This window comes from Denticeps clupeoides, chromosome 9 (assembly GCF_900700375.1).
Source record: "Denticeps clupeoides chromosome 9, fDenClu1.1, whole genome shotgun sequence".
NCBI lineage: Eukaryota > Metazoa > Chordata > Actinopteri > Clupeiformes > Denticipitidae > Denticeps > Denticeps clupeoides.
Genome location: NC_041715.1, coordinates 2,264,363 through 2,333,320, shown reverse-complemented (window position 1 = coordinate 2,333,320; position 68,958 = coordinate 2,264,363). Strand labels below are relative to the sequence as shown.

The following is a 68,958-nucleotide window of genomic DNA, read 5'->3' as shown; positions in this document are numbered from 1 at the left end:
TAGATGCTCTTAGCCGGAGCGAGTCTCATTCAGTAATTACACGGACAGAGCCCTGGAGGGACACGGGCTTAACCACGCCATGGCAGTAACGGGTTCAAAGGCTGCTGCCACTTAAAAGGGAGAAAGCAGCAAAAAAAAAAACCCTTCAGATGTGCCGTGCGCTGCAGCCCACTGATACGGCATTCAATAAAAGCCGAGCGAATGGCCCAAGTTCGTCCGTCTTCACGCTCGGCCTTTTCAGGCCACCCACTGTCCAAGGACACCGCTGGTGCGTTCCCTCTTCACGCCAATTCATGGCCTCGAATCTTCGCAGGTCCTTCTCGCTGCTCGGACTTCAGGTGCCTCCGCTGCACGCGCGTAGAAAATCGTTTCGCGTTCTTTTGATACAACAGCAGGTCTGAGGAGTGAACGTGATCAGTCTGTTGTTGGCCAGAATGTGCACTGCAGCTCCTTTTTCATGCCGATTTGCATCCCGTCGTGTCATCACTTTCGTTACGTTTACGCTAAATTAAAACATCTGTCTGCTTGCCTTTTTTTTTTGTTTTTTTTGCTGAAGAGATTAAAAAGTTAGCTAAATATGTAAGCGTTGTGAGAGTAAGTACATCTGGCGTAAAAATCTGGCCAAACCAGAACGGTTGATCCCTAAGCCAGCCAAAGGAAGAAGAAGAAGAAGAAAAAGCATGCTAACTAGCTAGCAGTGGCCTGCTCATCAAGAGTCCTAGAACCTACAACATTCGCAAGATTCGGCCTCTTCTCACTTCTCTCCACTGGCTCCCGGTAGCTGCTCGCATTGAGTTCAAATCCTTGATGCTGCCTACAGGGCTGTAAATGGAAGTGCACCCTCCTATATCAATGCAATACTACCTAGCTACACTCCTGCATGCCCTCACAGATCCACACACGAAACGAGACTAAAAATTCCCTCTTCACGGGGTCTCCGATCCCAATCGACTCTGTTCACCTTCGTTGTCCCTGGCTGGTGGAACAACTTGTCCTGCTCCATTCAACTAGCATTTACATTTACATTTACAGCATTTATCAGACGCCCTTATCCAGAGCGACTTACAATCAGTAGTTACAGGGACAGTCTCCCTGGAGCAACTTAGGGTTAAGTGTCTTGCTCAGGGACACAATGGTAGTAAGCGGGATTCGAACCCGGGTTCATAGGCGAGTGTGTTACCCACTAGGCTACTACCACCCTACTACCAACTAGCCAAGACTACCACCACCTTTAAGAAGCAGCTGAAAACCCACTTGTTCAAAAAGTATTTCACACGAGTCCAACACTTACACACACACTAACAAAAAAAAACTATCGTGTAGCACTTAACAATTCCCCAGCATGTTCTTTTTCTGACAAGTTGGGCCTTATCAGGGCTCTTAGATTTGTAACTCACAATGTATAGAAATCGAACGAGAATTGCTGGGGTTTTCCTCTCGTAAGTCGCTTTGGATAAAAGCGTCTGCCAAGTAAAGTAAAGTAAAGTAAAGCCTAGAAGGCTGCTCATCTGCATGGAATAAACGTGTGGAGCTGGTCTGTGTTGGAAACTCTGCTGCCGATGTCCTTGATGAGAACCCGTGCATGTAGATACGAAGCCTTCGCCCTGATGACCCACCTCATCGCACTCACCTCATTCATTATTGTGATCATCAAAAAATTATTGTGGAAATCAGTGTCTTTTTAATCGCCCTCATCAAGCCATCGGTAACGACTCCATCCCCCCCGCCCTTCCATTTCCCTCCACGCCGAAAATGGCTCTCACCTTCCAACAACCTCTGTAGCTTCATCTGCAGCGTGAAGCAAGCCACAGCGAGCCAAAACAACCCCCCCCCCCCCACACACGGCCTTTTGTATGAGGGCATTTGGTAGGTGGAAGGAGGACAGGTAGACATTGTTCAGTTTGAATGCATTCATGTCCTGGCGCAGCGGTGAGGCTAGGACAACAGCAGGAGTTTTGTCAACAGTAACCGGAGCCCTTATCTTCCCCCCGAGGTGCAATGTGGGACCATATGGCAGAGGAGGTGGTCACCAGCGTGATACTGGCTGTGTGTGTGTGTGTGTGTGTGTTTGTGCTGTGGTCCCCTCCCTTTGGCCAACTGATCTGACACATTAAATGTTTCATTTTTCCGGCCAGAAACTGGTGGACAACCGTTCTGCTTCCTGTTACTTTTCAATGGTTTGGTAGAACATGACAAATCTGCACAATTCTGGACAAAAGTAAGTGACTTCATGAACTCACACACGCACATGCACACACACTGCACAAAATTATATATAAAAATGTATAATATTTTTATTTTTCCCGTCTAGCATTTAACAATTTCCAAGCATGTTCTTTTTCTGACAAGTTAGGCCTTATCAGGGCTCTTATAAAATCTATAGAAACCGAATGAGAATTGCTGGTGTCGTCCTTGGGATAAAAGCGTCTGCCAAGTAAAGTAAAGTAAAGTAAAGTAAAGTAAAGTAAAGTAAACAGCACAACAAACGTGATGATTCAGTGTCCTGAAGGACGGGGATCCGTCTTCTTATGCCATTTATTGGTTGAGGTCAATTAGATCTGACTCTTGGGGAGTTGACTCTTGTGGGTGGTGGTCCCAAAAATATTATTTGCAGATTGTGACATCATCCCCAAACCTGCACTTATTCCAGCCTCCTTCAATCATGTTCCTTAACTTTTACATTTACCCTCATATAACTGACCTTAAGGGCCATGTTTTCCTGGATGTCACATTCATTTGCTCACCAACCAGAAGGCTTGGATGAGAGCTCTGATATTCACCAGGACCTAAAGTGCTGACAACCTACATGCTGATTGGTTAAAGTGCTGAAGTGAAGTGAAAGTGAAAGTGATTGTCATTGTGAAATACTAAAGCGCCTGATAACCTGCATGTCGGTGCTGGTACTGGGTGTGGTCACAATGACTAGGAATTAAAGTGCTTATAAACTGCTTGTTGGTGTTGGTTGTGGCCGTGGTTATGTTTGCTAAGAATTAAAGTCCCTATAACTGGATGTTGGTGTTGGTAGGGGGCGTGGTCACGTTGACTAGGAATTAAAGCGCCTGATAACCTGCATGTCAGTGTTGGTAGGGGGCGTGGTCACGTTCACTAGGAATTAAAGCGCCTGATAACCTGCATGTTGGTGTTAGTAGTGGGCGTGGTCACGTTCACAAGGAATTAAAGAGCCTGATACCCTGCATGTTGGTGTTGGTAGGGGGCGTGGTCACGTTGACTAGGAATTAAAGCTCCTGATAACCTGCATGTTGGTGTAGGTAGTGGGCGTGGTCACGTTCACTAGGAATTAAAGCGCCTGATAACCTGCATGTTGGTAGTGGGCGTGGTCACGTTCACTAGGAATTAAAGCGCCTGATAACCTGCATGTTGGTGTTGGTAGTGGGCGTGGTCACGTTCACTAGGAATTAAAGCGCCTGATAACCTGCATGTTGGTGTTGGTAGGGGGCGTGGTCACGTTGACTAGGAATTAAAGCTCCTGATAACCTGCATGTTGGTGTTGGTAGTGGGCGTGGTCACGTTGACTGGAATTAAAGCGCCTGATAACCTGCATGTTGGTGTTGGTAGTGGGCGTGGTCACGTTCACTAGGAATTAAAGCGCCTGATAACCTGCATGTTGGTGTTGGTAGGGGGCGTGGTCACGTTGACTAGGAATTAAAGCTCCTGATAACCTGCATGTTGGTGTAGGTAGTGGGCGTGGTCACGTTCACTAGGAATTAAAGCGCCTGATAACCTGCATGTTGGTGTCGGTAGTGGGCGTGGTCACGTTCACTAGGAATTAAAGCGCCTGATAACCTGCATGTTGGTGTTGGTAGTGGGCGTGGTCACGTTCACTATAATTAAAGCGCCTGATAACCTGCATGACGGTGTTGGTAGTGGGCGTGGTCACGTTCACTAGGAATTAAAGGGCTGATAACCTGCATGTTGGTGTTATTTTTCATTGCCCCTTAGACTTCATATTTGACTTGAAAAAAAACCCAGAAATGTAGAGATTCAAATATGCGAGAAACGGCTCCTGTATTAAGTTCCTGTGGCTCCTTGAAGGTTCCCGCTGGCCCTCTGCAACCCAGTCAATCTTTATCTTTGCACCATTTAATCAAGACACCTTCCAGGAAACCCCATTTCCATTTTCACTTTAACACGGCTGACAAATTTGTAGATAGAGAGGTCTGGAGGATTTTATTGCTTTTGCCATAAAACAAGCGTTGGGGTTTAGAAGACCGCCACACGGTCTGGCAACATGGGTAATTCCACCTTTAAATCCCTTTTTTAAAAAAACTCTGCTTAATTGCTTATTGACGGCAGTAATCTCTCAATTATTACCTTGTGGAGGGACCGATTAAACAACCGGTAAGGGCCGTGGCAGACGAGCTAAACCGCGTGAAATACAAGCAGCGAGCTCATTTTAAAAGGCAACGCATGCATGGAGTTCGGCCGGGACGCTTGAAAAGCCACCTCTTAAAGACCTGTTAAAAAATGCATGTCCAGGATCCGCAGACCCGCTCCATCTTCTTGGCCTCGGGTCCATTTCCAAGCCTTGCAATGCTGGTAACAGGCTGCTGATGGAGACAGTTTCCCATACAGGGATTTAGCATGAAACGAACCAGAGGGTCACCACAGCCACCACCACCGTAACAACTACAGCTTTAGGGATCTTCCAATGGACCAGTAGCATCATAATGGACACGTATTGTACACCATGACGCTGGACTACATTTTGGACTTTGGACTTGTCCACCTCTACAACTGTAGGACTTTTTCTCTTATTGGACACATCATCACCAGCCCTGCACTGACACCATTTGCAGGCTCACTCTACCCTGGAAGGGCGTCCCTCTCTCTATCACTCCTTCCCAACGTCTCTTCCTTTCTTTTTTCTTCTTTCGTTTTTTTTCTGTGGAGTTTTTCCGTGTGTGCAGAAGGGTCAAATGTGTGTGTGTGTGTGTGTGTGTGTGTGTGTGTGGGGGGGGGGGGGGGGTCAACTGTTGGGCCTGTCAAAGCCCATTGAGACATACTGTATGTGATTATGGGCTTTATAAGAAATAAATGTTGTTGTTGCTGACTACTTGGCGACAACAAATTGTCAGATGAACCCCAATTTCCAATTTTGGGGCGGGCTTTTGCACTTAAGCACCGCCAGGATCCCACACTAATTAACAGGTCATGTATGATGCTGTAGACCCCATCCAGATGCTCTGGTTTGCTGTATGGTTTGGCCAAGATGCTGCATGTCTAAGCAGGAAAATCTAAACGCCGACAATTGCACACCCCTCCCAGGAGGCCTTGCTGCGGTGGGGCTGGTGACGTTATTCTAGTCACCTCAAACATGCCCCTGGGACTTTTATTTTCTTTCTTTTCATGAGAAAATGGAACGAACAAGCAAGAAATGAATGGTGTTAAAGCTGATCTGGTTTCCTCCGGTGCCGCTCGGGTGACCGATCAGCGATGTCCATCCAAGGCAGGGATGCTGCTGGCATCCTCTGCGGACACCAGGGACACTGTGGGGCACACAGGCCTGTGACCCCAATGCGTTCTTTTAGCACAAACCGCACTGATAGACGTGTACAATAATACTCCTCGCGTGATCAGTGACGCCGCTGTTGTCCTTGGTGTCCTTTTTAACCGCCAGATTGTGAAGGACACAACCAGCAGCACCGTTCCAGCACCTCAACCTCGGCCCGTCGATATTTAACGAGGGAGCTGCCACCGTCACCCCGCCACCTCGGAAATTCTGATGACACCTGCAGCCGGACAGAGCAAGCGGTGATGAAGCACTTTTCACCGCATCTTATAGGGTTGGGGACCTGCAGCGGGCCATGCCAAGTCCTCCGCCCTGCACGGGCCGCGCAAGCTGCAGGCAAGCACAGATTCGCTACTGCAGCTTATTCCATCTACGCGTGCGTGTGTGTGTGTGTGTGTGTGATAGATGGGTTATAGTCAGGTAATTCACTACTTCAAACGTACAAAGTTTGAAAGCTGAGTTACACACATACACACATACCGACCTGTCAAGGTGTGTGTGTAGGGGTGGTAGTAGCCTAGTGGGTAACACACTCGCATATGAACCAGAAGACCCAGGTTCAAACCCCACTTACTACCATTGTGTCCCTGAGCAAGGCACCCTGAGTGTCTCCAGGGGGGGACTGTCCCTGTAACTACTGATTGTAAGTCGCTCTGGATAAGGGCGTCTGGTAAATGCTGTAAATGTAAATGTAAGGTGCCACTGAGGACCGTCCCCACACACTGCTCCCTGGGCGCCTGTCATGGCCCACTGCTAACTAAGGTCATTTCACAGTGTCACCGTGTGCTGTGACAAAATGTTTCACAATAACAGTCACTTTCGCTTCACACAAACACACACACACACACTTTACTTTACTGGGTAGACACTTTTATCCAAAGCCAGGAGAACACACACGCAATTCTCATTCGGGTTCCATAGATTGTGAGTTACAAAACTAAGAGCCCTGATAAGGAATAACTTGTCAAGAATAGAATATGCGAGGGAATTGTTAATTTTTTTGTGTGTGTTAGTGTTAGACACATTATGTGAGCTATTTCCTAATCATTTCATGAATGCAGGCACACACATGGTGCCGACATCTTTGCGAGGACCTCGTGACGCACACAGCTCCAGACCCCGCCAGATGCAGCGGTAAGTACCTGCATTGAGCTGAACCCCAGAAGTTGCCTGGTCTCTTATTAGCTCCGATTATACCCACAGCAGACCCCCCCCCGTCCCCCCAAATTAAATTGCAGCGTCCACAGCGCACTTCATTAGCATGTTTACACAGCGTCCAGACAACGGGAAGTGGAGCGGGTTCACTCAGCCAGTCACATCTGAATGTCAATGAGTCCATTATGGGCTCTGATGTTCAACAACGGAGGTACGAGGGGGGTGTTCAGCCTGCCAAACTGTAAACAGCAAAAACAACAACAATAAAACGTCTTCTTATTGGTTCAAAACTTTGGTTTCAAGACTCATCTGTTCTAACTGTCCATGCTCTTTTCGTAATTCCATCTAGTTCAAACTGAAATTGCTTTGGACAAAATCTTCAAAAGGAACATAATGTAAGTTAATGCATTAAAAAGAGCTGAACCCGAAGTTGCAGGTCTTTGGAAGTATGAGCATGATTACTTGGACTACAGGTGCTCAGCTGAGCACTGAAGAAAGTTCATATTATTAAAGTGCCCCAAACAACTCATTAGTTTTGGGTTCTAATGGAGACATCAGAGAGAGAAACCCCCTGTAATGAACTTGTGGTAAATTCAGGCAGATGGATGCTGATCAGGCCAGACATAAAAAAGCAAGCAAAATTCCTGGAAAATGACATTTAATCAATGAAGAGGGATACAGAGACCTGGAGGAGTGGACAATTAAAACCCCAAAGGGCGGTTGGATAACTCATACCAATGATGGCTGCACAAATCAACTCAACTCAAACCAAATTATTACAACTAATGCCAACTCATTTCAACTCATATCTCATCAAACCAACTCATTCCATCTCAAACCAATGCATTCTAACTCATTGCAATCATACCAATTAAAACCATCTCATTCCACCTCAAACCAACTCATTTCAACTCATTCCACCTCAAACCAACGCATACCAACTCATTCCAACTCAAACCAAAGCATTCTATGCCAATCATACAAAGCCAACTCATGCCAACTCATTTCAACTCATTCCATCGCAAAACCAACTCAAAACAAATCATTTGCCCTCAAACCAACTCATACCAACACAAACCAACTCATTCTAACTCCAATAAGCCAAGAAATGAGACAAGTTCTACTATAAACAGACAGGCTCCTTAATAAAAAGAGCTGAAAGGAAGCAGTAATAAATTCAGGGTGTGTGTTGGTCAAAAGGGGAACAGGGACAGGACAGGAGCAGACGGAGTTAATGGGTTTTAAACGGAGACATCTGCTGTTTGTTGACTGGCTTAATCACACACACACACACACACACACACACACACGCTCTCCTCACTGAGCAAACTAATACAAAAAGCTCTAATGTAAAACCAGCCGCCACCAGAATGTTCCTTCTCCATCTTCCATCTCCAGCATTGTTCTCTCTCCTCTCTCAGAGCAGCAGAGTCCAGCAGTTACACAACTCCAACACTGACAGACACACACACACACACACACACACACACACTTCATAATTAATAGAACTGGCAGAACCGCATGAACCTTGTTTACCTGAGACAATGTCAGTGTAAATTATCCAGAATACACACGTATCCAGAATTATTATGGTATTGTGTTTGTGTGTGTGCGCGTGTGTTTGTGTGTGATGTGTGTGCGCACATCTGCAACACCCCCCACACATCTAAAACAGAAAGTTTTCCGAAAAACGATCATGATCCTTTGAACAAACTGCATAAGCAGAAATGTACGGGTCTGTGGGAAGGAGAAGTACAAAAAAACGGATTTCCCAGTCATGCGGAAAATGTGTTTTCAACGAGGCAGCGGAGACAGAAATGTTCAAATGAACAGGTTCAGCCTTCAACAGAACCTTTCGTTACTTCATTCAACACACTAGACCGGCCACGCCTCTTTTCGGTACCATGGAGTTGACGTGAACGTAATTTGCGTGACATGGTGGGAGGAGCGGAATGGGGGTGCTGGGGAACCTCCAGAACAACAAGGTCACTGTAAGTCAGGGTCCATGAATCTGCTCCCCCCCCCCTCCACCCGGAGGTCAGGTATTTATTGAAAATGTTCAATCCCGGATCCCATTTCCTCTGAACATCAATTGCACTTTAATTTTAAGATTCACTGGGCTTCCACAATGGCTCTCTTACTTCACTCTGATGACAGGCGTCCTCTGAAGGTCACAATCTGAAACAAAAGCCCTTCCTGTCAGGCATTAATTTAGCAGGGAATGAGCGAGCGAGGGAGAGAGAGAGAGAGAGACAAATGGAAAGATAGAATGATTGAGGGAGGGGGATATTGTGAGCCGGAAACGAGGAAGATGGAGATGGGGAGAGATGAAAAGGACAGGAGATCCAGAGAGAAAACGTCTCAGAGCTGCCGGTCCTTCAGAAACCCATCCGGTCTCGGCTCAGACAAGCTCAAAAGTGAAAATGACACAGTGGAGATAAGATTGACACAATTGCTAAGAAACTGGATAGAAACACCGCAGACTGCCGAGCTGTTGATCATTTACATTTACAGCATTTACCAGACGCCCTTATCCAGAGCGACTTACAATCAGTGGTTACAGGGACAGTCCCCCCTGGAGACACTCAGGGTTAAGTGTCCTGCTCAGGGACACGATGGTAGTAAGTGGGGTTTGAACCTGGTCTTCTAGTTCATAGGCGAGTGTGTTTCCCACTAGTCTACTACCACCCAGTCTCCCCCTGGAGACACTCAGGGTTAAGTGTCCTGCTCAGGGACACGATGGTAGTAAGTGGGGTTTGAACCTGGTCTTCTAGTTCATAGGCGAGTGTGTTTCCCACTAGGCTACAACCATCCTCAGCAGCCCATTCATCATCGTGGTACCTAATGTCCAACCTGAAATCTCCACTGAAGGACAGGTGGACTATATTCTACACACAGACACAAGTGTATCTAAAAAATACTACTAAATGGCTCCAAAAGGGCAATTTTCCTGATTTTCCATCAATGACAACACGTGATGCCAAACGGACAGATCATGCACGTTAAAAACAGATGGCGCAAGTTGGGTGCCTCGATGGGCTCAGTTATGGCTTCAAGGTCGGGTCCTACCCATAAACCCCTGCAGCGTGACCGACCCACCATCATTCACTTTCCATCGCCACGTTCTACAACGGCCTCATGGATGCTGGCACGATGCGTGACACTCATGAGCGAGGCGGTATCTGCGCGGGGCCCATGAAAGCGACGAGATGGGGGGAACAACGCTGAGAACCAGGAAAAAAGGGACGATGGCGGGGTAGTAAACCTCGGCAACGAGTGACGGCACTGAAGAAACGGTTTCGAAGCATAAATAAGTCATTCGTGCAATCGAGTTCGGTCGCCGGACCTCTTCGGATTTAAGACCTCTGCTGGAAAGCTGGAACGCCGTCCCATTGGGAGCCCGTTCCCTGAGAAGAGGAGGTGGTGGGCTGGTTCGTGCCTACGGGCGAGCCAGATAGTAACTATCGATTCGTTAACGGTGCTCATTATTAATTTATAAAAACGAGCTCCCCTGAAATGCAGCAGAACGTTGCACAGCAGTTTTTCAGAAACGTTCGTGCACCTCTGTCCTGCGTAAATGTACGGCACGTTACGTACGTTCAGCGTACCTAGACGATCCAATGATTTTTTTTTTCTTCTCATTAGCCTCATAAAAACGTCAGGTCGTGCATCCGTTCATTTTTCCCTACGATGTCGTTCTTACAATTTCATACCAACGGCGCTGGAACTCACTGTGACAGCGCACTGGTGACGTTAAATCAGCCCCGCCCCTGTCACGCCCCTTGTCTCCAGAGGGAGGGAGGGAGGCTGCTCTTTAATAATGAACTAGGCTGAAGAAGGACTTTAATTAATTTGATTTAAGCCTGTGGTTCTGAGAGGGGGGTGTTTTCACCACCACCGACTACCTGCAGGACTTGTTTTTGTACGTGTTTGTGGAGGACAGCCATGCCCTCTGGCCACTGTGTGTGTGTGTGTGTGTGTGTTTTATGTGGACACACCTGTGGACATGGACACGAAACTCAAGGGTGGAGAATCAGAGATATATAAAAAAAAAAACACTTGAGTCCTGAAGATCCTCGTTACGGGAAGATTCCAGTTCTCGTACCCAGAGTCCACCTCCAGATCTGACAAAATGGCGGAAGTCCTTTCTACAGAACCGATAACAGAGTGACGGCGTCTATGATGGTTTCATCATGTTTCTGGGCCACGTTGTGAGGACGTCGTGGAAGTTCTCCTCAGTAGCTGGACTGGCGTTACCGGACCACGCGACTCCACCAGTTTCCATCTACAATTCATCTCGCTCCTTACTTTCATCATCTGGGGAGCAAATGGAGCCACCACTCCTTCAAATGTCAGGCCTGTCACACCCTGGTTACCTGCAGACATGGCTCCTCAGGCTTCCTCCCGCTTCTCCTTGGCCTCATTATTAACTACACGTATACTACTACTTTTAGCTTTTCAAGACCCGCCTTCAGGAGCCAGTCAGTGTGTGAGACATGATGTGTGAGACATGATGTTCAACGTCAACTTGGTTGACGTTGAAAGGGGTGGCCGTGAACCTTCGCAGCACTTCTAATAAAGTTGGGTGTCGTTGGGTGTTGGAACTTTTTCAGAGCAGTTCGGTCTGGATCATCAGCGAGGCAGGAAAACCAGTCAATTACCCACAATTCCCCGATTGTTACTTAACAAGTGAGTGTAAACGTGCAGGAAATGTTTGTTTCGATCGGGGTTGGTCCAGTGGATCAGAGTGACTCAGGGAACCAGGTCCCGGTTCGGGATTGGGAGGGATTATTTGGGAAGGAGGTCAGTTTATTTTTTTTATTTTTTAAAGAGACGCCACCTTCTTTAAAACAATGTGTTACGTCCTGGTATTTTGGGTGTGTTTCTGTTGTGTGTTTTGTGGTGTTTTGTACCTGCTGTGGGACAGACAGAATAAAAGGAGCCTCAGGAGGAGCCTTGTGTGCCGCGACACACAAACAGGCAGCAGACATGAACTAATAACCTGAACAGACGACGCTGGGAGAACTATTTTTAAAAGCGCCTCACAACCTCACAGAATAAGAAAACAGAAAACTAATCACAGCTGCCAGTGAAAGTGTGTGTGTGTGTGTGTGTGTGTAAGATGCTGGGTAGAGCTTTACCTCTGTAACTGCAGTTCACACAGGACCTGTGATGTGAAGTGGCAGCGTCAACCTGAGCCGAGGGACCCGGCTGCCACCGAGAGACACACACACACACACACACACACACACCTCCTCACGCTCGGAAAGGGAACATCAGGGATTTTATTGAAAATCAGTTCACAAACGTCGCCTGCATGAACACAGAAAAGCGGAAAACACGGAGCCCGACACACACACTTTTCAATCAGGCACCTCAGCAGGCCACCCAGGTCTCCAGGTTACCGTAGCAACATGAAAGGGAGGGTTCCCTTGAAGAGTCTTACAGAAACGCGAGTGCAGAATCGGTTTATTGGTTTATAATGTAAATATCCAATCGGTCGCAATCGTAAAATAAAACAGCATGGAGGGAAATATGCAACATCCTCCCAACTCAGGCAGGCTAGCGACTTAAGGGCTGAGGTGGAACACGGGGTGAGGTTCTAGAGCCCAGAAACAGGGTTTTGTGCTGATCTGGAATCAGGTCGTGATGACCCTTCAGGAACTGAAAATCCAGAAAGAAAGAAACAATTTCAGAGGCATTCACACAGACAAAGAGAATAATGCGAAGTGAAGAGCAGTAAGGGGGTTCAGAAGTAGTCCTGGTAGAGCGTCTGGCCCATCTGGATGTAGGCCTCCTTCTCCTGGGCGCTCATCTGCTCCACCAGCTCGGGCCGCTGGCCGACCTCGCTGTAGGAGAACGGCCGGCCGCCCACCATGACCGTGGGCTCGTCCGTCACTTCCTCGAACTCGTCGTCCTCTTCGTCCTCCTCGAACTCGTCCTGGCGGCCGGGCCGGTGCGAGGAGCCGGCCATGTGGGCGGGAGCCTGGGCCGGCGAGTCCTCGTCCGATTCGCTGGTGTCGCTCTCGGAGTCGCTGGGATTGGCTCTGGGCACGTGTGCCCGAGTGGGGGCTCCGCCCGCCGGGCCGGCGGCCGTGCCCCTCTTCTCATAAATCATGAGTGTATTGATCACTTCCTCGTTCTCATCCAGTGCTGCGCCACGCCCGGCCACGCCCGGCTGAGGTCCAGTGATGTCGTTGACAGCTGAATCACAATAAGGGCAAAGGTCATTACAGTTCCAATGTACTGCTTTTTACAATCATATCTTTAAAACATAAAACATAATATAAAAATTTTACATTTAATCTGTCCATTATGTAATGTAAGAATCAGCATGATTACGATTAATTAGCATTAATTAAATTGCCACATTCGCCAAATTCTCATTAAACAAGTTTTTATGAACATTCTATGTTATATTCTTACTCTACTGGAACAAACTAGTTTCAGTGCCTTAAAGGTCCCATGACATGAACATATAAATCAGGCAGTGGTGGCCTAGCGGTTAAGGAAGCGGCCCCATGATCAGAAGGTTACCGGTTCGAATCCTGATCCGCCACTGATGTGCCAGCGAGCAAAGCACCGCCCCCACACGCTGCTCCCAGGGCGCCTGTCATGGTGCCCACTGCTCACCAAGGGTGATGGTTAAATACAGGCGACACATTTAACCGTGTCACAGTGTGCTGCGCTGCAGTGATGTTCCCTAAAAAGTGTGAGTGACGGAACTGCAGGACCATAGACAAGCTAGTGGGAACGCATATTGATATTAAATAATCATGTCAGGGGACCTTTAACTTATGATTCACTACAAAACACTAACCACAAAGGCCATACCTTGGACATTAAAAAAATAACAAAATAAATCACACTTATTCAAAGTACAAATCAATTTGTATTCAAATATGATGTTGCACTCTCCACCATGTGCCCTTATTTGTACATGGTGTTTTTAAAATTGTATATTGTGCCTTTCTTTTTAAATTGTATTTATACTCTGTATTCGTTACTGTTACTGTTTTTGTATTTAATGTTATTCTTATGGGTCAGAGAGTAACGTAATTTCAATTCTCTGCATGTCCTGTACATGTGGCAAAATTGACAATAAAGTTGACTTGACTTGACTTGACTTGAAATAAAGTAAATCTAACTGTTTTTGAAAGGGTAACATATGTTTTATAGACACAATGAACTATTTATATATAGACATCAACATATTTATATGACGTGGTAGCAGCCTAGTGGGTAACACACTCGTCTATGAACCAGAAGTCCCAGGTTCAAGCCCCACTTACTACCATCGTGTCCCTGAGCAAGACACCTAACCCTGAGTGTCTCCAGGTGGGGGGACTGTCCCCTGTAACTACTGATTGTAAGTCGCTCTGGACAAGGGCGTCTGATAAATGCTGTAAATGTAAATGGCCAAATTTATATCGCATACCGTTTATACCGCAAAAGCAATACACATATATGTAAAGTGTAGTGAATGTAAAACGTAGCTGAACCCTGTGGGACCCACATCTCATGCTCTCCGCCTCGGTGTACGCGCCCTGCACCGTGCTCTCGGTCAGCCACACCGGCCGCTCCTTGGGGGCCTTGTCCTCGGACGCCTGGCGGTGGTGGCTCTCTGGCTCGTCCATGCTGATCTCCACGTTCTGGGTGTACAGGTCCGCGTACGACGAGCCCTTCGTCGACCACGCCTCCCGGTGGGGCGTGCCCGCCCCCATCGCGCCCGCGGCTTGCGCTTGGCGCTCTCGGCTGAAAGAGCGGCGAGAGGGGGAAGGATGAGTCTCAGACTGCGCATCGGCCGCTAAACTAAACCCGGACCGGCACCGAGCACCACAAGTGGCGCGTTTGCGAGACGCTGCGTTATGGCGGAAATTGCTGATCGATATCGGTTTTGAAGCTACAGTAGCTCGTGTGCCGGAGTCTCGCGGGCGCTCTTTATCATGGTAATGCGCCGCTACCAAGAAGGCGGTGACATTTACGCGACGCCGCCGCGGAGGTAAAAATCTTTGTAGAGATATCTGCGGCGTGGCGATGGCGACTGGATTACAGCGGATTTACACGCATCCTTTTCACGAAGCCGGCTGGAGAGGCAACCGCTCGCTGTACTACGTAAGATAGGCGTCGAACGAAAAACTTCCCTCACATTTACATTCAGGCCGAGTGCTGATTGGAAGTTAATTTTGTACTGGCAGGCCGCATTAAACATAGTGCAAGCGTAGTAACCTCCGAACCTGTAAGGGGCGCCATAAGGCTAAGCACAGCTCGTTGTTGTCCGGCCTGGTCTTTTCATCGGAAACGTGCACCGTGCAGTACAACCACAAAGGTGTCATCCGCCACTGTTTTTAGTAACCAAAACCTGTACGTATGACGAGTTAGGGGTTAAAGGTCAAGTCCACACGGATACACAGAAAAGAGAAATTGATGCCGATAGTAGCCTAGTGGGTAACTAGGTGGTATAGAGGGCGGTAGTAGCCTAGTGGGAAACTAGGTGGTATAAAGGGTGGTAGTAGCCTAGCGGGTAACTAGGTGGTATAGAGGACGGTAGTAGCCTAGCGGGTAACTAGGTGATATAGAGGGTAGTATAGAGGGCGGTAGTAGCCTAGTGGGTAACTAGGTAGTATAGGGGGTGGTAGTAGCCTAGCGGGAAACTAGGTGGTATAGAGGGTGGTAGTAGCCTAGTGGGGAAACTAGGTGGTATAGTGGGTGGTAGTGGCCTAGTGGGTAACTAGGTGGTATAGAGGGTGGAAGTAGCCTAGCGGGTAACTAGGTGGTATAGAGGGCGGTAGTGGCCTAGCGGGTAACTAGGTGGTATAGAGGGTGGTAGTAGCCTAGTGGGGAAACTAGGTGGTATAGTGGGTGGTAGTGGCCTAGTGGGTAACTAGGTGGTATAGAGGGCGGTAGTAGCCTAGCGGGTAACTAGGTGGTATAGAGGGTGGTAGTAGCCTAGTGGGGAAACTAGGTGGTATAGTGGGTGGTAGTGGCCTAGTGGGTAACTAGGTGGTATAGAGGGTGGAAGTAGCCTAGCGGGTAACTAGGTGGTATAGAGGGCGGTAGTGGCCTAGTGGGTAACACACTCGCCTATGAACCAGGTTCAAATCCCACTTACTACCATCGTGTCCCTGAGCAAGACATTTAACCCTGAGTGTCTACAGGGGGGGACTGTCCCTGTAACTACTGATTGAAGGTCGCTCTAGATAAGGGCGTCTGGTAAATGCCGTAAATGTAGAAATTCACCCTGAAACCAGTTTTAGTGAATAACCGCTCTGGGTCCCCCGAAATATCATTTCCGTGTGGACGCACGGCCTTAGACTAACCCGACAAAACACTATCGTAGCAGTCAAGTGTTTCTCCGCCATAAAATGAACTGTAACCGTAGGTAGATCCTACAGACGCATCGGGTAATGACACTTGACCTTCCCTTCCATAATTTTTTCCAAAATAAAAAAGTCCCAATACAAAGTATTCGTTCCATGACCCGACTCGCAGCAGACCTCTGTTTCAGAGCAGGAATCTCCGTAGGCTCAGGTTCCAAGAGTTCGTGCGACAGGTTCACGTCTTCTGTCTCCCGTAGCAACACGTAGATGGGCTCGATTTGATCGTTGAAGCGGGCGACGAGGGTGCGGGCGTCTTTCTTTGGCACAGCTGATTCGTCCTCCTCTACCTCTGTCTGACAGAACGTACAGCGGAATGTCCCTGAAACAGAAAACCAAAGACTGTTTTGGAATAATCGGTACAGATAAAAGGTGGAAGATTATAGTTACAGGAAAGCCTGACTTCCGGTGCCATCGTCTCCTACTTTTTTTTCGTACTTTTAAATTAAAACCATGATGTGTGTGCTGCATTTTACTTCCAAGTGGTTGCAATCCCACCGGCATTCGGCCCGTCTAGATGAAAAAGTGAGTCACCGAGCACGGATTTATTACATTTCGCTTCCAAACGTGGTACGGGAGCTCAGTAACGGCGGCCCCGCCCCCACAAGGATGATCCATGTCTGGCAATTAAGCCTAACGACGTAAACGGTGAGGCTGCATGATCAACTGCCGCCGTCTGAGCTTGTATTACACCGCTTTGCCTAGGCGTTCGCGCGCTGTCACGTTCCTACGTCCAAGGGACTAAGAAACGCAACAAGGGTGTGGAGAGGAGGACGTCCCCTCTCACACACACAAACACCCAAACCAAGCATACAAACAGTTCTTTTACTTACAGGGTGGTAACAGGTACAATAAAACAGCGGACTTTGCACAGCTAACCAACATCAGGCTAAAGGACGAGACGGTCCAGTGGAGACAACTCAAATACGCACAAGTTAACAAAAAGGGCACATAAAGCAAACAGGCTAACAACAAAGGTCTATCACACAAAGCAACAAGAAACACGAATGAGATCTCCGTGGACACTGGGGACCTCCCAAAAGAGTAAGGGCCTAGCAGACCCTGGGGACCTCCCGAACACTAGTCAAAGTCTCTTTATATAGGTGGAGGTGACCAATAGGCAGATGGTAGGAGGAGCCGGTAGGCTTCGACTCCTCCCCCGAAGTCAACCTAAAAGAGACAGGACACAAAAACACAGCCAGACACACAGGACACGTGGGAGTGTACGTCCAGGGACGTAACACGCGCTCTAATGTCCTGTTACGCACATACGTGGACTTATTATAGCATATATAACGATGCGTATTGCTCGCCCCGCAGTCTGTGCACTAATCTAATCTCGCAATACAGATTCAACGTCCTCATGGAAGGCGGGGACAACATCCATCTGTCCTCTCAGGAGGACCGGAGGAGCACAGTGCGCCGCCGCTGTAAGGCGCTGGATCGTTCGGTACCTGCTGAGCGTGAACCGGATTACGGATATCCTCTGTAATTCAGCCCCCTGTAACAAGATTTCGCAGACGAGTGGCTCATGTTATTAGCGGGGGGGGTTAAAGCGAAGGGGCGGAACCTCCCGTCATTACGCTGTTATCAGCGCAAATAAAATAAAAGCCAGACGGGCGGGGCCCGTTTCACTCGCAACTTGCCGACCCAAGCAGCCCGGACCCAGGGGTCACACAAGCAGGACTGCCGGACAAAAACGTCCACACACACACACACACACACACACACACACACACGGCATCCAACTGGGAAGGAGATGAGTTTCCACCTCCCTACAACGCTCCTGGTCGAGGCGCCGTGTGCGTGATGCCGGCCGTGTCAGCAATGCTGCCCCCTGTTGACAAGTTGTGAGTATAATCCGTTTACGTTTACAACATTTATAAGATATTTGGTGGCCTAGCGGTGAAGGATCTGGTCCCGTAATCAGGAGGTTGCCGGTCCAAAGCAAGGCACCGTCCCCACACGCTGCTCCTCGGGCGCCTGTCATGGTGCCCACTGCTCACCAAGGGTGACCGTTAAATACAGGGGACACGTTTCACCGTGCTGCAGTGTCTCACAATGACAATCACGTCACTTTCATATATGACACATATTTCTATTAATCTTCCTATGCACGGTCAAAACAGCGCGGTTCACTATGGATGTTGTGCTGCTATAACTGCATGTGACAAAAATCTGGAACCTTGATTCGATCCTGGGTCTTCTGGTTCGTTGGCGAGTGTGTTACCGGCTAGACTACTACCACCCATCCACACACACACAAACCACAAAAGCCAGCTCAAGATCAACCACAGACACACACAGGCATTAGTCAGTGTGTTGGTAGAGCTAAAAGACACAAAAAACACACACTTACTGCTGGCTACACACACACACGCTGGTGCGGCTCGTGTGTGAGAAGACGGCCAAGGCCATCTGCTCCTGCAGCTATTTCCAACCATTCTGACGACACACACACTGCAGGGAGCGATCCCCCCACTTGCCTATGTGTGTGTGTGTGTGTGTGGTAGTAGCCTAGTGGGTAACACACTCGCCTATGAACCAGAAGACCCGGGTTCGATTCCCACTTACTACCATTGTGTCCCTGAGCAAGACACTTAACCCTAAATTGCTCCAGGGAGACTGTCCCTGTAACTACTGATTGTAAGTCGCTCTGGATAAGGGCGTCTGATAAATGCTGTAAAATGTGTGTGTGTGTGTGTGTTTAAACCAACCCCAAGACACCCTGCGCATGTTCACACGCACAGCTGGACGCCCGCGCGGACGCTGCGCGTCGACAGGTGACTTTGTCCTCGAGTTCTGATGGACAGGGTGGAGGACTCGGCGCCTCCAACCAAACCGCGCCGCGGTCTGAGGCGGAAAAACGGAGGCGCCTTCTGACCGAAGTAAAAACACATCCGGGCGGTCCACTTGCTGCTCACGTCTCACCAGACAATGAGGGATTCTGCCTTTAGTGTGTGTGTTATGTCCCTGGACGTACGCTCCCACGTGTCCTGTGTAGCTGGCTGTGTTTTTGTGTCCTGTCTCTTTTAGGTTGACTTTGTGGGAGGAGTTGACGCCTACCAGCTCCACCTATATAAAGAGACTTCGGATGGTGTTCTGAAGGTCCCCAGGGTCCGCTGGGGAAATAAAAGTGTACGCTTTGTTTGGTTATGTGTGTGTAACAGTGGACGTCCTCCTCTCCGTGGGACACGTTCCTTAGACCCCTAGTCTTTGGAACGTAACTGTGTGATGTCTCCAGTCCACCTTAAGTCCTATACAGTTCCTCAGTAAATAAATAAGTTGCTCCGGTTGTGCATGCATTAGAAGGACCTGCCGGGACCGTTCATCAGCGCTCGCTGCCTGAACCGCGGGGTCTCGGTGTCCCTCGGCACCGGTCACACGCAGTGTGGTCTTCATCAGGGACCGGAGAAACGGCCGCGGGGGCGGAAGTGACGGGCCAGGCGATGACAGGAGTGACCAGAAGCGGAAGTCGGAGAAAGGACGGGCGGTGACTGACGCGCCCGGCGAAGAGGGAAACGCCAAACTCTTCAAGCGCAAAACCGGTCGGCTACTGTGACAGCCGAGAGAATTTCCAACCAACGCCAGACACGGACGAGGGGCGCGGCCCAGGGCCGTCCCGCCACTGATTAGAGGGGCGGAGATTATCAGTCACCTCCAACCGCAGAGCCAAGGACACAGCTGGACAGAAGGAACTGAACAGAGATAAAGGGACGGGGACACACACACACCACGGAGACGTGAGCAGAGGACCAATTTGCAGAGAAATTCATTTAGTGTGTGAATTCAGTCTCCAGCCATGTGTAAGATTATTACACAGCATGCATTTGGGAGTGTGTGTGTGTGTGTGTGTGTGTGTGTGTGCGCACGCATGAATTAAATATATTTTCATTTCCGCTATTCGTGCTCTGCAATTAACGGTAATCATAAAGTAAGAGCGGGAGCGGCAGCATCCATAGAATCATAAACACACAATTACACCTGAAACACACACACACACACACACACAGAAAGAACGGGAAAGCGAAGTGATTGTCATTGTGAGACACAGCACACAGTGACAAGTGTCCTCTGTATTTAACCATCACCCTGAGTGAGCAGTGGGCGGCCATGACAGGCGCCCGGGGAGCAGTGTGTGGGGACGGTGCTTTGCTCAGTGGTAACTTGGCGGATCGGGATTCGAACCAACAACCTTCTGATTACGGGGCCGCTCCCTTAACTGCTAGGCTGACCCTTGGCTTAACCCTGAGTGTCTCCAGGGGGGGGACTGTCCCTGTAACTACTGATTGTAAGTCGCTCTGGATAAGGGCGTCTGGTAAATGCTGTAAATGTTGTAGACCTCTGGACACTCCGAGACTGATGGGACCAACTTGTCCTCCGTTCCCGCTTTGCGTGCGTGTTTCTGAGGGACGCACCAAACACCGGCCTGCTTCGAACTTACAGGACGCGTGAAAATGAGTCGCGTCACTCAGCGGCGAGAGTCCAACAAATTTTAACGTCGACCGCAGTGCACGTACAAGGCCACAGGGTGGCGCCCCACCAACTCAGATCAGGCCGCCAATTTTTAAGCAACGTCGTTATGATTTGTTTGAATATGTTCTGCGCCGCATCGCAAGGCATCGATCGTATGGTGACGTGGGATCGCGGCGGGTGTCCCGACTGTACGGTGGGGGCCTGCATCCTTTTCTCCGTCAGTCACACCACAGCGTGGTTTTCCGAGGTGGCGGCGTCCTGTCAGTCACCTCGCAAAACTCCGGGATACGACCGGAAAAGGAAGTCCCTGATCAGACCGCAGATGGCCTTATCTCCCTCACGCCAGCCCACCGATCAACTGTCCTGCTTTTCTTTTAATAAAAACCAGCAGCCAGAAGCTGAGAGGCTCTTCAACCTGCTGGAATTATGAAAATGCTGAACTAGAATGGCCTCATTAACCAGTATAATTATAAATATCCAATTTCAAAGTACTAGCGCATGGAATTGAACACAAAACCCGTAGAACCAATCAAGCACCGACTGTACAGCCTGATTCTGATGATAAAAATGAACTGTATTAAACACGAATGACTCTTTCCGGCCAGTGAACCATGAGGTTGTAATTGAAACAGATTCCATCGAAATGATCAAGAGATCGTCCATCACGACATCATCATGTGCCTGTAATGCAGGAAGCGCTTGACCTGTGACCTCTGCGCGGGTCGTCATTGACTTGCGAGTTGGAGCGCGGCTTCACACCGCCGCCCGTATCCTAGCAACAGAGCCAGCCGGCGGCTGTCAGTCAGTCGCTGTGACGGCGGATGTGAGGAGGGGGGGCGGCGGCTCCAACTTCAGCAGCATTTTCTCCGTCCGACAGAACACTTCTGGTATACTGGCTACTGAAGATAACACACACACACACACACACACACACACACACACACACACAGAACTGCTCTTTTCCACCAGTGCTGCTTGTTTGAGTGTAAAATACAAATGAATATACCGTTTTTAGTAATGCTGTCTCATGGTACTTGACGTTACTGCTGCCCCATGTCAAGTGTGCTTCAGCGCCTGCCGACGTGGGTCGCGAAAAGCCACCTTTGCAGTTCAAAGACCCCCCCAGGTTGGCCATTCCCCCGCCCGAGTAAAATGTCAGCCGTTCCATCCCCACGGTTTAAGCCGCGGTGGCGCCACCAAGCCCAGCGGGATATTAATTAGACCACAGCCCCGGCTCTGGCTCGTTTGTGCGCGATCTCTCACGTATACACACACACACACACACACACACTAACTACAGTCCCATGTAGGGTGTGGCAGGTAATGAAAAATAAATAAATACAAACCCCTTTTTATGGGTGTAATTATCTGGTGTGTTTTTATATATATATATATATATATATATGAGACACACACAAAGCTCTGCTGATACTGGACTATTGATTTTTATTAGATATTTTTTCATATCAATAAAACTGGAAACTACCTTGTCGGTTTTGTATAATTATAATTTTTTTTTACATGTATAATAAGCACCATTGTACAGGCATCATTTTCCAGCATCAGTTCTTCAGCTGTTGACTTCGTACAGAGCCGACGCCCTGGTACGTGGCCCTATCGATACGGAAAAAATATCGAACAAAAATCAATAGAAGTCCAGTATCAGCAGGGCTTTATAAAATGAGTAAGAGATGAGAATGTCCCTTTAATGCTGCAGGCTGGCAGGAAGCGCTGGTGTCAGAGCCAACTCGTCGTTACGACCACAGGGACCATCCAACTGCTGACGGGGCTGATAAAAAGAAGAGGTGAGGGGGACGACCCCGACGTCTCCTTCAGAACCGGACAGTGTGTACAGGAGGCAAACAAAAGACACGAGGCGGGTTTGATAACTCTGCAGCAAAAAGTGCAACGGAGTGGCCTGGACCACGGAGCTGATGCGCTGATTCTGCCCCCTGCTGTTCATTACTGGTAAATGCGGCTAAGAAATCAGAGCGCTTCTATAAAAACGGGCACTTCACTGATAATTGTACGGCAAAATGACGACATCACGCGTGCGCTTCCTTACTCATCTGTGTACGGATGAAGGGGACGAGGCCTTCAGCAGAGATCTTGTGTGTGACGCCCACTGACATCACCAGTGTACTGTAGTAATTTTAGATTTAGTCTAGTATTTACGTTACGCTGTCATTTTAGTCTTTATTAGTCTTGGTCACGTCCAGACTCATTTTAGTCCAGTCAATACAGTACAAGTACCTGGTAGAACAGACAAAAAACGCATTTTCCTTTAATTAAACCCGATTTCATAATTAAAAGCAAGGTTATCTTATTATTCTCTGTGTTTTTCTGACCTTATAGACTCAAGAATACTCTACATCCATTCCAGACACGGCAGACACTCTGATTTGTTCCGTGTCTTTCGGTTTACCTTGTAAACCATATTTAGTCTCCTAGACATTTAATCATAAATTACGTTGACAAAAACACTACAGTGTACGTGTGGTATTAGGAGTGTAGAGAACAGAGAAGATGGATGCTCGGCCATGTTTGGTTTGGGGTGAGCTGGACCAACAAGTGCTAAACACCTCTGGGAACTCCTTCAAGACTGTTGGAGAAGCATTTCAGGTGACGACCTCTTGAAGCTCATCGAGAGAATGCCAAGAGTACAAAGCAGTTATCAGAGCAAAGAAACTAGAATATAAAACGTGTTTTCACTTATTTCACCTTTTTTTGTTAAGTACAGAACTCCACATGTGTTCATTCATAGTTTTGATGCCTTCAGTGACAATCTACCAACGTAAATGGTCATGAAAATAAAGAAAACACGTCGAATGACAAGGTGTTGAAAACTTACACATTTCAAAGTAACTGTGAACGTTGAATATTTACTGTGCAAATCTGCAATTCTGGAAAAAATATGATATAATTTGAACTTCTCTCCCATAAATGGTCTTGACCACAGTAAAGTTAGCAGTCAGTAGCATATTTGACAGACATTCATAGAAATACGCAGGATTTTCCTTATACTAATTTAACAAAACCCCAGAGATCCACTTCCACTTTCACAAAGTCATGCGACAACTTACACACACGTTGATTTTTTGAATTGCTGCAGCCGATAAATTGAGAGAATGCTAACGAATACAGCCGCTCTTCCTCTCGCTGCGCTTTGACTGCAGGTAACGTTTCAAAATAAAACCGCAACCCCAAGCCTAACCCAATGATGCAAAAGCACACTACTGACTTACACTTGTAGTTTGACCCTCAAGCTGAAAGCCGCTATATTAAATCATTCCGTGTCTTTCCATTTGGAACTTTTATTTTGAAACACTGCACAGAGTCAAAATACCTTCGGAAGAGTGGGTATATTGTTTAGCGAATAAAAGGAAATCCAGTGAAGCTCTGCGAATGCGGTAGTATAGTATGCGAGTAGGGTGGTAGTAGCCTAGCGGGTAACACACTCGCCTATAAACCAGAAGACCCAGGTTCAAACCCCACTTACTACCATCCTGTCCCTGAGCAAGACACTTAATCCTGAGTGTCTCCAGGGGGGGGACTGTCCCCGTAACTACTGATTGTAAGTCGCTCTGGATAAGGTAAATTTTTAACAGGCTGTTTCTCGGTGCACTCTGTGCTCTCAATCTCTTCCAAAAAATAATGAATCAAGCTACAAGTAGGCGTGGTTTCGCACATATTTACATTTACGGCATTTACCAGACGCCCTTATCCAGAGCGCTTACAGTCAGTAGTTACAGGGACAGTCCCCCCCTGGAGCAATTTAGGGTTAGGTGTCTTGCTCAGGGACACAATGGTAGTAAGTGGGATTTGAACCTGGGTCTTCTGGTTCATAGGCGAGTGTGTTACCCACTAGGCTACTACCACCCATATTTCTGTGGCAGGCCGCTATAAATCAATTTCTCCCGTTGGCCAAATCGTGTACTGTTTATACCGCACAGCACCACCTGGGCATGTGACGTATTGACAGGAGGCGGGTTAAATGGTCCAGAACGAGGAAGTATGTGTGACAGCTGTCAATCAAGCCTACAGGCTCCTCCCCCTTTTTCTTTTTTTTTAGGTTATTAAAAAAGTAAATTACTAAAATCTTCTTGCCGTTACAGGTGAGTGCAGAGCGGCGTTGACCTCTCACCTGTCATGAGGTCGAACAGCTGGTTGGCCTCCAGGTCGGTGAAGGTGCTGTGGCAGCAGGGGCAGCGGAAGGACGCGCGGCTGGTGGAGTCGCGCTCGTCCGTCTCGATGCGCCGCCGCATGTGGTCCAGCTTGTACTTCACCACGTTGACCAGCAGCCGGTAGTTGATGAAGTAGTAGTTGTGGCGCGTGGTCTTGCCGTCGGCGGCCGTCTCCACGCGCATGCGGCACTTGACGAACTTGTCGGCCTTCAGCGTGTTGAGCACGGAGCGCAGCTGCTTGCGGTCGAACTTCAGCAGCTCCAGCATGTCCTCCTCGCGCACGCAGGCGTTGCGGATCAGCACGTCCAGGGCCAGCGCGTGCTCCACGCCGTAGAAGCCCCGCACCACCTGCTTCGCCAGCCGCTTCAGGCCGGCGGGCACCTCGGTCAGCAGCTCGGGTTCGGTCATGCTGCACGGGCGGAGGACGGAAAAGCCTGAAACAGGAACAGGTGAAGAGTTCAGCTTTTTGTGAATGCAGGATGGACAAGAGTCATGATGTTCATAATGAAGGTAAAAAAAAACAAAAAAAAAAAAAAGAGAATTACCAGGGATGCAGACAGTAATGCCTGGTGCATCGGCCAATCAAGAGCTCCAATTCGGAACTAGATCTTAATTAATTTTATCACATTTTTTTTTTGTGGAGTCCTTGTGTGCAGAAGGGTGAACTGCAGGGCCTGTCGAAGCCTGTTGAGACGTTATGTGTGATTTTAGGCTATATAAGAAATGAATATTGATATCGGCCAATCCACTTAGTGAATTGTTATCACGTTTAAGAAGACGTTGTAAATACCGAGTAATAGAAAATGTACGCAAATATAGAAGCATATACACCGATCGATATGGAAAAGCCTGAAACAGGAACAGGTGAAAAGTTCAGCTTTTTGTGAATGCAGGATGGACTTGTTTCAAGGAGGAAGTGTCACGATGTCCGTAATGAAGATAAAAAAATAAGTACCAGGGATGCGCCGACAGTAAATCCTGGTTCCTGGCAACTGCTAAATGAGGACTTTGTACCCATATACTGAATGTAGTGTGTGTGTGTGTGTGTGTGTGTGTGTGTGTGTGTGTGCGTAATATATCAGCTCATTTCATTGTCCAGGTAACTGTACAATGACAATAAAAAGTCTCGAAGTCAATACGCTTCTTCCAAGGAAGAAGAGTCACAATGTCCGTAATGAAGGTAAAAAAAGAATTACCAGGGATGCGCCGACAGAGATACCTGGTGCATATCGGCCAATCCAGAGGTGAATAAGTAATGAATAAACTGGGACTGCACCATTACTGTTAATAGAATGTTTGCGTGAGGCCAGTTAGCTCAGATGGTTATAGCGCGGTGCTAAAAACGCCAACGGTTGCGGGTTCGATAGCCGTACTGGCCACGATTGTATTTCCTCGCTAGTATGGTGGTGAGTATCCCCGCCTGTCACGCGGGAGACCCGGGGTTCGATCCCCAGAAGGGGAGGCGATGCTCTACAGGGACGGTGGTGGCCCAGCGGTTAAGGAAGCGGCCCCCGTAATCAGAAGGTTGCCGGTTCGAATCCCGATCCGCCGAGGTGCAACTGAGCAAAGCACCGTCCCCACACACTGCTCCCCGGGCTCCCGGTCATGGCCGCCCACTGCTCACTCAGGGTGATGGGTTAAATGTAGAGGACATATTTCACTGTGTACACCGTGTGCTGTGCTGCTGTGTATCACTTCACTTTATCAAATATACAAGCATATCGACTGTCCATTTTTTCCCAGAACTCCTCGTGTTCATTCGTCGTGTTATAAATAAGCAGCCAACATAACAAAAAAAAATACACAACGTTTTACAGCCATTACTGGAGACAAGAAAAAGAAAAATGCCGACTGACCAGCCCTGTGCGCCTCAGCTTGTGCTCCTTCTGCCCCGGTCGAGCTGGTCGGATTTAACGGGCTCTTGCACGCTAAACTGCCGGCGTTGCCCGTCGGCGCGCAACGGACATGAAAAGAAAAAAATGAGCGAAAAGACAAACGCTTGTAGGAAAACTAAAAAGAAGAAGCGGGCACAGCTGCCGATTCCCAAACTTCCAGCGAACGAATGGATGCCGCGGATGTGACATGCAGAAAGGCGGGACAAGGGACTGTACTGTCCGCTGATTGGTGCCGGCGTCGTTTGACCTGCAGACTGACACAAAAAATATCCAATAAAACGCCAAAATAGGCGGGCTAAAATAACTTTCTCTCCGCTGATTGGTGAAAACGCAATTTCACGGCAGACTGACGCAAGGACTGTCAAATAAAACGCCAAAGTTGGCGGTCCAAAAGACTGCCCGCTGAATGCCGTATGTTGCAGACTGACGCAAAATCTGTCCAATAAGATAGCAGAATAAGGACGAAAGGCGGGGCCATTAAAGTCAACACAAACCAAGGGACGTTTAACCAACTTCAGCGTATTTCCGCTACGGTGTTGTGATAAAAATGGCATCCCTGGACCGAGTCAAGGTTTTAGTTTTAGGCGATTCCGGTAAGAAATCGACGCGTTTATGTTTGTTTGCGTCTGGTTTCGTTTTAAAACGGCGGCCTTCCTGAAGCGCTTTTCTCGTGACAGGCGTCGGGAAGTCTTCGCTCGTCCACCTGCTGTGCCAGAACCAGGTGCTGGGAAACCCTTCTTGGACGGTGGGCTGCTCGGTGGACGTGAGGGTGAGAGGACCTCAGAAAAGTTGGCAGTGAAACCCAGAAATCTCCACGCATGTCGTCAACTTGCACACACACACACCTTTCAAAGTAGAAGTTCCAAATGGAAAGACTGGGGAGATATTATTGTGAGATGATTTAAACATTAATACGAGTTCCCCTAGCCTGTCCTGCAGTGGCTAGGTATGGTGATGGGTGTAAAGAGTGTTTTGGTCATTCTGCTTCACCGTTTGGAGAGCGGCAGTTTAGACTGTCGGATCTGGAATTTGTCCCTTAATGGCGTCATAAGGCAAAAAGTTACCTCCCGTTTCTCATGCTTTTTCCCGACCCCTCCCCTGAAACATTATCTCCACAGACCGTCATGGCTCCAAACATGTGAAGAATTGCAGTCAGTTCTTTCAGACTCTGAAGAACCAGCGGGTTCATTTTATTTTTTTTTGGGAAAATGACAGACACGACTTCCTGTCTGCAGCAAACATTGTGGTTGGTGAACGGTGTTGATGACGTCATATCCATGAATGCCTGCTCGACATCTATAGGCCACTCTCCTCCTCGTCCCGCCTCTTTCCTCCCTATTAGCATTTAAAGCTACAGACACCGAAACGGCGCGTCCTGGGAAATCTCATTGTGGGACTGGATTAAACTGGCTATAATTCTGCACCACGGCTGAATTTCCGGAAGGACACTTCAGATACAGTTTTAGGGGACCAACAAGACTGATATAAAAGCTAAAAAAAAACTATGTAATGTAGTTGGACCTATTAATATACATTAATAAAGTGCCTTTTGGCTGGAGTCAAACTACATGTGTAGATCCCTGTCCTTGTGAAAGCTGTAGATAATTGGGTAAGTTTCGGGGTTGGGGGTTTTAGGCAGCAAGCAAAAGAGCGGCTGTAGTATTTTGTGTCTTCACAATCGAATCCGCTGCTGCAATTGAAAAACTGCACGTGTGTAAGTTGACATACTTTGTGAAACTGGAGATTTCTGTTTTTTTGTTTAGTGAGTACGAGAAAATCCAGCGAAATTCTATGGCTGTCTGTCAAGTACAGAACCCACTGCTAACTTGGCTGAGGTTCGTCGTGCCGCCTTTTCCCAGGTCCACGACTACAAAGAAGGGACCCCAGACGAGAAGACGTATTACACAGAGTTATGGGACGTTGGTGGGTCAGTCGGCAGTGCCAGCAGTGTGAAGAGCACCAGAGCAGTTTTTTACAACTCTGTCAATGGTACACACCTGGGAACGTCACCTGCTACCTTTCTAAAAACTATTTTTTCCCCCTAATGCTTCAATTTTTTGGTTTGTCCCCAGGTATCATCTTGGTTCACGACCTCACAAATAAGAAGTCGTCCCAGAATTTGTATCGCTGGTCATTAGAAGCCTTGAACAAGGATTCGTCCCCAACAGGAGTTATAGTTTCGAATGGGTGAGAAGACCGTTCCTAATGTTCCATCTGATGTTCAATAACAAACAGGGTTCCCACTCTTAAATCAGACTTAAAATTCCCCGACTTTTCCATGACTTTCCCTGAACGAAAAAAGGACATAAATCAACACAGACTTTTCAAAGATTTGCTAGAATGTTGCACATTTTTATAGCGGCTAAACTGAAACCCTCGCTGGGAACGAAGACGCGTAAATTCACAGAAAAAAAATTCCCCGATAATTCCCTGTCTGGAAATTCCTCCCTTTGCTAACGGAGATGTATTTTCCACCGCAGGGACTATGACCGAGAACAGTTTGCAGAGAGCACGGTTCCCTTGCTGCTGATCGGAACCAAGTTCGACCAGATCCCAGAGAACAAGCGCAACGACGTCCTCACCAGAAACACCTTCCTGTCCGAGGACTTCAACGCGGAGGAGATCAACCTGGTGGGCTGGGTGATTAGTGAGCGTGGTATTAGGATGCATAACTACTCGGTCGAAAAGACCAGAATGAAATCATCTGTTACTGGTCAATATGGAAAAGTAATTTTTTTCCCAGTATCACCTATGGCCGTCCACTCAATCCCAGTAAAATGCTAGACTCTTTATATCCAAGATGGAGTGCAGTGTTGCTGACCGTCTTCTCTGCCTGTCCCAGGACTGCACCAACCCACGATACCTTGCAGCAGGTTCCTCCAACGCTGTAAAGCTCAGTCGCTTCTTCGACAAGGTAAAACCAAAAACTCTACCATGGGGTGTTTTTTTTTTTTTTTTTTTAAGGTTAATGTTTAATTGCAACTAATAAATGCAGGTGATCGAGAAGAGATATTTCACCAAGGACCCAAGCCAGGTGAGCTCCCGTCTCCTACAGACATAAAAATATTTCTGCTTCTGTATTAAAATTTAAACCTCTGTCTTCCTCAGCTGACTGGTTTCACAGACAGGAAGCGTTTCAACTTCAAGAATCTGCACTACGACTGAACGCCTACACTGCAACCCCCATTCTCCCTCCCTCCCTCTCTCTCCCTCCTCCCTCTCTCTCTCCTCTCTCTCTCTCCTCTCTCTCTCTCTCTCCCTCCCTCCCCCCCCTCTCTCTCTCCTCTCCCTCTCTCTCTCTCTCTCTCCTCCCTCTCTCTCTCTCTCTCTCCCTCTCCTTCACTGGATGAGCGTTTTGACTCATGTCTGATGGTTCTATTAACAATTCCTGTCTCATGTAAATACATGTTTGCTATATTAGCAAACAAGCTTAATTTCTCTGTAATAATATGAATAAACTCTGTAGAACTCAAATGTGTGAAAGTGCTCGTTATTGTTCAAGGCTCAAAAAAAAAAAAGTGCACAGAAAGCAGCAAGCATCCCACCTGTCAATCAGCAGTCGAGTTGCTGAGATGATTGATCAATAACCAAAGCAGAAACGTCCATTCATGTCCCGCACTGGCCTAAGAAATCAGTGGGGAGTATTCCCGCCTGTCACTCGGGCGAGCGGGGTTCGATTCCCTGACAGGGGGGGCAGTTCTCTGGTGTTTTTGGGCAGTGGTGGCATAGGAAGGTTAAGGAAGCGGCCCCGTAATCAGAAGGTCGCCACTGAGGTCCCCTTGATGAAGGTACCGTCCCCACACGCTGCTCCCCGGGCGCCTGTCATGGCTGCCCATTCCTCGCCAAGGGTGATGGTTAAATTCAGAGGACACGTTTCACCGTGTCACCGTGTGCGGTGCTTCACAATGACAATCACTTCACTTTCAAAAGCTGGGATAATTGATCTTGACACGCCGGTGACCCTCCTGTCATTTTGACCCATTATCACATTTGTTTTTTGTAAAATTGCCGTTCAATCGCTTGAACTGTCCATTTTTATATAATGTGGACACTTTCGAAGAGAGCAACATGAAATCTTGCCTTTTGTCGCTTGTTGTTGCGACTTGTCCTGTGGGGTGGAAGACGAGCTTCTCCATACTTTTCTCAGGTCTTTCTGGTCATGGAGTGATTATTGTTTTTTCCCCTCTTATTTCACCATATTTTAGATTTAAGGGAAGTTACTGATATGTTCAGGAACGATAAAAAACAAGAATTTCAGATGGATTCGGCTTGAAGTCATGATGAACCAGTGGGAAGGCTCCTTGTTGGATGGTCATGACATCTGTCTTGAGCGAACCCAGTTCTCTGGGAGATCTTGTTTAGTGGAACAGCCAGGAGAGGAGGCGCCGCCTCACAGTTCCAGAAGAAGCAGTGCCTGGCCAAAGCTCCGCCCCCAACCTCACCTGGGGCAGGAAGTGTAGCACAATCCTGCGCATGACCCGACACGCAGGGCTATGGATGCGTCTCATTTCAGACTGCAAGCTCTGTAGAAACCAGGAGAAACCCAGAGAAATAAGGAAGGATAGTGGTGACATCTCCGACATCTCCGACTCCGAACTTCTTGGAAAACAGGACACTTAATCTGGGTGAAAAAAATGGCTGCCAAGTCCTTCTCTGAGGAAGACCTGTCCTGCACTGTGTGCTGTGACATCTTCAAGGACCCCGTGGTCCTGCCCTGTAGCCACAGCTTCTGTAGGCACTGCCTGCAGACCTTCTGGGAGACCAAGGGATGCCGGGAATGTCCGGTCTGCCGACGGATCTCCACCATGGAGGTGCCCCTCTCCAACCTGGCCCTGAAGAACCTGTGCGAGACCATCTCACAGGAGCGGAGTCAGGCGGCGTCTGCGGGCTCCGAGGTGCTCTGCAGCCTGCACGGGGAGAAGCTCAAGCTCTTCTGTCTGGACGATAAGATGCCGGTGTGTCTGGTGTGCCGGGACTCAGTCAGACACACCAACCACAGGTTCCGGCCGTTGGCCGAGGCAGCGCTTCAGCACAAGGTCTGTTTCTTCATGTCCTTCATTCATTTCCTAAGCTTGAGCAGTATTAATACTAGTAATAATAATAATAATAATAATACTAATAATAATGTTTCCCACTTTAAGATCCAAATGCCCAACTGGGGCGTGACTCAAAGGTGTTTGTCTTAATTAGAGCTGACACGCCCGCATGAACATTACACCCAGGCGCTGTGTCGTCATGGCTTCATGTCTCGGGAAGTTGTTCACTAGTAACGCAGCGGTGTTTGGGAAAGCAGACTGGGTAGAATCTGGAAAATGGGTTGTTGACGGGGAGAGCTGGGATTCTGAAGCCAGATCGGATCAGTTACTTCAGCCTCAGATTTAATCTGGATCAAACCTTCAGTTCGACTGTAAGTCGCTTTGGATAAAAGCGTCAGCAAAATAAAGTAAAGTAAAGTAAAGTTCGCGTCAGCTGGCTGTTCTCGACGCAGACGTGGATTTGGTGTGGATTTCTGGCACAGCATTACATGAAAACCAACCAAAAATGTTCTGTTTGCAGGTGAAGTAGACACTATGTAATTTACTTTGTACAACAGTTGAGCTAGGCGAGTGGCGGAGAAAATACAGTAGGGAAGAAAACATGAAGTCCTCCTTACCTACAACGAACTAAAGTCCCACTCCCAAAAGCAGAGCTGGTCTATGAACCAATGAAGAACTGTAAATGTTCCTAATTCCATTAAAAACTGGACATCTTTTGGTCAAAATGATAAAAAAATAACCACAGTGCACATGTGGGTTTCGTTTATTTCTTCCAATTAAAATGCATGACGGCTATTAGGTTACTGGAATTTTATTCTGTTGTTCTTTAAAGCTCTAGCAAAGCGGATTGGGTAACAGTGATCCAATCCAGTGTTGCATTACAACAACAACAACATTTATTTCTTATAAAGCCCATAATCACACACAGTATGTCTCAATGGGCTTTAACAGGCCCTACAGTTGACCCCCCCCCCCCCCCCACCCACACACACACACACACACTTGACCCTTCTGCACACAAGGGACAACTCCACACAAAAAAAAACTTTAGGAGAGAGAAAAAAAGAAAGGAAGAGACGTTGGGAAGGAGTGATAGAGAGAGGGACGCCCTTCCAGGGTAGAGTGAGCCTGCAAGTGGTGTCAGTGCAAGGCTGGTGATGATGTGTCCAAGAAGAGAAAAAGTCCTACAGTTGTAGAGGTGGACAAGTCCAAAGTCCAGAGTGCAGTCCAGTGTCATGGTCTACATTACGTGTCCATTATGATGCTACTGGTCCATTTGAAGATCCCTGAAGATGTAGTTGTTATGGTGGTGGTGGCTGTGGTGAACCTCTGGTTCGTTTCATGCATTAGAAAATCAGCTCAAAGTCAAATGAATTAGCAGATCTTGGATCTTTTGGAAAGTGAAGATGCACGGTGGCGCTGCTGTTGTGTTGCTGGTTCCAGGACGAGGTCCGGGCGCAGCTGAAGCCTTTGCTGGAGAAGGTGAAGGTCTACGAAGAAGCCTTGCAGGATTGTGAAACAACAGCACGGCACATTAAGGTATCGCCTGGCAGATCACCTCGGCCGACCCACGCTTTTTACACGGCCAAGTCGCAGCTGACCTTGCGCTGCTCCAGATGCAGGCCGAGCAAGCAGCGAAGCAGATCAACGACGAGTTTGAGGTGCTGCACCAGTTCCTGCGAGATGAAGAAGCAGCCAGGATCGATGCCCTGTGGGAGGAAGAGGAGCAGAAGAGTCAGATGATGAAGGAGAGGATGGAAAATGTGAGCAGGGAGATGTCGTCTCTCTCAGACACTATCAGAGCCGTGGAGGAGGAGATGGAGGCCGAAGACGTCACATTCCTGCAGGTACCAAGACTCACTTCTACTTTTGTTTGAGTTCTAAGTTTTGAGTTTTGTAATAAAGTTCGCAATAAATCCTTTTTTTAATCCTTACAGAACTATAAGATCACCATGAGAAGGTAAGTCTGCTGTTAAAATGTATGACAACATCTTAACCTTTTATTAGCATTATTAGAAATGTTCAATACTTTAAAACTACGTGGGACTTTGTGATGAGAAGACTATAATTGCTGCCTGATAAACTCATGTCTGGACCAGAGATGGAAAACCCGTTTTGATGGGAAGACCGGTGTGGGTGCAGGTTTTTAAGACGACATACCAATCAAACACTTCTGAAGGTTCCTCCCATGGGCGTAAAGACCATCGCCATTGTCGTCCCGAAAACCCGCAGCACCAGACTAAACCGCTTAAAACAATGGGGAACAGCTGCTTGCAAATGCTTTTTCCAGAGCCAAGCGGCCGCTGCAGGATCTGGAGGAGTGTTCCGGAGCGTTGATCCACGTGGCCAGACATCTGGGGAACCTGAAGCACTGGGTCTGGTTAAAAATGCAACATAGCATTCAGTACAGTGAGTAAAATAAAAAAAACATCTTAATTGATTTCATAAATTCAGTATTTATACGTACTGAAGGTTTAAATGCATTTGAGAAAAATTGCAGGAACTGAGTAATGTGATTTCTTTTGGATTATGAGAAATAAATAGATTATTTCTGAATTATTCAGAAGATGCAGATTGTCTAGTCTCCTAATAGATCTTGTTACGGGGTGATGTCAACGGACACCCCAACAATGGATGCTCCACCAACGCTAAAGCCCACCATGCATTTGCATTTGAATGCATTTTTATTTATTTATTTATTTAGCTCCGGTGGTTCTGAACCCCAACACCGCCCACCCGGACCTCATCCTGTCTGAGGACCTGTCCAGCCTGAGGGCGAGCGACCAGAGCCAGCAGCTTCCCGACAACCCCGAGAGGTTCGACTACTTCCTGTCTGCTCTGGGCTCGGAGGGCTTCAGCTCAGGGGCTCACTGCTGGGAGGTCGAGGTCGGGAACAACGCCATCTGGCAGCTGGGTGTGATGGCCGAGTCCGCCCGGAGGAAAGGGGACGTGAAAATCAGGGGCGGGCTCTGGCGGCTGGGCCACTCCAACGGCAAGTACACGGCCCGGGGTGCGACGCAGCCAGAGACTGCGGTGAAAGTGAGTCAGATGCTGCAGAAGATCAGGGTGACGCTGGACTGGGACAGAGGGAAGGTGTCGTTCTCCGACCCTGTTAGTAACACACATCTACACACACTCATGCACCATTTCACGGAAAGGGTTTTCCCCTACTTTAATATCGTGGCTCCTTTCCGAATCTTACCTGCAAAGATTAATATTACTGTTGGGAGATAAAAATGAGATAAACAGTCATTCAGTTTAACTTTAAGTCATTTATTAACACACATTTCTTATGCAGATGTAAATATCTATGACAACATCATAACTTTGTAATAGCATGATTAGAAATGTTCGATTCTTTAAAAATGCATGGGATTTTGGGAAGCGAAAATTAATTTCTGTCATTAAAAATTACAATTGCCGACCTTAACTTTAGACTGAAAAACTCTTCCGTTCTCCCTCTCGTTCTCGCGATAGCTTAGTGTCATTCATTATAAAACAGACCGACAAGAATAGGGATAGAATCGACGTCACTCCGATCAACTGTAGAGTGTCATTAATGGTTAAAATTCAAATCCATCTTACCTTTTCAATCGTATTGTCCACATGTCTCTCATTTAAGATCTCCCAGATTTGTCATAGTTATGAGGCCTGAAGGAAAATAATGTTCCCAGCAATCCTGCCCTATAACCATTTCATCAGACCTCGTCAAGGGAAAGAGATGGGACGTACCAGAAAGATGTTCAATTTAAGTCTCTTATACCAGGGACAGGGGCCTCGAGTAAGCTGTGAACATGGCGATGTGATGATCCCATGGACATTTGGCTCTCCACCTAAAAACTGGGCTCTTTCTTCCATTAGTTTCATAAGTCTTCCGAAACCATTTATCGCTGTTTACTTTGTGCGCCGCCACGTGTTCGCCAAGGCAAGTGAACCAACGCATTATAGAATCTGTAGTTTGTGTGTTATCAACGCTTCGTATTACTGGGCCATGATAATAGATCTATATTAAAAGTTTGCGAGTTTGACACCAATGTGTTACATGGTGCATTAATTGTCTGTAAGGGCACGTGTGAAGAGAGCTGGTCGTGCTAATGAAATAACTCAGCCATAAAATGAAGGGGTAAAGTTATCATGCATTATGGGATTTATTGAATAATTCATCATACATCATACACAGGGTAAAATGATGGAACAAATATATTAATTATCGTACGTCCGGCAACACTGATAGAAACCAGGGATGAAGAACTCTATGTAGAGACAAGACTGTTCATCATGGGACCCAGAAAACCACAATATAGATCCAATGTAAAACAAATGCAATGCAATAGTTTATGACTTAATTACTTTATTTGCATTTTGTTTATGCTTGACAATTTTACTCCTGTATTTCAAAATGTAATGAAAATAAAAAATGATCAACGTGTGCTGTTTAAAACGGTTTCAGTCTTTTATATTGTTTTATATTGTTTAGCATTTTTTTTAGAATTTGATATCTGGACATTGTTCACATTTGAAATCACAGCTTCTAAACTGAAGTCGGATTTTGGCTGAGGTCCTGTCTCCTGGTTCCCTTACTGGGGATGTTGGTGGTGAGTGACTGATCCGGAATATCTGTAATACAAAGACGTTGTTATTTAATCACATTTTTTGTCATGTTTCCACAGAAATTTTTGATATTTCTGAAATGATGATGTATTCTGGTGAAACCTCTTGGGTGAAAGGATGTTCTGTGGCACTAGCAACATTTGTTGAGCAAAACCGCAGTCATGTTGTCAATCTTGCTTTCCAGACCCATCTCATCACAGCGATTAACTGAAAAAAAAAAGACCTCTTGTGTGCAAATGTGTGCAAAACAACTAAAAAAAAAAAACAACAGTTTCAGATCCAAGATGACATTTATAGTCGAATTTCCACAGGATGAAAAGGAGCATCTTACAGTAAAGATGCAGGGTGATGTTCAGAAACACTTGAAGGAGACACAAAGCCATGAAGCAGACAGCAGCCAGTGTGTAGACGCTGTAAACTACACAAAAAAAAAATACTGTAACAATGGAAACTATTTTTTTATCTTCATGAATGAACACACAGTACATCTGTACTTTTTAGTTTTACTGTTTATATAAATTTTATTAGATTGAGTTAGATTTCATTAGACACAATAGTACAAACTACAGATAAAAATGGATGATTATGGCAAAGGACTGACAGTTTTCAAATGCCCAGGCGCTTCCTACCTGCGTTTTGGTTCCTCACCTCCATCGGTTCCATGGTGTTGACCTGCTGTTGCAGATACGAGTGCAGATCATGGGGAAGTGGTAGAGATCTCGTTTCTGTATGTCCACGCTCAGGGGTGTACAGAAGTATCACCAGATGGTTAGCCACACGTGCAAACTCTTCACGTTTTTCTTGATACTTTGAACTCAAATTTCTGAAAAAAAGAAATTCTAACAAGTTGCACCTTCAAAGTAGCATAAAGTTGCACCAGTTATGAAATATATGTCTAATTTTTCTAATTAACGTTTTGCACGTCCATGAACCATGGTTTGATGGGTTCAGAACTAGGACGCACGTCAACCACGTCAACACAAAGTACTTCTAACTGTTCTCATTAAAACCTCACACCCCTCAGAACCCATTTACATTTACGTTTAGGTTTATGGCATTTGGCAGACGCCCTTATCCAGAGCGACTTACAACGTGCTTTCAAGTTACCATGGATGAAGAGATCAATTCTGGGTCACTAGGACCCCCAACTAATACAATCTTTTTATTCACTCTGTTGTAGATTCTATACAGAAGTCAGACAAGAAGAAGGTTACAAGTTCATCTAAATATTCTCTAAAGAGGAAGGTCTTGAGCTGCCGTGTGAAGGTGCTCAGTGACTGAGCTGGAAGTTCATTCCACCACCGAGGGGCCAAGATGGAGAAGAGTCTAGATGAGCGTCTTCCTTTTACCTTCAGAGATGGAGGGACCAGGCGAGCAGTACTGGAGGCTCGGAGTATACGAGGTGCATTGCGAGGTGTAATAAAAACCCTCGTCCTAGAGACCTTGTAGCCAGAACATAGCATTCATTTACATTGCAAAAAATGTTTATACTGCAGTTTCTGCATATAATATTTGTTGCTGCAAAAAAACACACATTTATTGTTATTTCCATCCTAACTGTGTGCACATTTAAACTCTAATATTTAGCCTCAGTGTAGTCATTGCTGCCTGTCTTGTCTTGTTTAGTTGCGCTCTGTTTTGTGCTGTTCTCTTCTGCTCTCGTGTTGCACCATGGCCACGGAGGAACGTTCGTTTCAGTTTTATTAAGAAGCCGAGGTGAAGCAGACAGAAGAGTATGGTGCAGGGTGAAACCGCACCTCTGTATAGTCACCTCACACTCGCTTTCTGTCCACAGCAGGAAGCTGTGGGCAGGTGGTCATGATGCTGAGCGTAAAGAGTGGAGAGAATCAACAGCTGAAAACATTCCTGTTCGTCTTGATCTTTCAAGTCGGTTACGGAAAGCGATTAGTCAGTTTCTCAAAGACAGGAGTTTCATGAGGTGTGACACCTTGGTGCCTTGGCACATGACTGCATGCACACTAAAAAGTGTCAGTTTTACACTGATTTTAACATTTGGTCCCACTCTAAATTAGCGTGAAATTTTCAAAGTTTACAAAGAGAAAATTAGAGTAAAATTTACAAAATGAAAAAAAGAAAACACAGAAATGTGATTTATTTTTTACTCCAAAAAGACACTAATTTTTATTTCTTGGTAGCGATACAAATTTTTCTACATATTCATTATATGATGCAGTATAGTGTTGTGTCGTTTGCAAAATATGTGTTCAAAAGGACAAATCATTTAAAGGAATCACTTTCTCAAGTGGATGGTAGTTGCCTAGTGGGTAACACACTCGCCTATGAACCAGAAGACCCAGGTGTCCCTGAGCAAGACGCTTAACCCTAAGTTGCTCCAGGGGGGGACTGTCCCTGCAACCACTGACTGTAAGTCGCTCTGGAAAAGATGCTGTAAATGTAAATGATTTGTTCGTTTTTTAGTTCAGTTGAGCTGACTTCTGAATGAACGAATCACTCGGTGGACTAAACTCTCCTGAGTCATTTTCATCTTGTGGTGATGGTTGAAAAGTTCGGCCATGAAGGCAGGATGAGGTGGCAAATCTAAACCAATGCAGACAGATCAGAGAACGTGCACAGAAGCAAGACTTTATTGAACAAAGCAATGAACGAATTAACTAATTAACGTAGGAGAGTAGTAAAGGAGAACAAACTAACAATGAAACTAACCAAAATTAACATATTGTGGTAAACGCTGATAGAAAAGTGTATAAAACATATGGAGATTTCTCGGAACTTGGAATTAATTTAAGCAAAACAACAATAAAATGTTAAAAGATTGAGTACATGATTTGCAAGCTGAATCAGAGCCTCATCATCTCTTTAATCCAGGGCAGGAAGTAGGACACCCTGGTGTACACCTCAGGATAGCTGGCGTCGTCACACTGCGCGGCCGTGTAAATAACTATGCCGTAAAGCTTTGAGTCGCAGACGAGAGGACCTCCCGAATCCCCCTGCAGATAGAAGATACCAACGGAGAGAAACGATGTCAGTTTAAAGTACCAGAACTGGTGGCAATACCCCTGTTCACCACAAGAGGGGGTAAACTCTACAGAGTTACCAGTTATGCACCGGATTTACTTCTAGTTAACCAGTTATTAAACTTCGTTAGAAATGGCGTCACTGCTGCGTGTTATGCAGGAAAAGGGGGCACCTGGCAGAACCCTTCCTTCCCGTCGGACACGCTGCAGGCCATGTGGTCCGGGTTGTAGTAGCTCTGCCACTTGCTCCCGCAGTTCTTGTTGCTGTCCAGCCGGAGCGAGGCTTCGTACAAGACGCTCTCGGTCGTCCTGCCCAGCACCCTCTTCCCCCAGCCGGCGGTGGTGCAGGCGGTGCCCGGCTCCATGTACTTGTACTTGTTCGGCACCCGGAACACCTTCACAAACTCGTTCAGCGTGGCGTTCTGGCCCAGCTGGAGGAAGAACAGAGCGGGCTTTTTAGCGGCTCGAGCGACCGAGTGCGTTCAAGGGAAGGGAAGCCGGACCTTGAGCAGCATGATGTCGTAGAAGTATCTGCGTGGGTTCCGGCTGTCCGTGTGGTCGGGGAATCTGCTGTGCTTGTGGTATTCGCTTATTCGGATGCGCTGCTGGGACCCCTCCATTCGGCTGATGTTGTGCGCCCCCAGAAGCACCTCTGAGGGGCTGGATCTGGAACCAGAGACCACTCTAGAGACCACTCTAGACCATCTAGGGGTTTAATATTATCTTTTATCTAATGACGCTGCATTAATAGGGGCAAGTAGGAGATGATGTTGCGTCCCAATAAAACCACCAATACTCTTCATCTTCTCACAGTCCAAAAACCACAAGCTTCATCGCGCCAGGTTAAAACCACTAATTGGGTTGAGGATTCGTTGAAATATGCACGTTCCAAGAATCTGTGGACTTACTGTGCGCAGTGTGCTGCGGTGAGGACGAGGTCCTTTCTGATCAGGACGCCTCCGCACACGTGGGCCTGGTTCACCTGGAGGGACACCATGTACGGCCAGGAGTGGGGCTTCGCCTCACGGCCGCCAAAGATCCTGCTGCCCGCGGCGCCTGCCGAGAGAAAACAGCAGCCCCTAATAAAACCCCTTTAACTAAATAACCAGACTAACAAGGAACAAACGCAAACCTGCCACTTGAGTGGAAAGGCAGTTCGTACCTGAGGGCGTCAGGTAGAGGAGAAGCAGAGCGAGGAGCATGGTGCTCTTCAGGTGGGGGTCTCGATCGCGCTTACACAAGCTGCACAGGGTGCAGCACTTTTCTCACCTCGCACTCCCACTACCGCTGCGCATCCACGGCAGGAAGCTGTGGGCCGGTCTGAAAGCTGCTGGGCGTCCAAGGTGAGAGAAAAACAATTTTCTTTGTCCGTCTGGGGGGTCGGGTAGGTGGTTTACAAGGTGTTTGCAAGGTGACGTGACCAATTCAAGCAGCATCGTAGACGTTATGGAAAGGTGAAGTGACTCTTAAACAACTTTGAACAATATTGTGCTACACCGAGACATCTCACCTCAGGTCTATTACTGCTGACCTTTACAATGGAAGAATATTCTTTGTTCGGAATCGTGCATCCTTCTTCAGAACCCCAAAAATTGATGTTTGCCAGAAAAATCATAGTTTCCTGGTGGCTCTGGACGCAGTTTTTGAGCTGGCACTATACGCTTGGTGCGGGGCTTGTTTTGGACAACCAGAGAGACAGGTTAAATGAGAAAAAGAAAGGTATTTGGACACATCCATGGACACAGGAAGCAGCGTACGTGACAGCTGTCAGTCATTGGGCTCCTGCCTTTTTAAACATCCTTAGCTTGTGTGCTAAATGACAGAAATAATAAGTACACACCAACAGCAGGATCGTTTGGTAGGGTGGTAGTAGCCTAGTGGGTAACACACTTGCCTATGAACCAGAAGACCGAGGTTCAAATCCCACTTACTACACTCTAAAAACTGCTGGGTTATAAACAACCCAATTTGGGTTATTTTGGTAACCCAGCGCTGGGTCAAAAAGGGACCAACCCAACGCTGGGTTATTTTGACCCAACAAGTTGGGTTACACGTTTAACCCAGCATGCTGGGTTGTGATTATTAACCCAACTGTTAGTTAAAAATGACTACGCTGCTGGGTTGAATGGAACCCAAAATGGGTCAGAAATTTAATATAGAAACTTGTGATTAAAATTACAAAAAATAAAAACAATTATACAGCAATACATATTTCAATAATGGAATTTTATTCATGACAAAACATGTAAAAAATGTGTCCATATGAATTTAAGACTTTTATCTCCACCTCAACATTAAGACAAATTTTATGAAATCACTGCTAATCACTGCAAAGTAATTGTACAACAATCAGGCATGAAGAGCTGTGCTATAAGCATAATTGTGTCTTACCCTGCTAGCTCATTCTTCAGCTTCTGAACCTTTGGAGGTAGCTCACTTCTACCTTAATTTCACATTGCCTGCTGAATGAAGGTAAACGTGTTTTCAAGCACTTTGGGTGCTGCAGGTGAAGTGCGTAGGTTAAGCCAACCAAGAGGCACATTGCTTGAGGTAGGTTGGTGAGTGCTTCCCTTGCCCTCTCGGTTGATGCCCAGTCTTGAGGGGTTGAGTTATGGCAATGCTGGGCTTGCTGAACTGTTGTGCAAGAAACAAGTGCAAGAAACAAGACAAAAAGAGAATATTCAGGTTAACAGCAATTTGTCTACAATCAACTGTATAGAATTATCTAGTATTATAGATTTTGTAATTCAATGTGATTTTATTTTAGGCACTGTAAACAATCTATTTTGTGTGTTTATATATAGGTGTCTTTCATGTTGTGACAGTAGGTGGTATATTACACAATTTGATATTTGAATGGTACAAATGGAGAAAGGGTTTACTCACTGAACTGCTCTTGAAGAACATAGATGCGTCATCTCCAAGAATTATTGGAAGTCCTCTCAGGACAAGGCATCTAATGGCTGTTGGCTCTGTGCTCTGCAAAGTGGTATAAAACACACTTGGATGTAGAACAAAGGAAATAAATCTTATATCAGTTTATTTGTCCACATAGAGAAATACCACAAGAGAACAGTTTATGTATTGAACTAACCATCAATACCATTATGAGAAGAAAAGAGAAATATCAACCAACCGTTGTGTTGTAGCAGGTCAGCTAATTGCTTTCCTATCCGACCTGTCTTCCTCTTGAAATTTTCATCAAAATTGGACACATGTTATTTGAACATCATGTATGTAAAACAAATAAGAAAAAAAAAAAAACTGGCATATGTTGAAAGTGAGTGTTTACTTTTTCAAACCTACATTGAAATAATTTGAATTCTACAAAACTGTATGTAGATAAGTAGAGAGCTACTCTAAAAACACATTGCTGCAAGTATTAAATGCTCACTGTTCCCTTAAGATGACCTCATAATTAAATGCATGTTTCAAACTACAAATGTTCCAGCAGTTTCTAATTTGAATAGAGAAAACATCTCACCTTGTTCATCCACAAAATGGTTCTCGTTGCAGCAAGCAAAACTCCTTTTAAAAAAAAGTCCAAACTTGAGAGAAACAGACAAATGTAGACAGAAAGGTATACTTCTAAAATACAACATCAAACCCCAAAACCCCCTTTCACAGCGTATATGCAAAATAAAGCTTACCGATCTCCGTGTGAGTGAGTACACACAAATTGGTGGCTCCAATGCAGTCGCAAGATATTAAGCATTGTTAGCATAGCAAGTGTTGGTTAGCAAGATATTAAGCAGTGAAGCTTGCAGAAAAATTTCTCCTCTGTCCTTCTACCCGCAGCTTTTGCCTCAGAATTTATTTCCCGCCCGTCTCCTAACCCCGCGGCTTTCGCTCATAAAATAATTTTTTCGCCCCTCACAAACAAGACGGTGCAAAGACAATGGCGGCTTCTCTCACTGATGTCCCAGGTAGTTGACGTGACGTGCGTGCTCTCTTTCAGGTCCGCGTTCCCAACCCAGCACCGCTGGGTTACAGATGAAGGCCGATTTTCAACCCAACAACAGACTCAACCCAGCATTTGGGTTGAAAAAACAACCCAGCATTTTTTAAAGTGTACCATCGTGTCCCTGAGCAAGTTGCTCCAGGGGGGGACTGTCCCTGTAACTACTGATTGTAAGTCGCTCTGGATAAGGGCGTCTGGTAAATGCTGTAAATGTAAATGTAGTTTGTTCCTCTTCATTGACACTGAGATTTCTAACAAATCGTTAAAGTTAATCCTGGCACATACCGCCCTGTCTGTCAGGAGTGAATCGAAGGCGAGACATAATCACAAAGTTGTGTCTCCATTTTTTTTATTTGGTGCATTTTAGGATGAAAACTGAGAATTGAGGCAATATGAAGCTGTCATGATCCGTTCCGGCAGGGGCCACTCCGGGTCCGGAGTTTCATGTTGGTCCTGTGTTATTATGTTTCCTGGTTGTGTTCACCTGTATATTATTGTATAAAGCTGTCCTGTTCGTGTCTTTTTGCCGTCGGGTCATTGTTTGGTGATGTTTCCCTTGTCCTGTCCACCATGTATTAAACCCCTGTTTCGTGATGTTGCGAGTACACGTCCCTCTTCCTCACCATGTCCAGCCGTCGTGACAGAAGATTATGGAGCATCAGCCACTTTCTCCCCATTATCTTTTTAAACCCTTATTACGCCTCCAGTACTGCTCGCCTGGTCCCTCCATCTCTGAAGGTAAAAGGAAGACGCTCGTCTAGACTCTTCTCCATCTCGGCCCCTCGGTGGTGGAATGAACTTCCCCTCGAGGTCAGAACAGCTCAGTCACTGAGAACCTTCACACGGCAGCTCAAGACCTTCCTCTTTAGAGAATATTTAGATGAACTTGTAACCTTCTTATTGGGTGGTAGTAGCCTAGTGGGTAACACACTCGCCTATGAACCAGAAGACCCGGGTTTGAATCCCACTTACTACCATCGTGTCCCTGAGCAAGACACTTAACCCTAAATTGCTCCAGGGGGACTGTCCCTGTAACTACTGATTGTAAGTCGCTCTGGATAAGGGCGTCTGATAAATGCTGTAAATGTAAATGTTATTGTCTTTTTATTCATACAGAGTGAATAAAAAGATAGTTGGGGGTCCTAGTGAACCAGAACTGACCACTTCATCGATGGTAACTTGAAAGCACGTTGTAAGTCGCTCTGGATCAGGGCGTCTGCCAAATGCCTTAAATGTAAATGTAAACCATGAGAGATGTTCATCAGCACTGCGGGCAGGTTGGAATCGCTGCATTTTGTCGCTGCACGTGTATGCCTCTACGCCCACTGCCTGACCATCACACTGCTTGAGTCACCCTGTCAATTTGCAATTCGTCTGACACTTCACATTACAGCTACGGAAATAATAAAAACGAGCACCTTGTCATACTTGGGGTATCCGTAATAATTCTTCACCTGCTGTTGTGTGCACCAAGAACCACTCTCAGATAGTTATGTCTTGAAATAGGAACTGAATAGGAACATTCCACGAGTAACAGAACCTGCACTTGAACTACTTTTTTTGTTAAATTGATGATGAAATCAAAATGAATCATATATAAATTTAGAAAAGAAATGCAATGTCACACCCAACGGATTAGATTTTTTTGTTGGTTTTGTTGATTTTTTTTCACCATTCATGAATTAAAACGGATTAAAAAAACATTTTCACAAACGAGACAGATTACGAATGAAAGCAAAATGATTTACTGATTAAAATTTTATGGATTCACATTGTCCATGACATTCTTAATCCAGGGCAGGAAAAAGGACACGTCCATGTAAACCTGAGGATAGTCGGAGTTGGTGCACTCTGGTGACGTGTATGCCGCCACACCGCGCAGCACGGAGTGACAGACGAGTGGCCCGCCCGAGTCCCCCTGCAATAGAACACATCGTGCAGATCGGGGCATTTACTGACAATTCCTGAGGTCGTGCTTTTTCTTCAGATTTTTTTTTTAGGCTAATGACTCGCTTCACGATGGAAGTTGGTCAGTGATCTTACTAAACGTCTAAAGATGATGATGATGATGCGGTGATGAACCCTGAACCTGTAGCCTGCCACCCTCCACACATGATGAAGGGACCGAGGTGGGTAAAGTGATGCAGTAAGGCGGGGTCAACATTATTTCACCCCACCGCACCAAAGCAGACTTTTTATAATATTGTTAGCAATATCATATAGATATATATGAAGGGATGGTAGTAGCCTAGTGATAACACACTCGCCTATGAACCAGAAATCCCAGGTTCAAATCCCACTTACTACCATTGTGTCCCTGAGCAAGACACTTATCCCTGAGTGTCTCCAGGGGGGGACTGTCCCTGTAACTACTGACTGTAAGTCGCTCTGGATAAGAGCGTCTGGTAAATTCCGTATATGTAAAAAAATGTAAATATATGTATATTTTAAGGGGACCTGGAACTGTCAATGTAAAAAGCAAAGTTGGGCTTGACCACAAGCCCATTATGAGTATTAAACCTCATTAGAACATTAATGTTTTAATGAGGTTTAATACTCATAATGGGCTTGTGTAGGGAAGATCCCACCAACAAACAAGCAAAAAAGTGGCATTGGCCACATTATTATTTCATAAATGTATATTGCTATCAGATGTCCTCTAATTGTGTGCAATGGTGTAAAAAAACAGCATAACCTTTGTGGACTTCACCTGACAAAACCCCTTGCCCCCACGACTTTCACTGCAGAGCATTTGATTTGTGTTGAAATGCCTCTTCCATTTGCCTTTACACTTCTTCTTGTCCTCCACCTGGACCTGAACCTGCATCAGGACGGTCTCGGCGAGTCCCCCTGGCCTTCTCATGCCCCAGCCTGCCATGGCGCACTGCTGACCCGTCGCAATCTTCCCAGAATCCTTGGGAAGAGGAAGTGGCCGCACCTTGCCGTTCAGGCTGGCGTTTCTCTTCAGCTGGAACACGACACGACTTTCATCGAACACATTCGCCAAGAAAGCAATCGGGCGGAAGAGCTGACCCACCCTCAGCAGCATCATGTCGTACTGGGTCTCCGCAGGGTGCAGGAAGAGGGGGTGCTTGTTGTACCTGCTGACGCCGATCCGTTGCTGGCTGGATTCATGTCTGCTGATGTTGTGAGCGCCCAAGACCGCCTCTAGAGGCCGGTACCTAGAAGGAATCAAAAGTCACTTCTACTACATCGTCACTACTAAAACTTTATAGATATAAAAGTTTGCTAAAAAAAAAAAAAAAAGGTATAAAGATGTGTTTCTAATTGTTGCTGAGATCATTCAGCATCTTCTTGGCTTACTGACTCCAGGCAGTGTGCAGAGGTGAGGACAAAGTCTTCTCTGATCAGGACTCCACCGCATACATGGTGTTTCCTGCTCTGTAGAGAAGCCATGTAGGGCTTGGAATGGGGCTTCACCTCGACGCCCCCAAAAATGCCCGTCTCCAAACCATCTAGAAGCAAGACGCAAATGTTACAAACTCACAGCGGCCGCAAACCTGAAGGTAAAATGCAGGACTTTCCGTCACCTGAGAGCCAGCAGAAGAGGACGACCAGACAGAGCTTCATCTCTTACCACCCTTCAACGCGTTATTTTGCAGGAGCTTCATAAATACCCCACCGGCCCCCCGCCGCTCACCCAGACAGGAAGTTCCTGTGTTCTCAGAACGAGAGCGCTGACAGGCAGTGTAGGTGAGATGGAAGTGGCCACCTGGTCGCCCACTCACGGTGACCTGGAACATCTCATGTACACGAGGTTCTCTAAAACAAACCACATTTACTGCGTTTGCTGCTAAATGGAGTCATTTCATCCATTGCATCAGTGCGGACCACAACGTTCAGTGGAAGCAACAGGTACATTTTACCTTGTAGATCTGATCATCATGTTGGGTGCACCTCACTTCAGGACCAGAGCTGCACCATCAGCCATAACATTATTATTATTTTTTGGTATACAACAAACCTCGGAAAAGGTTTCCCATAAGCCACCAGCTTTGGAGACGTTATGACCCGTTATCACCGCTTAGGCTCAGTGACAGAAGGTCAGAACATAAAACTTGTCAATTTCCAGCTTTTAACACACTTAATCAATTCACCTGTTCATAATGTAATGATATTATAACTGATTTGTCAATAATATTCATATATACTTTTGATGTCAGTATCGCGTATTGTGGATCTTTTTTTTTTTTTTACTTAGCTTGTGTTTTTAAAATTTACTTAACGCGAAGATGGTCGAGAGATTAAGCAAAATGGCAACGAAATACCATCACACATGAGCCCAACACTGCAAAATCACATCATATTTATTTACATCCACATGTCACAAATAAAAAGTTCTTGCTCCAAGAAAAAGTGATCCAGAACTCTATAGCCAATCAGAGGACGGCCGTGCAGAGCTCCGCCCCAGCCGGAAATGAAGCGGGCGACCGGTCAGCTCTGCTTGAGAAAGGGCTGGTGCAGGACGTCGTGGAGACGTCTAGCCTGTAGAAGAACGAGACGGGCGTCTTACCGGACCACCACGAAACCCCTCGCGCCACCCTGGCATCTTTACTTCACACACGGACTCACCTTCTGTGGACCCAGGCCTGGACAGAGCTCCAGCTCCTCTTTAGATGCCTTCATGATGCCCTCCACTGACTGCGGATAAAAGGCCACATCACAGTCCATCAAACAACATCCGCTGCGTGGCGCGGCGTTACAGCTCTAAATAAATACGAGGCAGATAAAGTGCAGCGAACGCAGGTCAGATGCTCGTACGGAGAAGGTTGAGAGGAGGGTGAGGACGTCCGTCTTGTTGACCGATTTCACGGTGGTGAGGCAGTCGGTCACCTGCGCGGCAAGACAGACGTCAGCAGGTCCTACGTCTTGACGTGCGATTTACCCGTCGCAATGAAATGCGCTCACCTTGGACAGGTAGTCCTTCTCCACCTGCTCCTTCAGCAGGTCCGCAGGCTTCTTCTCGTACGATTTATACGTCTCCAGGTAGCGGCCGGCCTCCTCCGGGCTTTCAGAGAGGCAGAATAACAAAGCAGGCGTTCACGACCGCACGTGTCCCCCCCTGTCTTTCCTCTCCTGCCGCCGTCCACTCACCTCCAAGCAAGGATGAGGGTGCAGTCAGCCATGATGCAGATACGTGCCAGCTCCCTCAGGGCGTGGTGGGGGTCTTTCTGGGGGGGAGGAGGAAAAATAAATCCCGGCTCCAGCTACATGTTTCTCATAATCTAAAGGTGCCATGACATGAAAATGTGACTCTGTGAGAATATTTGACATTAATACGAGTTCCACCAGCCTGTCTATGGTCCTGCAGTGGCTAGATATGGAGATGGGTCTAAAGACTGCTTTGGTCATTCTGCTTCACCGTTCAGAGAGCGGCGGCTCAGCCAGTCGGATCTGGTATTTGTCCCCTTGTGACATCATTAGGGGAAAGGTTACCTCCCGTTTCTCATGCTTCATCCACCTGCCCCTCCCCAGAAACATTATCTCTACTAAAAGTGGCTGTAATTCTGCACTGTGGCTGAACTTCGGAAAGGAACGAAGGCCGATTTGTGTCATCAAATGACACCCACAGAAATAAAACGGCAGCAAGGTCAGTTGTAACATGGCCGCCGCGTGGTCTGTTGAAAGGGGAGTAGGAGACAGCAGCTCCTCACCACGTCCACCTGCACCAGCAGCACCCGCAGAGTGAAGCTGTTCCCCAGCTGCTTCAGACGCCCGTGGACGTAGTTGGGGTTCAGGTTATGGTACCTCAAACTGAGCAGAACATACACACATTCAGACACATTTTGGAACAGTCGATCTTTTAAATACTTTCATTCACCAAACAGCACAATGAGAACAAAGCAGTTATTGCAAAAAAAACTACACAGACACACACCTGAGGAAGAGGGCACACGTGGTCCTTCCCAGAACGTAATCAGGCACCACCTCTCCAAACTCCCAGGGTACACTTCTTACAAACTTCAAGATGGGGTTTCCTCTCTGTTCTCACACACACACACACACACACACACACACACACACACACACACACACACACACACAAATCACCAGAAACTACAGTTGAACTGTGGAGGTGTGAGTGTGTATATGTCTGTGTGTGTGTGTGTGCTGGACTCACCTGTCTCGGGCTCACAATGATGCTGTTCCCTGACCCCAGTAAACTAGCAGGGACGGTTTGAACCGCGTCTGACCTTTGACCTTCTTCCTGTTTCCTCTCGTCTCCCTCCTCGACAGGAGCAGCGCACCCCGAATCCGGACGACTCCCCACTGCCTTGGACTGGGTTGACTCGGGTTCCAGAATGGACCCAGGAGGGGGGCTGACCTCCGCACAACTGACCCCTGACCCCTCACCGGCTCGTACCGCGCTCTGTGGAAGGCGGGGTTTACTCTGGACGACGAAGTGGGCGTAGGATAGCGGCTGCGCGGGCTCCTGGGGTGCCTTCTGCTCCGTTGCCTCCTTCTGACCCGCTTCTGACGAGCTTTTAAACAGAGACTTCACCTGCATGACAGAAGAGATAAACGTGTTCTCATCCTGCAGCTTATTCCCCCCCACACACACACACACACACAGACACACACACACACACACACTCTCTCTTTTCAGTCCAACATAGACAAACAGCCATCCGGTCCTGCTGCCATCCGGAGACGCTGACCGACAGACCCACCAGTCCATGCTGGAGGTATGAAGCTGACGGAGACCTGAAACTTATTCTTAGATGGACCGTTTACGTCCATTTCACGAAAAATCAAAAAGCTGCAAAAAAGCTCGTGACTCCGTTATCAGAAGGTTGCGGGTTCGAATCCACTTGATGAAGGTCCCGTCCCCACACACTGCTCCCCGGGCGCCTGTCATGGCTGCCCACAGCTCACCAAGGGTGACAGTTAATGCAGGACACATTTCACTGTGTGCTGTGCTTCACAGTGTCAATCACATCACTTTTATTTATATGAGTGTGTGTGTGTTTCTCCTTGTATTCATTGATAAAGCAAAGCTCGACCTGAACACAGCCACATTAGCACCAAAAAATGAAAACTGGCTGAAAGAGAGGCGTTACGGGCGACCTCATAACATCTTACACGGAGAACGTACCATGAAGTGGTCGTTGTTCTGATTCTAGACTCGAGTGAACAGCTATATATAAATATAAATCAATGTCGCGATCTGGGTTATTAAATCAATAATATTCGCAGATGCTGGATTAGAAAAGCACTTTCGTGTAAGCAGTAAATGTAAATCCAGGGTAACAATGACACGTCCTCAAAGAACGAGCGACTATATCCAGAAAAGCCGAAAAAAGGTCATCTTTTACACAACATGCCTACCGGCGTCCGATCTCTGTTGAACGCAGACTCGTCCAGGTTTATATTAAACCGCTTTCTGGCCATGATCGCGGAGAGTTCCTCGCAACGTCAGACATAAACACGGCGGCGCTTCTGCTCGTCCCCCCGCGGAGGCTGCCGCGGCGGGTCCCCAGGCCACAGCGCCACCTGTCGCTCCGGAGGACGAACGTCGTCCTGGCTCGTCAGCGTTTCGCTAATCAATTTATTTCAAATCAAACTTCTATATATACAGTAGAGGCCAAAAGTCTGGACACCGTCTCATTCGACGTGTTTTCTTTATTTTCATGACCATTTACGTTGGTAGATTCTCACTGAAGGCATCAAAACTATGAATGAACACATGTGGAGGTCTGTACTTAATAAGTGAAAACATGTTTTATATTCTAGTTTCTTTGCTCTGGTTACTGCTTTGCACACTCTTGGCATTCTCTCGATGAGCTTCAAGAGGTCGTCACCTGAAATGCTTCTCCAACAGTCTTGAAGGAGTTCCCAGAGGTGTTTAGCACTTGTTGGTCCAGCTCACCTTAAACCATCTGGACTGGGTTCAGGTCCGGTGACTGTGGAGGTCAGGTCTCCACTTTTTGTTAAGTACATAACTCCACATGTGTTCATTCATAGTTTTGATGCCTTCAGTGAGAATCTACCAACGTAAATGGTCATGAAAAGAAAGAAAACACGTTGAATGAGAAGGTGTGTCCAGACTTTTGGCCTGTACTGTACATTTAATAGTATAATTTTTTATATAAAAAGAGTCAAGCTCAACACACTTCAGAGGAAAAACGAACTTTTATTTGGATTAGTTGTGAGTGTAGGACAGTGCCACCGACATTACAGTACAGTGCTGTACTGTAATGCCCCATAATCAGAGAACAATGTGCAAATTATGAACCAGAAGAGAGAGAGAGAAGAAAGTAAGTCCACGAAGAATCGTAGAATGGCATTTAAAGTGCAGTGGTTAAAAAAAAGACGAAACATTCTGGCAGCATTCATCCGACTAATATCTGAAGTCACAGATTCTGTGGCAAACACAAGACAAAACAAAAAAACTTAATAATAAATATTCCACTTAATTGAATGAAATGACTTTTCATCACACTGCTTACTGTCAGTAGCAAATAAAAATTGTAACTTGAATGGTTCTGATGTTGTACAAGGGACTGAAAAACAGGGCAAAGGTCCACATTCTTGCACAATTTACAGTGATTTGAATGCCAAAAAAAAATAAAAATAAAAATCACCATAGTCGCCATAGTCCGAAGGCCTCTGGACTAATTTGGCGGTTTATTACCCGCTTCTTACATGCCTGCATAGCTTCAAATGGACAGAAATGTCCTCACGCTCTCCAACACGCGCGTCAACGGGCAAGGGACATGATGCAGTTGAAACAGAGGAACAAACCCAGCAGGGGACCCTGGAGGGTCCGGACTGGTTCACAGTCAGACGTTTCCTCCTTGAAAGTGCGGTTTGGTGTGGTTGTCCCCTCCTGGTTTGACTTGGTCTGCGGTAAGAGTCCAGGTCAAGGCCCAGCCTGCCGGGGACCTCACACCGCCAGGTCGTCGCAGCGCACGCGGCTCCCGCTGGAGGCGCTGGTCTTGCTCAGGCGGCGCTTGTCCTTGAGGAAGGACGCGTGCAGCGCCGAGGGGGCGGGGCAGCCGTTGGCCGTGCTGAAGCTCATCCCCAGGAAGTCCTCGCCGGGCTCCATGTGGCGCTCGGTGGCCATGTTGGCGGAGTTCTGCTGCTGCGCCAGCCTGGCGGTGAAGGGTTGGCAGCCCGGGTGTAGGCCGTGGTGAGGAGGATGGGGGAGATGATGGTGCCCGGGCGACGGGGAGCCGGCCGAGGCCGCCAGACACTGGTTAAAGTCAGGCGGCGGGGTGCAGGCTGGAGAGGGGCGGGGCAGGGGCGTGTCCAGGGGCGTGTCCACGGAGATGGAGGTGGCGGAGATGATTGCGGGTGTCGTGCGGTTGCCGCCGTGGAAGGATTTGTGGCTGCGCTGGTCGCGGAGCGCCTGCCGGGCGGCGTAGCTCTTGAAGCACTTCTTCAGCCGCTTCCAGCCCAGGTGGTAGAGCTCCACCACGCTGAGCAGCAGGGACACGCCCGCCACCACCAGCATGAAGATGATGAAGACGTTCTTCTCGGTGGGGCGGGACATGTAGCAGTCCACCGCGTTGGGGCACGGCGATGAGCTGCACTTGTACTGAGCCTTGAGGAAGATGCCGTAGATCAGGTACTGGACCACGATGAAGACCACCTCCATCACCGTGCGAATCAGGATGCTCAGCACGTACGTCTGCAGCAGCGCCCCCTTCAGGTGGATCTTTCTGGAGGAGTCCGGGACGCCCAGGTCTTTCTGCTGCAGGTACTCCTTCTTTTCCTCGTCTTCGCTTCTTCCTCCCTGCTCCCGCTCCTCCTGCTCCTTCTGCCGACGCTTCTCCTCCCTGCGGACCGTGTGCATGGCGTGGCCCATGTAGATGAGGGACGGCGTGGAGACGAAGACGATCTGCAGGACCCAGTAGCGGATGTGAGCGATGGGGAAGACGTGGTCGTAGCAGACGTTCTCGCAGCCGGGCTGCAGCGTGTCGCACATGAAGTCCTCCTGCTCGTCCCCCCAGCTGGACTCGGCCGCCGTGCCCAGCACCAGGATTCGGAAGATGAAGAGGACGGTCAGCCACACCTTCCCCACCGAGGTGGAGTGCTCCTGCACCTCCTCCAGAAAATTTCCCAGCAGGCTCCAGTCCCCCATCACACCTCAACGCCTGGGGAGAGACAGGGACATTTCATCAGACCTGCGTCGGTGTTTCTATACGAATTAAAGTCATTCTTCCCACAGTGTGTGTGTGTGTGTGTGTGTGTGTGTGTGTGTGTGTGAACTGAACCCAAGCTGAGATGTGACGGTGCCCTACTGGGCACAGGGCAGAGGAGGGCCAGGACCAGGGTCCTGAGAACCCAGATTACCAGCACCACGCACATTCCAGCTTCTATTTAAAACCCCAGACCGGCCGGCTGTATTAGAGGCAGAATGTATATATTTATATCAACTCGAAAACACAATTTCTTCAGCATGCGTGATGACTGTGTGGGAAGCTGGTCAAGCACATGTCTTCACGATTTACAGTACAGGACAAAAGTCTGGACACACCTTCTCATTCAACGTGTTTATCTTTATCTTCATGACCATTTACGTTGGTAGATTCTCACTGAAGGCATCAAAACTATGAATGAACACATGTGGAGTTCTGTACTTAACAAAAAAAGGTGAAATAGCTGAAAACATGTTTTATATTCTACTTTCTTTGCTCTGATTACTGCTTTGCACACTCTTGGCATTCTCTCCATGAGCTTCAAGAGGTCGTCACTTGAAATGCTTCTCCAACAGTCTTGAAGGAGTTCAACACCAGAGGTGTTTAGCACTTGTTGGTCCAGCTCACCCCAAACCATCTGGACTGGGTTCAGGTCCGGTGACTGTAGAGGCCAGGTCTCCACTTTTTGTTTAGTACATAACTCTACATGTGTTCATTCATGATTGACAGCGCTCACACATCCTACTTCCTCAAGTAGGATGTGTGATGTCAGTACGCTCACTTCCAACACCTACAGGTACGTTCAGGCAATCCGCCATCCCCACACACTGCTCCTCGGGCGCCTGTCATGGCTGCCCACTGCTCACCATGGGTGATGGTTAAAAGCAGAGGACACATTTCACCGTGTGCACCGTGTGCTGTGCTGCTGTGTATCACAATGACAGTCACTTCAGTTTCACTTCACTTAATTCGAGCCTTCTGACAGGTGAACTTGTTAATACGACATTAGTTGGCATCAAAAGCACAGTCAGACCACGTTTAAATATTATGTGTTATTTTCAGGCTGTAGTTCTAGTATTCGTACGTACCTGTTTATGCGTTTTCTTTAATGATCACATTGGGAAAACTATGAAGGAAAAACAACAATGTTCATCCGTCTTAGAGTAAGACTGGAACGTAAATTCTAAACCCAAAGCACACCCAAACAAGGTCCTCTTCCCATCAGGTCAAGGCTTCTCCCTCTCTGAAGACGTGGAGAAGCCGTGATTAATGCTGCACACACGCTAGCACAAGAGTCCTGATCTCAGCGAGGGCCCGAAGTCCATCAGTCACGCTCCGAAGTGACTCAGGGACCCGACAACGACCGGCAAACCTTGCCATCGCCCCCATCTACTGCCTCTGGAGCGCCGGCGCTCCGAACCCTCCCAGAAGCGCCTCCACTGTGTCCCGTGACTGGACGCGGAGCCGCCGGACGCAGAGCGGGTGTGGAGTGTGTGATGAGATCTGACACCCTGGCAGGAATAAAATATAAATTTGGTGCTGACAGGTCCTGGATAATCTCACATGGAACGGTCCTAATATGGCATCGGATCGTCCTCCCCCTCCTCGATTCGTTCAGAAATGACTGAACTACGCGTGTTCCATGCTGTGTGGGCCAGCGACTCTGTTTAAGAGTTATGGCCTCATAATTTTAATTTCCATAATGGAGTTTTATTTATAACCTGCAGTTAGGTGCTCGGGCCGGGGCCTCGTTCAACACATGGGCAGCTGGGCACGTGCCGGCGAACACCGCGACCATGATCAATGTCATTCCGAATGCGGCTGTCACGTCACAGAAAAAGGGGCGGAGCCAGGCGCAGATAGGGGCCACAATTCTGTTCACGTTTTCAACAATGGACAAACAAACATCAAGGATGAAGCTTTGGGAAGTGGGGAATTTGGAGGGATCTCCAGAGGGAACCGGTGCCCGGGAGCCCTCATCAGGTGTCCTCGGTAGACTGGGTTGTGAGTGTGTGTTTTGGGGTTAGAAACTGACTTGCGGACAGGTTGTGTGCATGTTGAGGACAGGTGGTGGGAATATGGTGGACAGAGCGGCAGACAGAATGTATAAAGGTTGTGTGCAGGAGTGTTGAGTGTATGTGTTGTGTAAAGGTTGCAGACGGGTTCTGTAAAGGTTTTGTCCACATTATAGAAAAAGTGAGTGATTGGCGGAAACTCTTATGCTGTTACACACAAGTTGCACTTGTATCTCAGTTATTCTATATCCATTATATTTAGTGTGTGCGTGTTTGTGTGCGTGACGGAACCTTCGTCATGTCAAGAAACGGCCAAAGACACTAACGTCCTCCTGATTCTCAGAACCTAATTCCAGACTCTACACCATGCCTTTCCCCTCTTTCTTTCTCCCATGTTTGTTCTTTCTTCTCTCATTGGAAGAGGAAGCAATCACGAACAATATCATTTCCTGTGGATCAGGCACCATGAAGGAAAAAGTTATTTATGAGCAAGAAAGAAATAATGTGATTTGCGCTACATTCAGCAGATAACAGGCATTTTTTGGCCATCATAATATTTACTTAAAGATATTGAACAATGAGATGTTAAAGCAGAAACTAGAACCCACACAGGGAGCCGGAAAGAATTCCCATCATTCTTTAAAATGCACTACCCCCTAAGAGCGGTGTCCGCACAGCTTTTATTGAGAGCGCAAGGTGAGAGTTGTGAGTAAAAGAAGTCCCTGGAAGGAAGAAAGCCTGAGAGAACACGGGGCAGGTCATATAAACTCTATAAACTGTGACTTGAATCATAGTCTCTGTAGCATCGATTGTACGAAATTAACAGAGCTCAAATCTTCAGATCTGCTGTGACCAGGTCATTCCACTGATTACATTCCTTTTACTTTAAAGGATGACAATGGAAAATCACAGTCACAACTACAAAAATCACAACTACAAACTGTTCACAAAGGTGGACCAGCTGAAAGTCTGCCAGGAGGAGTCATTCTAAAACCTCCCATCAGACCCCACCGTCTGGGATTCTTTTTTTGGCATACATGACAACGCTTACACTCCAACTGTGCCACAGCATGTGTATGTGTGTGTGTGTGTGTGTGTGTGTGAGCGTGCATCTTATATATATATACATATAAGATGAGGGGCATGATTGGAGCATAAGCAACTCAGAGCGTTTGTGGGAACTGGAAGCGACTAGAGACGGCGGGCAGTGCATTAGCAGCGTCTGTGTTTAGATAGCAGCGCTCTAGTGCATGTTAGTGTGTGCAGTTTGGCGGTGTGCGCGTAAATGCATTACTCTGCATAGATGGATGTGGGACACTGTATGGAATATATGCAGTAAATGCATCTGTCTGTCATGAGAAGTGTCCTTTTGTACTTAAAGCGACAGTGTACTGTGAAAGCCCAGATGGAGTCCCCACAAATACAGAATTAGAAGACTGTGTGTGTGCATGCTTCATTAACCTTATGAGGTCCAGTCTGAATAAAAATGTAAAAATTAAAAAAATATAATACAGAAATGTATAAAGACCTTTCTGAATATCGAGTCTCTCTCTCTCTCTCACAGGCACATAATAAATACTTAATAAAGCATGTTAATTTATGTAACATGGATACAAATTTCAAATAAATATATCTTATTCACTTTGATGCAGATTTGTCAAGTTGCGAGTGTGCTTGTTGTGTTTGTGTGTGGGTGTCCACTTGCCGTAGCACCATTTTAAGTGCTCTGCCACGGCAGTAAGTGTCAGATTTGATTTCAAACTGCGTTCTCAGCACGTCAGCATGCTGGTGTGTTACATCAGACTGCCAGATGGCTTTACGTTACTGTGCTTAGTGGCATTACAGTCAACATTATCAATATTTAAATTGGTGATTAGGCGACACAGCAGATTGATATGTGTATAGGTACAGTCCTCTGTATTTAACCATCACCCTTGGTGAGCAGTGGTCAACCATGACAGGTGTCCGGTTGTGGGAATAGTGCCTTGTTCAGTGGCACCTTGGCGGTTCAGAATTTGAACCCGTAACCTTTCGATTTGAGGAAACCATCAACGGATGAAACATGGGCAAAATGACGAATGACAGAGCAAGAATACATTAATAGTCACAGATGAAATCAATCAAGGTAATCAGGAGCAAAGATGAAACTCCGGTCAGGATGACATGGGACCGGAGTGCCGGGAAATGATTGGAATGTGACAACACAGATCACCACACAGGCCCCTCTCGTGGATTGTTGCCTCCAATACTAATAGATATGAAATGTAGAGAAGTGAGTGTGTGAGTTCGCACACGTCTGCTTTAGCTCTGCAGCAGTGTGGTGTCAAGGCCACCTGCACTCCCGTCCAAGACTAACGTCCTCTCAGTCTGGGCCGAGAACTGCATATTTCACCTCCGCAGGAGACACCTCACACAGGTATCCATGGGACCGAGCCCAGAGTACAAGTCGTCCTGTGAAATGAGGTGCAGAACCGAGGGATCCCTCATTAAACACAGCGGCGCCCCGCGGGTTTTTACATGAAGGGAGGGGGTTGGCACGAGATCAGCTCAACGTTTATTTAACGTTCGGCCGCCTGCATGTGGGTGCCAGGTTGGCAGAACAACAGACGGGACTGCTTCTTCTCACTGTGCCTGTGTGTGTAACGGATGTGAAAGCAGAAAAAGCAGGAGCTCTTGAGTGCATGTGTGTGTTAAGAGATCTGTGCATTTGCGTCTGTGTTTGTGTGGGAAGTTGTGGCCGCTGCTGGTTGACATTTCCACTGATTCTGGATTCAGGAGACCAACTGCCGAGCGGAATGGGAATTGGAAGGGTGGCAGTAGCCTGGTGTGTAACCAGAACCAGAAGACCCAGGTTCAAATCCCACTTACTACCATCGTGTCCCTGAGCAAGACTCTTAACCCTGAGTGTCTCCAGGGGAGGGACTGTCCCTGTCACTTCTGATTGTAAGTTGCTCTGGATAAGGGCCAATTAAATCATGACTCTTGTTCAAAATTAAGTCACTTAAGTTCTTATAACTGTGCAAAGTAAAACTTTCATTACTGGGTTTCATATCTGCTGTAAAATCCTGCCTACTAACAACATAAATATGATTCATTTCCTGTTCTCGTGGGAAACATATTCGCATGAAACCATGCTAACCTGAGTAAACAGCTCTTCATAATACTGGAGGACATTAGAGAGGGACGTCCGCACCACATGAAACATTAAGAAAGAGGGCAAGATGGAAGAGAGGAATGGACAGAGGAGTCTGTGAAAGTACAAAAAATCAGATTTAAGAGATTAGAAGACAATGGCAGGGATACACAGTGGTGGCTGCAGGCTTACCAAGTAGAAAGCAAAGTTGATCACCAGGGTGATCTTTGTTACCCTGAAGAGCATGGTTGATGGCGCTGGGTGGAACCAGAGGTGGGCACCGGTCAGTGAGGAACTCTGAGGATGGTTCGTTGCATTCAGTTTGTGTGTGTGCTCATCCGAACTCTAGACCAGATGGGTTGGGGCCGTGGTGGCTTCAAATCGTGTGGGGGGTTTAAATCTCGAGCCGTCAAGGTGCCTCTGAGGTTCCCTTGGGCGCCTTTGCTCCCCGTTGCCCCCCAGGCCCTTTTCATGGCTGCCCACTGCTCATTAAAGGCGATGGTTAAATACAGAGGACACATTTCACTGTGTCACCATGTGCTGTGCTTGCTTCACTTTCACTTGATAGACTATAGAACTCAAGGATACTCATAATAGATACTCATTGGGGTCAGTGGTGGCCTAGCGGTTAAGGAAGCGGCCCCGTAATCAGAAGGTTGCCGGTTCGAATCCCGATCCACCAAGGTGCCACTGAGGTCCCCATACACTGCTGCCCGGCTGCCTGTCATGGCTGCCCACTGCTCACTAAGGGTGATGGTTCACTACTGAATACTCAATACTGAGGACACATTTCGTTGTGTCACCGTGTGCTGTGCTGCAGTGTATCACAATGACAATCACTTCACTTTCACCAAAAAAACTCACAACAGTCTACATCAGTGTGCAGAATCCACCAAATCCCCCCTCAGCTTCTCCTCAGGTCCAGCTGCCAGCCTGTTTCCAGACTTGCTGCTGAACTGGCACGTGACAGCAAATACTTCCTCATATATGGGACAGCAACTGCTTGGCGTGAGCATTCCTGGCGTGGCTGGGCAGGACCGGGCCAGGATGGATCTGTCAGAGCGGGATTAGCAGCGCTGGTCATCCCAGACAAAGCCCGCCCCCCGCCCCGGAGCCCAGAACGACTCCCACACCTGCCAAGCACCCCTTACAGGCGCGCTCAACACACAGACACTACAGAATACATCGGTACAGCGCCCTGGTCCGCTTCCTTACATGGAGATCATTAGTCTCCCCACCCCGGGGTGACCTCAGAGGCGTCAGCTCCGCGCTCAGCGGGCACGAGGGGGCCGAATGGAAACATGGGCCGGGCTACGGTTCCGGCGGGGCGACGGCAGAGGGCACGGCGGGGAGAACGGGGACGTCCAGATTGTCCTGATCAGGACGCGTGTTTACCGAGCGGCGTTACGACCCCCCTGAGATTTATAACCCCCCCCCGTCTGCAGGCTCTTTGTTTAGAATTGCCCAGATCGCTTCAACAGTAATTAAACACGAGTGTAAACGAATGCACACATAGTTCCACGCGCCGGCGATGCCAGCGGGAGGCTGGTGAGGGGACGCCACCTTCTCGGATCTCCAGCAGGCTAATGCCTTCGTTTGTTTAGTGGCAACAGAGCGTAATCGCCGCCCTGGCTCAGGAAAAACCACTCAGGAAAAATGAAAATAAATACGAGAGACTGGATGAGGGTCTGAAGTGCTGCAGAGGTGCTCATAAATCTGGAGTAAAAAGTGCAACCCAATGACAATAATGCATTATAAAGCAGTAATAATAATACTATAAACCACACTTGTCTTTGTTGCTGTTATAATTATCTGTGTAAATTCAATTATCCTTTATAAAGCGTTTCTTTGGTTTACTTATTACATATTTTTCTATTTTAATTGTATATCATTTGTAATTTATATTATTAAACAAAAAACATTGTTTTAATATTAACTAATAAAATACATTTTGTTGTTCAAATTAACAAATAAAATAAAAGTAGTGAAAGCAATAAAATAAAAGTACAAATAAAATAAATAGGTATTGAATTAAATAGCTTTTTTATTTTGAGATTCTTCTTTTTATGTTAAATGTTATTTATCCCTTTATTCTATTTGATTTAGTTCTATAACTATTACACTCAAAACAGAGCGGTTCAGGTGAACAGACACAAGCGACGATCCTACAGCAGCAGACCGTGCCGATTGTGCGTACTCGCCGGAACCTCAGCATGCTTTCACAACACCTACAGCACACACGGTGACAAGCAGGTTCTAAATAAGGAGCGGGAGGACGAAACCTCCGAGAGCTGTCCTCACCTCGGACACGATGACGGACACGATGCGGGGTAACGTCCTGTCAGCCAACCCGCAAATATACCGTACTAATCGCCATGCGCCAGCTGTCAGGGATGATGTGACTGATCAAACTGAGGAACCAAGTGATGATATGGAATATCATTATTCACTACTAAAGGAAACTGGACTAGAACGTTCTTTTACAATCTCTGCCTGTCCAGGTGAAGGGACCTGGATACATTTAGCTGTGTCGCTCCACCTCTGTGCCCTGTGACCCCAGATTACCTGCCAGGACGGAGGATGAGGGTCCGTCCCAGGGACTGGAGTTGTCTCGGAGCTCCGGTTCTATCAGCTCTCTCCGTCCCTGGTGTGCCAGGCGACGCATCCAGAGCCGGCGCGGCGGAGTCGCGTGTGGGACAGTCGGTAAAATACTGCCCCATCTCAAGGAGCATTTCCTCTCCACCAGCCCCCTCCCCTCGTTCCCACCACCCTCCCCCTGCCTTGTCCCCACCTCCCTCTCCGGGTCCTACAGCTGGCACTCCGGCCGGCAGCGAGTGGCAGGAAGGGAGGTCATTCTGTACAGAAACACAATCGGCCTTCATCTTCCGGGACCGCGGTCCCCCTCTCTCGTTCTTTGATGTGTGTACTTGGGTTTTTGTAAAGTGTGTGCGTCTGGGTCGGAGGTGAAATGTGTGTGTTCCAGCACATCCAGCGTCTCTCCTCTATCCGATCCTGCTGCAGGAGTGAAGAAGTTCTGCTGCTGTTGGGATTTTCTCTTGTCTATGAAAACTGATGTATTCTCTTCCAGCAGATGGATGCTGTTCTTCTGTAGGTTTGGTTGCTTCAGGCCTCTGTTTGTGTGTGTGTGTGTGTGTGTGTGTGTGTGTGTTAGAGGGAGGCCTCCTTGCTATGGGGAATGTCCGTAATCACACTCTCACATACAACGTTCAAATGTTAATGTGGTGTGGAGGGCAAAGAGGATATCTCAGCCCCCAACACACTCACACTCACACACACACACACCGATGTACAGATCCATCCATCTACGGCTCTTTCAGTGGGGATTTAAAGGACTGAACTGAAGAGTTGACTGAACTGTTGGAAATATGAAACCTGACAGCTAAAAATAAAACCTCGTTTTTGGCCCGTAATCTTCTGTTTGGCCCGATGGTGAACGTTCCTCAGGCCTTCGACTTGAACTCCTGTCCAGTTGAACGCGGAACGCTAAAGGAACTCTCCTCGCCGTCCGCTAAAGAAGTCGTCCTGCTTTCCCTGGCTGATGGATTACAGCGTTTAGGCCATGAAAAGTGGACAAAGGATGTTGGAAGAAGAGCCGACGTCTCCAGGCCCCCGGTTAATCTCTGCTTTAAAAGTCGGATCAGGACGTCCCCTCAAGGCTGTGGGAGATTTTCAAGGGTTGGGATCCAAAATGACAGATCAAATTAACATTCAACACTAAATGACCTGCCTGCTGCTGGACAGCCTGGTGGCTGTTTGAGTTTGACCAGGCTTGAGGGACGAACACACACACACACACACACACATTAAGAAATACCCAGACTCAGACATGTATGTCAGGGGAAAGACACGTAATGAAGAAGAACGTTTTTATTTTCATTATATTCGTATCCGTTTTTGTTACTTCTATTTTTTATGAAAATGTTACAATTTCTATCCAATCTGCCTTGTGTCCACATGGAGACGGCGTTTCGTTGTTCCAGAGTGAACAAAAAGCGCCTTTTTTCGTGAAAACGATGTATTGGCCCAACCTTCAACCTGACCTTTAACCCCAAATTCGTCCTGCATACAACAACCTGTAGTGCTGCAGCAGCTACAGGAAGTCCTCTGTACGGTGCACGTTTCTACTGAAAAGATGGGTTTGGAGAAGAACGACGCCTTTAAATCACCGCGGAGGAGCAGCAGACGCCAAACGAGGTGAGCAGGGAGTTACGGAACCAGTTTCACGCTCTTTAGAAAACCGAAAACCCATTTTGGAGAAATGCGTTCTCGTGTTCGACAAAAGCCGTAATCTCATAGTCCAGTAGAATACCGGGGACGTTTTCCACAGCGAAGGCCAAATGTGTGCAGGAGAAAACCATCCGCTGTCAACACACCGCCCCAAATAGAGTTAACTTGGCGTCTCCTGCACGCTGCTATCGCAGAATGACCTTTCACCTTTTTTCCCCCCTCAAACATTTCCGCCGTGCTTTTTTTACCGCACGTGATACTAGCGCGGCACAATATGCACCCAAGTTTACACTCTTCAGCAGCACCCATTTACGTCTTCGTTTTTTCCTCCCTCAAGCTCCTCTCCGTCAAAGCCGCACTCCCCCTCCAATCCTGTGCTGCCCCCCTCCTCCTCCTCATCCTCCTTTCCTCCATTGAGTGACTGTGTGTGGAAGTCACACTGCCACTTCCTGCTGGGGCTGATGGAGCCGTTCTGGTTTGTGTGTCATATTGCGAATCGCAGCCTGGCAACACATATACCAACTTCGTCTGCTAGTGTGATACCACACACACACACACACACACACACACACAAAAGCCTGGCAGTGTATGATGCTGGACCTGCTTACTTCCAAACACAGTCCTCACAAACACAGGAAGAGGTGTGTGAGGGGACCGACCCACCAGCTCAGATATACGTGTGTTCGTGTGTGTGTCAGGGTGTGTTCCACTCTGTGTGCGTATGTGTGTTTGAGTAATAAATCCAGAATTGACCCTTGACCCAGTCCTCGTTTCTCAGTTATCGTACGGTAGACTGTCTTTAGAAACATACATATGATGTGTATGTGTGTGCATGTCTGTGTAGCATGCAGGATATGTGTGTAGTTTGTGCGTTTCGTATACAGAATAAGCAGGTGTGGACATGATGCAGTTTTATCATATTCATACACAATAAATACACGTTTATCACGTAGGAGGATTATAAGAGACAGTGTGTATATGAATATTAATCTTAAACATGAACGTGTGTGTGTGTGATTGCGAGGAGGCTTTCGCATTGTTGTATCCGCCGATAACATTGTGTTCTGCCTGCAGGATGAAATCATATTTTGGAGGCGGAGGGCGGAAGAGAAGCAGATGAGGGTGGAGGTGGACAGGAGGTTCACACTAACCCTAACCCTGAACGCTCTTCCATTACAGCAAAGCACGACTTGTTACTGCCACCTGATCAGTACACTTTCAAATCATTAAATTACACGCTGATTCAGTAGTCGGGATCAATAATCCTTTTTAATCGTTCATTACGTAACACCACCTCTGGTATAAAACCGTTAAAAACAACAATGGTGATAAACTGATCAATCACAACACATTTACCAGACGGCCTTATCCAGAGCGACTTACAATCAGTAGTGACAGGGACAGTCCCCCCCTGGAGACACTCAGGGTTAAGTGTCCTGCTCAGGGACATGATGGTAGTAAGTGGGGTTTGAACCTGGGTCTTCTGGCTCATAGCCGAGTGTGTTACACACTAGGCCACCACCACCCTTATTTTACTGAAAAGGTAGTTTGGTCACATGTCCCTTGTCTTTTTTTTTTTTGTCTCTGCAGCTTTTCCTCTCCCACGCCGCTCTCTTCCTCCAATCCTGTGCTGCCTCTCTCCTCCTCCTCCTGATCCTCCTCTCCTCCATTGTGCGGCGGCTGCACCGCCACGCCACACATACAGGAAGTCACACTGCCACTTCCTGCCGGGGCTGATGGGAACAATCCATCACTCCTGCCACGTCTGTAAGAGAGAGAGATTTACGGGCCCTGGCACATTTATCGGCCGGCGAACCGGACCTCTGCCGGCTTTCACACCCTTTTATCCGACCTCCTCTCCGTTTGTCCCGGAACGGGCCGTGAGAGAAAGTGGACGAACCTCACGATGCAGTAAGCCGTTCATGCTTCTGACCGATTGCCTCGTTTGACCTCGATTCCTGGATTACCCATGTCTGCTCTCGTCTGCTCCCGATGACCTCTGACCCCCGCTACGTCCCTGGCCGTTCTCCTGTCTCAGCGTGCGACAACCCAAGACCGTCTGGTACTGATCATTCCGGCCTGACCATTCTCCATGCAGACTGCTGATATACCTGCAACTACGCCACGAAAAACCCCGCTTCTCCTCCGAGTAACTGTGCTCCTTCAGGCCGGCTCGTCCCACCACAGACTCTGCTCCCCTGCACCAGGCTCCCGATGTCCACTCACAACTCAACATCTTTTCAGATCTTTTTCCGGTGGTAGAAAAACCTGATGAATGTGGTGGTAGTAGCCTGGGGAACAACACACTCGCCTATGAACCAGAACGGGCAGGGGTTCGAATCCCGATCCGCCAAGGTGCCACTGAGCAAAGCGCCGTCCCCACACACTGCTCACCCAGGGTGATGGGTAAATACAGAGGACACATTTCACCGTGTCACCGTGTGCTGTGCTGTGTATCACAATGACAATCACTTCCCTTTCAGAAGACCATAAAGTCCCAGGTTCAAACCCAAATTACTACCATCAACTGTCTACCAGAACTGTCCCAGCAAAGCATGCTGGTCCTGTGAATTTGGTGCATTATGGTGAGTCAAATAAACGTTTCAAGTTGACTGAACATTTTGAATTGGACAAACCGTCTCAAAATATGTTTGAGTAAAAGTTTTCCCACTGTAGCCCAAATTTCATATAAAATTTACGAATCCATGACGAATCCTGTGGGGACGATACTTTGCTCAGCGACATCTCGGTGGCACCTTGGTGGCTCGGGACACGAACCGGCAACCTTACGATTACGGGTCCATTTCCTTACCTGCTAGGCCACCACTGCCCCATTAAAAAAAAGACAAAGAGACAAAGGGAACATTTAAACTGGCTCGGCAAAACCAAATAACACAACAAGGGGAGCACAATAAACACCAATTACCAAATAAAGGCCTGCTCAGCCCTCAGTACCGGCTTTGCCCACACAGGAAGTGTCCCCAGAGGGACCGTCCCAAACACAGCAGGTTGCTCAAACAAAGTAAAGATGACTAATAAACAAAGCCACCGTTTTACTTTCATTCCACTGCAATGTTTCAACGTGTGCACACCACATAAAACAATTAAAGGTTAACGCAAGATAAAACGATGTCAAAGTAAACTTTTATTTTAATAAACTGTAAATAATAAATTAACCCAATGAAGTGCAGAGGGTGTTGGTGCCGGGGTTACCTTGTGTGGCTTCGGCCATCACAATAAGTTAACCTTAGTGGTTCCAGTAGAATAAGATTGACTAGGGTGACCAGATTTGAGCTTGTGATGGACACTTTAGTGGAGGGTTGGAGGCGCTAGTGGAAAAACTCCACTTGCGTGAGCACGGGGTGTGTGTGTGTGTGTGTGTGTTTTAGCAAAAATTCTACTTGTGTGAGCGGGGTGGGGCAGGTTATTAGCAGTACTTTCACCAATCAAATTCACCAGAAGTGAATTTGGCAGTTCAAAAATCTGTATAATTCTAAAAAGTATATGTTTTCTAAGGTTGTTGAAGAATAATAAAAATAATACTGTTTAATTACATTATAAAGCCCAATCTGCTGATGACCTGTCAGTAAAGTTGGTTCTCGCCACATCGGAAGAGCTGGTTAGATTCTACCTAGAGCGCCCTTTTGCTTGACCAACATTAGATATATGTTATAGTTATACTCGTTGCCTTGATGAAACGTTAGTAACTGAGCATTGAAAATTATACTTTTATTGACAAAGCAGATTTTTTTTCTTTTTTGAAAACATTTTTTCCCACAACTGTTTTCAGTCTAAATTTTTTGAAAACACAACTGTTTTCAGTATAAATTTTTTTGTATCACTGCTCAATCTCTGTCCTGGGGCAGTGGTGGCCTAGCGGTTAAGTAAATGGCCCCGTAATCAGAAGGTTGCCGGTTCGATTCCCGATCTGCCAAGGTGCCACTGAGGTGCCACTGAGCAAAGCACCGTCCCCACACACTGCTCCCCGGGCGCCTGTCATGGTGCCCACTGCTCACTCAGGGTGATGGGTTAAATGCAGAGGACAAATTTCACTGTGTGCACCGTGTGCTATGCTGTGTATCACATGTGACAATCACTACACTTTACTTTACTTTAAATATTTGTCCAATGAAAATTCCTGACGGCTCGATTTAAAGCAGCAAAGCAAAATTCCAGTAAATTGTTCAACGACAGCTTTTAATATCAAAATTGAAACTGACAACCACAAAAAAGGTTTCATATCTGCAAAAACAACACCACCAACATCATGAACAAGATGAATCATGAACACGACACATGAATCAGAGTTCAAACTGTCTCTGACTGGCTCTAACCCAAACACTAGAAACGAAAAAAAAAATCCAAAGGGACACAAAGGAAAGGAAAATCTGGGTCTCTTGATGTATTTGTACTGGCAACTGCGTTGGCAAAATGCACAATTAGTCAAATCTATAAAAATTTGTTTAGTATCCAAAACCTGGCGCTGCTGGTCCATTAGAAACAGATAATCGATCCTGAAGTATTGTTGGTGCTTTAGGCTAACAAAAAGGTCATAAGAGGTCAGGAGAGGACATGAAAGGAGACTGACCTGCGAGGTCAGAAAAATAAAGGCCAGGGCGAGAAACACAAAACGCCTCTGCCCGCTCTCCAAAACCAACAGGCAAAAACAAAGCGCCGCTCCCAGCGCCATCCGGCCACCAGTGAAACAGCTGAGCACCTGCAACACACACACACACACACACACACACACAGAAAATGGCCATTCTGGGTACTTAAAGGGGCGGGTTGATCAAATATACATGTTACAATGGAGAACTTTGTGGGGCCTCGGATTTTGATTGTGTCTCATACAAATACTTGCTGTCATGATCTCAGCTCAACACTTCTGTCTGTCCTGTCCATGATCACCGAACTAATAAGGTACACTCGTCCCTTCTCACGTGAAAAATATACTATATAAAATATACAAGTCACAATTGTAAACTGCAGAGAGAGAAGCACGAAACAGACATTCTTATAGTTAAACTTAATTCAACATTATCACTTGACGGTGTCAATTAAATTCGGAATTATGTTGTTTCATCACTCCGAGTCCCGAACTGACAAGGTGCCACTGAGGTCCCGTTCATCAAGGTACCGTCCCCACACACTGCTTCCTGGGCGCCTTTTACGGCGTCTTTTGGGTTTCCCTGTTCAGCAGATATCCGATATACTTCTAGACCGTGTGTCTGCTTTTTAACGTCTTCTAGCAAGCTTGGTGCGGCTTTCGCCCTCTGCCACGTATAAGGTGTGTCTCTCATGCAGACATTGGATCCGGCTGGCCTTTCACTCTAGATAAGATATGTATTCACCTGCCTACACACAAACACAGACAAAATCCACAAAAAATACCTTATATCCACTTGTTTGTTTGTAGTTTTTGAGAACCCATCATTATAATAATTTAATTTATATACTAGGAACACATAATACATTTATGGCAACAATTATTGAAATGTTTTGTATCATTAACATCTTAAAATTATTAATAACTTTTTGGTAAATGAAGAAAAATTGAGGACCAGCTTGTTTTATTGTTTTTATTTATTTATCTAAATAGAGTCTACATGCACACTGCTAAAAAAAATAAAGGGAACGTTCAAACAACGCAATGCAACTTAAAGTCAATCACATGTGAAATCAAACTGTCCACTTAGGAAGCAACACTGATTGACGATCAATTTCACGTGCTGTTGTGCAAATGGAATAGAAATCAGGTGGAAATTATAGACAATTAGCAAGACGTCTCCAATAAAGGCGTGGCCCTGCAGGTGGTGACCACAGACCACTTCTCAGTTCTGGCATTCGCCAGAGAACGCCAAGATTGGCAAATTCGCCACTGGCACGCTGTTCTCTTCACAGATGAAGACAGGTTGACAGACGTGATGAGTCTGGAGACGGTGTGGAGAACGTTCTGCCGCAACATCCTCCAGAATGACCGGTTTGGCTGTGGGTCAGTAATGGCATTTCTTTGGGGTGTTCGCCAGAAGTAGCCATTAGGTACCGAGATGAGATCCTCAGACCCCTTGTGAGACCATGTGCTGGTGCGTCAGGCTCTGTGTTCCTCCTAATGCAAGACAAAGCTAGACCTCATGTGGCTGGAGTGTGTCAGCAGTTCCTGCAAGATGAAGGCATT

The 68,958-nt window shown here is 47.1% G+C and overlaps 7 protein-coding genes and 1 long non-coding RNA gene across 11 annotated transcripts in view; 2 read left to right on the top strand and 6 right to left on the bottom strand.

The window, feature by feature from the left end:
• The window catches only part of stxbp5l (syntaxin binding protein 5L), a 95,959-nt gene extending 94,191 nt beyond the window's left edge, over positions 1-1,768 (bottom strand). The window contains exon 1 of the mRNA XM_028992288.1: positions 1,764-1,768. The gene's annotated coding sequence lies outside the window, so the exon portion shown is untranslated. The remainder of the gene's footprint in view (positions 1-1,763) is intronic.
• Positions 1,769-11,950: 10,182 nt separating this feature from the next.
• Positions 11,951-26,798, bottom strand: gtf2e1 (general transcription factor IIE, polypeptide 1, alpha). The gene is made up of 5 exons (XM_028992309.1): positions 26,579-26,798; positions 24,683-25,156; positions 16,183-16,384; positions 14,202-14,440; positions 11,951-12,889 (listed from the first exon to the last, which is right to left on the bottom strand). Exons 2-5 carry the CDS (start codon positions 25,128-25,130, stop codon positions 12,435-12,437), a joined length of 1,344 nt encoding a protein of 447 aa, XP_028848142.1. The 5' UTR covers positions 25,131-25,156; positions 26,579-26,798; the 3' UTR covers positions 11,951-12,434.
• Positions 26,799-27,081: 283 nt separating this feature from the next.
• On the top strand, positions 27,082-30,087 carry rabl3 (RAB, member of RAS oncogene family-like 3). The gene is made up of 8 exons (XM_028992320.1): positions 27,082-27,210; positions 27,295-27,386; positions 28,477-28,606; positions 28,690-28,804; positions 29,098-29,248; positions 29,460-29,531; positions 29,613-29,651; positions 29,726-30,087. Exons 1-8 carry the CDS (start codon positions 27,165-27,167, stop codon positions 29,780-29,782), a joined length of 702 nt encoding a protein of 233 aa, XP_028848153.1. The 5' UTR covers positions 27,082-27,164; the 3' UTR covers positions 29,783-30,087.
• A 971-nt stretch (positions 30,088-31,058) lies between these two features.
• On the top strand, positions 31,059-36,560 carry LOC114797374 (zinc-binding protein A33-like). 2 transcript variants are annotated; one of them, XM_028992307.1, is made up of 6 exons: positions 31,252-31,653; positions 33,097-33,192; positions 33,270-33,500; positions 33,591-33,613; positions 33,944-34,062; positions 34,358-36,560. In XM_028992307.1, exons 1-6 carry the CDS (start codon positions 31,252-31,254, stop codon positions 34,885-34,887), a joined length of 1,401 nt encoding a protein of 466 aa, XP_028848140.1. In that variant the 3' UTR covers positions 34,888-36,560. The 2 variants fall into 2 exon arrangements, with proteins under 2 accessions (XP_028848141.1, XP_028848140.1); XM_028992308.1 differs by lacking the exon at positions 33,591-33,613 and having other exon boundaries at positions 31,059-31,653; positions 33,921-34,062.
• LOC114797384 (uncharacterized) lies at positions 36,030-36,980 on the bottom strand. The gene is made up of 4 exons (XR_003750852.1): positions 36,894-36,980; positions 36,596-36,682; positions 36,367-36,471; positions 36,030-36,270 (listed from the first exon to the last, which is right to left on the bottom strand). It is a non-coding gene; the product is annotated as an uncharacterized LOC114797384 (long non-coding RNA).
• Positions 36,981-38,866: 1,886 nt separating this feature from the next.
• LOC114796777 (transmembrane protease serine 9-like) lies at positions 38,867-47,406 on the bottom strand. The gene is made up of 10 exons (XM_028991261.1): positions 46,773-47,406; positions 46,550-46,697; positions 45,932-46,403; positions 44,993-45,139; positions 43,507-43,514; positions 40,423-40,502; positions 40,169-40,316; positions 39,764-39,965; positions 39,434-39,691; positions 38,867-39,233 (listed from the first exon to the last, which is right to left on the bottom strand). Exons 1-10 carry the CDS (start codon positions 46,810-46,812, stop codon positions 39,084-39,086), a joined length of 1,653 nt encoding a protein of 550 aa, XP_028847094.1. The 5' UTR covers positions 46,813-47,406; the 3' UTR covers positions 38,867-39,083.
• Positions 47,407-47,531: 125 nt separating this feature from the next.
• On the bottom strand, positions 47,532-50,708 carry ercc1 (excision repair cross-complementation group 1). Its single transcript, XM_028991832.1, has 9 exons — positions 50,572-50,708; positions 49,364-49,744; positions 49,121-49,224; positions 48,897-48,996; positions 48,337-48,413; positions 48,151-48,250; positions 48,004-48,075; positions 47,815-47,883; positions 47,532-47,727 (listed from the first exon to the last, which is right to left on the bottom strand). The coding sequence occupies exons 1-9, from the start codon at positions 50,632-50,634 to the stop codon at positions 47,677-47,679; spliced, it is 1,017 nt and encodes a 338-aa protein (XP_028847665.1). The 5' UTR covers positions 50,635-50,708; the 3' UTR covers positions 47,532-47,676.
• A 648-nt stretch (positions 50,709-51,356) lies between these two features.
• gja5a (gap junction protein, alpha 5a) lies at positions 51,357-61,266 on the bottom strand. 3 transcript variants are annotated; one of them, XM_028990853.1, is made up of 3 exons: positions 54,588-54,730; positions 54,476-54,513; positions 51,357-53,342 (listed from the first exon to the last, which is right to left on the bottom strand). In XM_028990853.1, the coding sequence occupies exon 3, from the start codon at positions 53,327-53,329 to the stop codon at positions 52,130-52,132; it is 1,200 nt and encodes a 399-aa protein (XP_028846686.1). In that variant the 5' UTR covers positions 53,330-53,342; positions 54,476-54,513; positions 54,588-54,730; the 3' UTR covers positions 51,357-52,129. The 3 variants fall into 3 exon arrangements, with proteins under 3 accessions (XP_028846686.1, XP_028846687.1, XP_028846684.1); XM_028990854.1 differs by lacking the exons at positions 54,476-54,513; positions 54,588-54,730 and adding an exon at positions 61,101-61,266; XM_028990851.1 differs by having other exon boundaries at positions 54,476-54,730.
• Positions 61,267-68,958: the final 7,692 nt, after the last annotated feature.

Coding starts and splice junctions, on each gene's coding strand:
- gtf2e1 (XM_028992309.1), bottom strand. CDS start 25,130: ATGACCGAACCCGAGCTGCTGACCGAGGTGCCCGCCGGCCTGAAGCGG. Junction 14,441..16,182: donor ATTCCTGCTCTGAAACAGAG/GTCTGCTGCGAG, acceptor CCGCTCTTTCAG/CCGAGAGCGCCAAGCGCAAG. Junction 12,890..14,201: donor CGAGGCGGAGAGCATGAGAT/GTGGGTCCCACA, acceptor ATTGTGATTCAG/CTGTCAACGACATCACTGGA.
- rabl3 (XM_028992320.1), top strand. CDS start 27,165: ATGGCATCCCTGGACCGAGTCAAGGTTTTAGTTTTAGGCGATTCCG. Junction 27,387..28,476: donor GCTGCTCGGTGGACGTGAGG/GTGAGAGGACCT, acceptor GCCTTTTCCCAG/GTCCACGACTACAAAGAAGG. Junction 29,532..29,612: donor TCAGTCGCTTCTTCGACAAG/GTAAAACCAAAA, acceptor TAATAAATGCAG/GTGATCGAGAAGAGATATTT.
- LOC114797374 (XM_028992308.1), top strand. CDS start 31,252: ATGGCTGCCAAGTCCTTCTCTGAGGAAGACCTGTCCTGCACTGTGTGC. Junction 33,501..33,920: donor AAGACGTCACATTCCTGCAG/GTACCAAGACTC, acceptor AATGGGGAACAG/CTGCTTGCAAATGCTTTTTC. Junction 34,063..34,357: donor GCAACATAGCATTCAGTACA/GTGAGTAAAATA, acceptor TTATTTATTTAG/CTCCGGTGGTTCTGAACCCC.
- LOC114796777 (XM_028991261.1), bottom strand. CDS start 46,812: ATGAAGCTCTGTCTGGTCGTCCTCTTCTGCTGGCTCTCAG. Junction 45,140..45,931: donor GGGGCAAGGGGTTTTGTCAG/GTGAAGTCCACA, acceptor GTTCTATTGCAG/GGGGACTCGGGCGGGCCACT. Junction 39,234..39,433: donor GGAAGGAAGGGTTCTGCCAG/GTGCCCCCTTTT, acceptor TTCTATCTGCAG/GGGGATTCGGGAGGTCCTCT.
- ercc1 (XM_028991832.1), bottom strand. CDS start 50,634: ATGGCCAGAAAGCGGTTTAATATAAACCTGGACGAGTCTGCGTTCAAC. Junction 49,225..49,363: donor TCATTGTGAGCCCGAGACAG/GTGAGTCCAGCA, acceptor GTGTGAGAACAG/AGAGGAAACCCCATCTTGAA. Junction 48,251..48,336: donor ACCCTCATCCTTGCTTGGAG/GTGAGTGGACGG, acceptor CCTCTCTGAAAG/CCCGGAGGAGGCCGGCCGCT.
- gja5a (XM_028990854.1), bottom strand. CDS start 53,329: ATGGGGGACTGGAGCCTGCTGGGAAATTTTCTGGAGGAGGTGCAGGAG.